Source organism: Corvus cornix, chromosome 14 (genome assembly GCF_000738735.6).
Source record: "Corvus cornix cornix isolate S_Up_H32 chromosome 14, ASM73873v5, whole genome shotgun sequence".
In the NCBI taxonomy this organism is placed as follows: Eukaryota; Metazoa; Chordata; class Aves; order Passeriformes; family Corvidae; genus Corvus; species Corvus cornix.
The window spans coordinates 1143738-1201085 of record NC_046344.1 but is presented as its reverse complement, the minus strand read 5'-3'; the positions used below and the strand labels follow the sequence as shown (position 1 = coordinate 1201085).

At 50.8% G+C, this 57348-nt stretch overlaps 2 protein-coding genes across 2 annotated transcripts; both read left to right on the top strand.

Annotated features, from left to right (window-relative positions):
• The first annotated feature begins 3057 nt into the window (after positions 1-3057).
• Positions 3058-38742, top strand: SYT17 (synaptotagmin 17). Its single transcript, XM_039560483.1, has 8 exons — positions 3058-3133; positions 6180-6197; positions 7501-7649; positions 12738-12886; positions 13304-13923; positions 23058-23178; positions 23839-23994; positions 37579-38742. The coding sequence occupies exons 1-8, from the start codon at positions 3119-3121 to the stop codon at positions 37773-37775; spliced, it is 1425 nt and encodes a 474-aa protein (XP_039416417.1). The 5' UTR covers positions 3058-3118; the 3' UTR covers positions 37776-38742.
• A 3296-nt stretch (positions 38743-42038) lies between these two features.
• Positions 42039-51045, top strand: CLEC19A (C-type lectin domain containing 19A). Its single transcript, XM_039560484.1, has 5 exons — positions 42039-42158; positions 48160-48325; positions 48820-48913; positions 49645-49777; positions 50520-51045. The coding sequence occupies exons 1-5, from the start codon at positions 42065-42067 to the stop codon at positions 50597-50599; spliced, it is 567 nt and encodes a 188-aa protein (XP_039416418.1). The 5' UTR covers positions 42039-42064; the 3' UTR covers positions 50600-51045.
• The last annotated feature ends 6303 nt before the right edge of the window (positions 51046-57348 follow it).

Here is a 57348-nt window from a genome sequence, read left to right as displayed (position 1 = left end):
GACTTGCCTCTTCAGGGTACAAACCCAAGGCAGAAAAAAGCCTCAAAATCACAAAGGGAGAGAAACTGCATTTCCAAGAAGCCTGTAAAGAGACAAACATGTTACTAAAGGTGGTTCTGCAAAGTTAATTGCAGATACCATTATTGGAGGGACTCTGCTGCAAGGAAATTGAGTCAATTCTGTAACAGCAAGAGAATCTGGACCTTTATCAGCTGCCAACAGCACTGGGGAAGCACCAGCTACAGTGGCTTGTCATTTATAAAAACATCTGGAGATAAGAAGCTTATTTTTAGGCAGAGTGGTAGCTGGCTATTCCAGCAGGCTCAAGTGGTGATAATAAGGACTTGGCAAAAGAACAGCAGAGGAAGACACCTCACCTTACCTTGTATAGCCTCTCTTCTTCTTGCTTTCCCCTTGCAGCAGAAAGCACTGTCAATTGCTTTAGGAGGATTTAAATGAAAATGCCTTGAAATAGCCATCAGATTGCCTTCCTTTGCTTTCTTTACTTTTTCAGAGTGATGCTTTTCTCTCTTAACTTTAAGGCACGAAGAAGCTGAAAGTCTTTGGGTGGGTTTGGGCATGGCATGGCATTTTGAATACCAACATCCCTGGTTTGGTTTGTTTGAGAAGCTGCTGAACTGATTTGCTGTGCTGGAGGTAGATTTTGCTACTTGCTGGGCTGGTTGTAATGATTCGAGTGCGTGCTTTGGATGTAGCTGATGTTATTCCCAGTGTGTATTAGTAAGAATAGAAATCTGCCATAAAATCATGTTCTGCAAAAGCAGGATTCATTTCCTTGTTTTCTGCTTAAAAATTCTGCATTTGCAAGCCTCGCCATCTGCATCAGAGCCATTACATGTGGGAAGTATGGAATGTGTCTTATCAGACACAGAGCGTGCACAGCAAAGGACATCCAAAGGTTATGTTGTCATCATGTCAAATGGATCTGTTTATTCTGAGTGCTGTAGAAGCAGAGCTTAATCAGAGCATCAGCCATATGCAGATTTGAAATTAGATTTTACAATAACCACCTGTCTACTGTTTTGAATCCATCATATTCCTTGGGTTAGAGCTGTGCTTGCTTAGTGAATGTGTGTGCTGGGAGAACATCATCTAAAAGCCTTCATGCCACGGTGTAAAAGGCACTTAAATGCACGGATATGTGTGAGTGTGCAAGGGGAGCAGATGTATCTCATGGCTTTGTGCTACAAGCTGCAACTGCAGCATGTGAAGGGGAAAAGAGGGCATTCCTTTCATGCAAAAATCAATAGTATTGGCGACCCCCCATTCTTTTGCTCTTCTTTTTTGGCTTGTAATTCTTACATGTGTCAGCCAAAAAAAGTCACTGTGAAGTGATGCAGCATTTGATCTTTCTCTTCCCTAAAAGTTTTCAAAGAAATAAGTACAAACATGCACATAATGTTTGTGTAGTGCCTGCCACAGTTTTGTGACTCACAGCATTCTGCCTTTAAGGAGTCAAAAAAACTGCCTGAAAGCTTAAGCCTCTCTCCACTATATTGCAACATGAAAAAAAGAAAAAAAAAAAAAAAAAAGAAAATCTGTGTGTTTGGTTATTGCAAGCTGCATCAAGGCGGTGGTGAAAAGAGCAACAATATTCAAAGTAAAGGTTGACATTTTAAACACTGGCACTCAGAAAGAAGTGGAATTAAAAAGAATTGCAGAGCAAAAATTGACAAATAACTTGTACCACCACTTAATCATATGCTCAAAACTGCCTGAGACAAGTAAGCAATACAGGCTTTTACTTGCTTATCTCCACTGTGATAATTATTCTTCTAAAGCAGTAGCTGCTCTCCCTGGGGAAAAAGAAAGTTCATTTTTTTTAAAATTCAGAGTATGGCCCTTCCCACGGAAGTCAGCGGCAGTTTTTCATTGAATTCAATGAGAACTTAAATGGGCCATTAAACGAGATCAGTAATGCAAGAGCTTTCCAAAGACATCCTGCCCCAGATGCTCCTTCCTTACCACAAGGAGCAGCAGTCACCAATGTTCTTAGGCTGGCCAATATCTGAACCTGCAGTGTCCCCTTCTCCAGAGCAGATGTTTGCCCCGTTCACCACAGTAAACTGAGATGTGGTGAGTCAGAGCTGCTGTGAGTCAGGGAGGTGCCCTGACCGTCCGGCTGGGCTGAGATGTGGCTGCTGCCTCTCTGCCTCTACCCAGGGTTTAGGGTGAATCGATGTACCAGGAAGGTGCCAGAAGCATAGCCTGAGAGCTTCCTCCAAAACCGAGGGCAGAAGCCTTTGTTTGCACCAGGATGCTGGGAAGCCTCCAATTCGGGTGGCACCAAGTGATCAAGAGAACGGCCAAAAAGCTCCACTTTTCCTGTGCTTTCCCTTCCAAGAGTTTGACCTCAAGAGTGTTTTGCTCCTTCTCCAGGTCCAACCACCCACGTGGTGGGATTTGCCCATTGCTGGACCGCGTTCCCTCCCACCCTGCCTCTGGCTGGACCCAACACATCAGCGCAGGGACACGATGCTCACTGAGGTCTGTGGGTCACAAGCTCTCTGCTCGCTCCAGCTCCTCATCGCGGCTGGGGAAGGTGTGAGTTTGTATGCTTTGACTTTGTTCATCCAAGCTCACAAAACAGCTGCATCTGTCTTGAAACTCAGGTGCGTCTCCTCATCCAGCGAACTCTTCTCGGGAAAGCGCTGCTGTGAAATCGCTTTATCAGCCACGGCCACCGCTCGCACCTGCCCAGCCGTGCCTCGCCGCCAGCGGCACCTCCCGCGCCGCGTCCCGGGGGCCAGGAGGGCTTCGCATCCCTGAATTTCCGCGCCGGGCCCTCTGGAGGTCAGTGTTCGCCCGCGCTGCGGCGGACCTGTTGCGGGCCCGCGGAGGCTCCGCGGGCAGGGCAGGGCCGGGCGGGAGCTGCCCGCCCGCTCGGAGCGCCGGCCCCGCGCCCGCCACCCGCCCCATCGCCCGCGGGGGCGGCGGGGTCCCCGCGCTGCCGGTGCCTGCGCGGCCGCGGAGCCGCCGCTGCCCGGGGGCCGCCCCCGTCCCCCGCCCGGGGCGGTGCCGCGCTGCGGCGCGGGTGGGGCCGCGCGGCGGGAGGTGCCGTGCGCGCCCGCGGAGCCCCGCGGAGCCCCGCGGAGCCATGGCGTACATCCAGGTGCGTGCGGAGCGGGGGAGCGGCGCGGCGGGCCGGGGGTGATCCCCGGGGGACGGGGGGGTCCCCGGGGGTCCGCGGGACGGGTGCGGTGCCGCGGTGGGTCCCCCCGTGCTCCGCGCCCGGTGCGGGTGCTCAACTTCGGGTTAACTTCTGGGGAGGAGTTCCCGGCGGCGACAGCAGCCCCCGGCGAGGGGCCAGGCGGGGCCGGGGCAGGAGCGGGGCCGGCAGCTGTTGCTAGCGAGACACTGGGGCAGAAGAGGATGCCCGCGGGGTTGGCGAGCAGCCCTCGGGCCTCTCTTTACTGGGGGAGCGGGATGGCCCCGGGGACGTGAGAGCCCGTCCCGATCCCGCACAACAAGGACTTCTTGGAGGGAGGAGGATGCTGAACCCCGCGGGCAGACTGAGATGCGATGGGCCGCCCCGGCCTGGGCACGGTCCGGGGCGGGGGGGCACTGGCGCCCTGGGCTGCGGGGAGCCCCGGGCTGCGCGGTGACGGATGGGCTCTCCCAGCATGGTGGGGCTGAATTTTTGCCGGGCTTGTTCAGACCCTGAGCGACCCCCGAGCCGCCCGCTTCCCAGCCCTTACCCCGAGTGCAGCCGCCCAGTTCGCGATGGACCCGAGCGGGGGGGGCATCTCCAGCCGGGCGGGCGCTGGTGCAGACCCCGCTGCAGACCCCGCTGCAGACCCCGCTGCAGACCCCGCTACAGACGCCGCCCGTGCCCGCCGTCCCGCGGGGCCGTGTCGCTCTCCGCCCGCCCCGCCGTGCCCCCGCGGTCCCCTCCCGCTCGGGGGATGGGGATGGGGATGCCGATGCCGAGGGAGCTGCCCCGGGCGTCGGGGCTGGAACAGCCGCGGCTGGACCCGCCCGAGGTGTCCTGCGGGGTCGGGGCTCTCGGGGCTCCCGACGCCCCCGGCTCGGCGGGGTCCCGAGGGGGGCCGGGCAGGCCTTCAGCAGCACGGCCGTCGGGAACCGTGGGTACAAAGCGGGGGGTACCCGGGTGAGGACCAAGACAGCAGCAACATCCCGTTTTCCCCACACCGGCGTCTCAATCATGGTGCGATGGTGGGGGATGTGTGGCTGAGGGAACCGCACTGTCCTCAGGCTGCGGTGTCCACTGCCGATGGAGCTTGTGAGCCTTTCCTGGGGTGTAACTGCGGGGGCAAAACACGGTCTGTGACCACTGAGGACCCCACCCTGCTGCAGCATCCTTGGGGATCCTGCCACGGTGGTTTATTGCCACTGGTCTGTGGAACTGGCTGGGATTGGCGGCTGTGCTATCTTGGAGCAGGAAACCCCCACCCGGGGGCCCTGCAACAGGTTGTGGCGATGGAGCCCAGCCCCCAACTTCGCCCTTGATGAGGGCTCCCTCGTGGCTGGAGACTCCCATCTGGGTTGTTGTCTGCTCGGCCAGTTGGGATGACGTGGCAGAGCTGATGGTGCCTCCCCGACCCTGGAGGCTGAGCCCTTCTCCAGGGGTTGCTGAGCACATCGCAGCAGCCGTGCTCCGGGGCATCCCCCAGAGCCTCTGGGGCAGCCTTCCCTAGAGCCCTGCCCTTGCCCAGCCCTGACCCTCGTGCCGGGTGCAAGCTGAACAGGTGGTCGTGTTTGCTTTCCTTTCATGGGCCCCCGCATTTCAGCCCTGTATGGCGCTGTTGACTTGTTTACCTCTTCAGCGCTATAACACTCAGTTCTTATCCCTGCCCTCCCGTTTGTGGGTGGTCACAGGCTCGCTCTGTCACCGGACTGTGGGATGGCTGCGTGTGCCCTCGGGGCCGGTGGCACACAGGGGTGGGCTCACATGCCTGTGATGGATGGTGACCAGGAGGGCTGCTTGACGTGAGCCTGCCGTGTGTCCCTGTGGGCCATTTGGAAAAGCCCTCTCTTCTCATGACATGTGCTCGGCGTTCAATCGCGTGGCACCGATCCAGACGCTTTGTTTCAGAGCAGTTTAAATATCCTCCTTGCAGCTCTGCTAAAACACTGTCGCTTTGGCTGCAACTTTGCATTAATAAGGAATTATAAAGCCCTTTTAACCACTCAGAATTTTCTTAAACAGTTGGCCCATGGGTATCTGTAATCAGTGTCTTGTCTCGTTGCGCTGCAGCTCTTCTAGTCTTTTAACTGCTTCTAACAAGTGGTGGCCTTTTTGAGAAGCACTGGCTTCCAAGAAGTTTCACAGGAGGGCTTGCACCAAAACATGGTCCATGGGAGAGTTCTTGGAACTAAAGGCAACTTCTGCATCCCAGCTTCTTTAGAAAAGGCTGCTCTCGTCCTGTCATGAGCATAAAGCTAGGAACCAATTTCTGCATTTGGAAGAGTAGGATAATGGGTCAAGGATAATGTTCTAGGGGTGGCTTTGTGAATGAAAAACTGGTTTGTGATGCCTTCTCTCTTTGCTGTAGATTTTCTCTGTGCCTTGGGGGAGGTGGCTGCAGTGCAGATTTTTGAATGGGAGTGTGGGACTTCAGCCTTTAACTTCTGTCTTCTGTGTTCTTCAAGTGACATCTGAGGATGAGGCTGAAGGAGCCCAGTGATGTGTGTGTAATGGAGAGTATTCAGTCTGCACCCCTTCCTAGAAATGTTGCCTTAATGAGTTGGCATTGGAACTGCATTGATATGGGCTGAATATGGAGAAAAGCCTTTTTTTCCACCCAAAAATTTGGATGTGGTTTGCTGTCAGCAGTAAGTAGTTGCTGCAGTTAGAAGCAGGTTACTAAAGAAAACAAAATAAGTGGTTACATGTGATACCCATGAGCAAGGAGCAGGATTTTCATGCTTCAAAATGGGTTTGGGAGTTTTGCTCCTGGGAAAGGAGGAGCAGAGGGAGCTTTGTGGGGAAGGACTGGAAATGGCAGAAGCTGATGCCCAGTCAGACCTCTTCTTCCTCTAACATCTACAAGGTACTGTCTTGCCAGAAATTCAAACTCATCCCAGGCTGGGGCATGTCATGGCAGAAAATTTAAAGTTGTTTGAGCATTGCTAACTTGTTTTTGTCTTTTTCATTTTGTTCCCCTTTGCTTCACCCTGGATGTCTAAAAGGACAGTTGGAACCAATAAATGAGGTGAGTTAATCTGATGATTCACTCCCCGCTCTGTCTCCTCGCTCCATCCTGAGAGGATTGTGTCGTATTTTCTGACTCTTTACTGATGTCCTAGATATAAGTAATGCACTGCATTTTGGGCTGGTAATTTTTTGGCTTGCAATGTCCAGATTTTGTTCATGGAAAAAAATGTGTGTTTTACTGTAGCAAAACGCCCTGTTCCTGTGAAGTCTTCTCTGCAGATCAGGTTCCTCTGAGGAAACCCCTCCACATGGTCTGCACTCACGAATACTGCAAATGTCTCGAGTATTTTGGGGAGATAACCGTGGAGAATCTCTCATACACTTTATTTCTTCAGTTTCTCAGGAACGTTGCAAGGTCACATACAGCTGTAAAGCGGTGTGACCCTGGGTGCAGGTGCTGTGCCCTTGCAGCTGTGTGTCTCGCTCTGTGCCCACAGAGCAGTGCCCTTGTGCTGCTTAATGAGCCCTCTCGTGAAGCTGGGGCTGCTGTGGGTGGGAAATGAGCTGAGGTTTGGCTCTCTGCTCCTCTCAAAGCAGAGCTTTGAAGTGTGGGGGTAAGGCTGTGGGTCTGGCATGGAAATGGGGCCACAGGGTGCTGCCCACTCAGTTGGGGAGCTGACGCTGTTAAAAGTGGTGCTGCCAGAGCCACCACGGAAACCTAAGAAATTCAAGACTTTTCTGGGTCAACTATTCTTCTAAAAAATACCATTGAAAGTTCTTCATTAAATTAATCATCGTAGTAGAGGGGAAGCATGAGGATAGTGTGCTCTGGCTAATCCATTTTAGTGGTGAGTTTGTTGGGCTGTAATGCTCTGTGTGTATGGGTTGTACAGATATTACTGGTACATCTACAGGGATGAAGTGCGTTCACATCGCTGTGTTAATTAAATAGATCCTCGCTGGGTTAAATCAAAGCTTTCACTTACCTTCTGCTTTAATTCCTTCTGTTGTGTGTTTGCTGATCTATTAGATTGTTGATGTGTGTGGAGGAATACACGTGCTTCCACTCCAGCATATTGCTGTGCCATAGTGCTTTGTAAATCACCCTCTTGCCAACCTACATAATAATACATTGCCACTAGAGGGGAAAATACCTGCAGAGAATGCTTATTTTCCTGCCTTGTTATGGCATCAGTGGCGTTGGGCTGGTAACTGCACAGCACTTGTCTGTTGGTATAGATGAAATAAATATAGTTCTTAATGTTCTGTTGCAGAAACACAAACACAAATACAGCTGAATGTTTTTTCTCAATAGCTGTTGATGGGTTGTAATCTTGTACTTTGGTTTCCAATGGCTCCAGGGTTTGCTCGCTCGAATCTCGGATCTCTTGCTGTGCCGGTGGACTTGCAGAAATTGTTGTCAGAAGTGTTTCGACTGTAGCTGTTGTCAAACAAATGAAGATGAAGTTGAAATCCTGGGACCTTTTCCTGCTCAAACTCCAGCCTGGCTGTAAGTTTAGATGCATGATTTCCTAGTTTTAACCAAGGAATAGGACTGCTCAGCTATGGTGAGAGTGTTGATATGAATTGCAATGGGACATTCAGAGGGTGCCAGTTAGAGAGCAGGAGGAATGAGGGAATGAATGAGGGTGGGAATGCAGGCTTCTCCTGGCATGGTGAGAAAGGGCAGCTCTGTTAACTTAAATAGCAAGGTCAGTCTTTGTAAAAACCTTTTCTGATGGGTAAGACAGAAGTTGTTTTTTAAGCTGGCATAGCAAGCTGATAACTGGTTTAGCTGTGCCCCCTTCTCTAAAGATGCCTTTCATCTTCAGTCCTCTTCCCTCTTCAAATGGACCAGTTCATTTTGGAATTGGAGCACTTCAACTTGGCTGAAATGCTGATGAGGTTGTTTCCAAATACTTTCTTATCCTAGCATGAAGGTGGTTATCACACAGGCAGATGAAAAAGCATAGCTCCTACGTGCTCTGAAGGGGAAATTCATTTAAAGTTTCATTTAGCAGGACTTGATCTCCATAGCACTCTTCAGAATTTCTTCTCAAATCATTAAAGAACCACAGCACCAAGTTTTATCTGGAGCTTTGGTTAGTATATTTGCAAATCCATTACAAAGGAAGTCAGTGAAGTCTTCCTCCTCTCAGTCAGGAATCTGCAGCACAGGGGTGACCCCATGGAGGAATTAGTGAAACCCAGAAGGCAGCAGAGCTCTCTGGTGTTTCAGTGGCTGCCTTGTCAGCTGGGCTGGGCTGTCTTTGTGGAGCAGACCATTTGATGGATATGGCTTCAGTGTGTCCAGAACTTGTGGCACAGGAGAGGCCTATTCAGTGCATCATACGATGTTCAGGCTTTGGTCCCTGGGCACTGAGACACTCAGGTAATTTTATCTACTCCTGTGAGTATGTGCTGTTATTCTGTGTCAGCTCTGGAAGGTTCATGTCTTGGTGTTGTATGAAATAAATTTTCTCACGTTTAAATCACAGTCTTGTCCACGTACTCTTTTGAATTCAGGTAGAACAGGATGGTAATTAATACTGAAGCAATAAAAGTAGAGCTGTTCAAGATGTGTTAGAGTGGTTTTAAAGTGTGGAGCAGTGTATTTAAGAGTCTGATATATGGTCACAAATGGATTCACCTGCAATTAATGGGGAATGGAAACAAAATCAATGCTAAATAGGAAAGCATCACGCACAGGAGAGCACAGTGATGAGGCTGCAGTATTGGATGTGGAGAGATCAGTGCAGGAGCAATTACATCTTGGGAACAAGTAGCAGGGCTTGTGGCAAGAGGACGATTCAGAGCTTATCTGGTGTGCTGAGTAGCTGAAGGGACAGCCAGTGTGTTTTGAGGTGTGCAATGATTGTACCAGGGTATAGTTTTTGACTCTTGGGTTCTTCTGTGTGGCTAAAGGGGCAATGTGAGCACTGAAGCCCTGTTCTTACTGTCTCAAGTCTCAGGTGTATGGTGGCTTTGCAGGTGAGTTGGACTTTGCCACAGGCAGAGAACATGGAGACCTTTGGACTCATGAAATGCTCTCTCCAGCCTGTATTGTTTCCCCCTGGTCCTGCTCCATCTGAAAGCCCCTACAGTAACTTCTTGCAATGGCCATAAGCAGAGGACAACATGCTCTGGAGAAAAACAACCCAGTTCTCCAACCCTGTTGTGCTTTAGGCTTCACCTGTGGATGCTGACAGCCCTGGGAAGGTCCCTGGGACCCCAGGCCAGGCCATTTATCCATCTTTCCATCCAGCTCCGCGTGGTTTGGTGCAGTTAGGGTCTCCCTGTTCTGCTCTAGTGCTGAGAGAAGGGGAGTTCCCAGAGGTAAAGCCTGAGAGGGGCAGCAGGCACCAGAGAGGAGGACACAGGAGAGAAGGAGCTTTGCTTTGCTGGGACACCTGGACGCTGCCGTGCCTTAGGATCAGTGAAGTCACCATCTCCTGTGGCAGCTGCAAACCTGTGGTCTCTAGGGATGCCTGTTAACACATGCTGATGGACGAGCTGCAGATGAGGCTTTGCTTGCTTGAAAATGCTGCGGGCTCCTCTTGAGCTGGCGTGGACCCAGAGTGGTGCCAGGGAGTGTGACAGTGCTTTGTGGTTCCAGGGTGGTTTTGTTGGAAAATGGTGAGGGGGCACAGAAATTATTTAAGTGAGGAGGACAAAGAGAACAGAGGAGATAGGGAGAAACAGAGGACCCAAGGGGATGTGACTGAGAGGAAAGGGGGAGAAAGTGAGGCTGTAGAGGAACAAGGGGCTGGAAGATGAAGTGGAAAAGAAAGTAAAAGGCAAGAGCCAGATTTGGTATATTTTGTTTGCTGATGAATGGGAGAGACAAGCCTTTGGTGTGTGCATGTTTAAGGTGGAAATAATCCCATGTTGACTCAGAGTTCAGAAACCAAAGAAGAATTCTGTTTTCACTGTGTTGATCTTATGATTTTATATCTGTATATCATTTTTGGACATAGGGAATGGTCTCTGGAGTTAGATGTGTGAGCAGAGTAAGAGTTTGGACTTGGTGTTAAGATGTTTAATGGGTATGTTTTTAAGTGCTCAGGGATCTGTGTATGCCAGTTGACCCCTCATTATTTTTTTTTTTTTCTCTTATTTTTGAAAAGGAGGTTTTTGTATTTAGTGGAAACCCCTACAATGAAAAACAGGTTTGACATCACCATATTTTGCATTTAGATGCATGCATTGAATTTGGGAACAAATCAATTTATTGTATTCCCTGCTTGCAGTCTGAAAGTGTTTTAAAAATAGATCTAAGTTTTCAGCTGGGATCTTTCCATCTTGCCTCTTCTTCATGGGCCTGACACATTGGTGTAACGTAGAACGCAGTTTGTTCCTTCCTCACCTTCCTACCCATGCCCCAGGGAAAACCCGTTTTTGTGGTCCTCATTGGTGAAGAGCAAACATCTAAATGCCCGTGGTTAATGACCCATCCTTTATTTTCTGGCCCTAGGTTTTCCCTTTGGCAGCTCTGAGACACTTCATTGTCCTGGAAATTCAGGAGTGGACGATAAAACTGCAAGTTTAAGCCCTTACTCTTGAAAGAATATGGATTTTTCTCACTTTCTGAATTTTTTGCAGTGGCAACTTAGATTAAAAAAACCCATTCCTGCTGTGAGTCCAGTTGCATTGACCTGAGTGCATGGTAACTTCTCTTATTTCATGAGGAGCACTTGCATCCTGGTCCTTGCAGAAATGGTCTGGGAATGAGGGTGTATGTTGGAGCTGCCTGTTATGGAATATCCTACACAAACCCCAAAGATAAACAGTGCCCACTGTGAGACTGAATTGAAATCAGGACGTGACTCCTCCTTCCAAAGGTTCGGATTAAACAGAAACAGAGCGGCTTTAACCAGAGCCAAAGTTTATTTGAGGAAAAATTATTGTGGCTCAGTAGCAATTTCCTTACTAAAGGTCATCTGTATGTTATTAACTCACTATTACGTTTACCCATTGTAGAACATCCTTAATGCCTCTCTTCCTGATTCCCTTTTCACCCTGCCTCGTTCTGTGCATTTGCTTCTCAAACACAGGCATATCCAAATGCCACCTGTGATTGTGTGGACCTGCATTTAGGCATGAAAAAGCTATTTGTGTTCCAAGTACTGATTATATATCAAACTGTATGGTTGGGACTGCCTTTAATGGGCTGCAGAGCTGTGCAGATACTGTGTGCCCCTTTAGCAGAGGGTTTGGTTCTGATTATTAACAGAATTTTTTTGTTTAGTGTGGATGAGTCGTGTGAGTCTGAATTGGTGAGATTTGCATGGATCCTGCTGTGGACTTTGTGGGCTTGGATAAGAATTTCCAGTTGGTTTTTGGGGTTGGTTTGTTTTTTAATGCTTGTTGGGCTTTTCTGCAAGTTTACTGCTTTTTACAGAATATATCAGTTGCTCTACTCCAGTCATCAGTTACTAGTGAAAATGATTCAATATATTTCATTTATACCCAGCTGAGCTGTGCACACAGAAAGGGTGGATTGGAAGCAAAATTCACAGAGAATTCCCCTTTGCTTTGCTCATTTTGTGCTGCTGCTTTCCTCGTGATCTGCTGCTATTTTCTGCCTCGTGGATTGGCTGCTTTGCAGGATGCACCGCACGTCACGTCCCCATTGTGTGATTGCATTTCCATGGGCAGCGCTCCCCTCTGAGCACGCAGCTGCAGACCTTCCCTCCTGTAGTTGTTGCTGTCTGCTCCTGCCCTTCTTTCAGTCAAAGCTGGGAGATCCCCACTTCTTTCAGGAGCTGCTGCAGCTGTGACATGTTGGGGTTTTCAACCAGAATGTTGTTTTATTTAAAAGCAACTTGTGCGTACACCTATACATTTAAGCAAACTGAAAGGGGAGTTGCATGTGGACTTCTCTATGATGGCAGCCTTCTGTGGAGTCTTCTCAAAGATGCTACAAAACTTGCTTTGCCATTTAGATCCTGCCAACTTCCCTGCTCCCACCAAGACCCCTGGGCAGTAAAATTATTGTCTGGTGAGAATCACATCTGGTTTATAGAAGTGGATAAAAAGCAGCCAGTTATTTAAAAAGGCATTCCAATAAGTAGCAAATAATGAATTGTGTTTATGAGATCAAGTTTTGAAACTTTACTGGCAAACCTGCAATATTTTACCAGGAGGTGTGTGGTAGGTTTGGGATATCTGAGCATGGTGGTTTTTCTGTGCTGGTTCTTTCCTAGTGAAGTCTGTGCTTCCAAAGTGTAGCTGTGAATTACAGTAGGAAGCTACGGTTGGAGGTTTGTGGGGTTTTGTTTTTTTCTTTTTTTTCCCCTCAGAGAGAAGTATAATATTTCTGATCAACATCTGAGTTGTATGTGTCTTAGTGGCCTGTGTCGTGCTCTAATACTGATAAAAATCTGCTTGAAAGACAGGCAGAAAGATGAAGAATCTGCTTTTTGCACAGGTCTGAAGTCAGTTGCTCAGCCTTTTGCTTGCCAGGTAGATCAGGAGATTCCCCACAGCACTGAGGGACGAGCACCCAAGGTTAGCCCTGGAATGCCAGAACACGTTGCTATTCTGTATATACTCCTTGTACTGGGTTGAATCATCCAAAGGTCTCTCATTGTAACAGGATAAGCAGCCAAAATGAGGACAAAGATGGAGACTCTGATAATACAATCAGCGAGCTGCCTCCCACTCTTCAGGATGTTTCCCCTGACAGAAGGCGGTCGTCGTCAGATACATCACGGTCCACTTACAGCCTCACGCGGCGGATTTCAAGTAAGGTCATCCTTCCAGCATTAATGTAATTCTTGTGGGGGAGAAAATCAAACTGTAGTGCTTGCTCTTTCATCTTTTAGACAGGGAACCGAGTCAAGTTGAAGGTACATTGATTAAGATCTCATCCTGTTTTGCAGGAGCACAGTGGAAGGGGCCAGCCCTGTTTTTCTTGCTGAAGCATAAGCGTGGTAATTGCACGTGAGAATGGACAGGGAGGGAAAGGTGTAGGTGAGCTTGTGCTTCAGCGTAGCTGAGGGTGCTTTAACTGTTGGCAGTGCAAGGGAGAAAAGCCCCACTGTGCTGGCATTGCACAGACACAGAACAGCTGTACCCAGAGAAGCACCCAAAGCTGATGCACGCCTGTAATTGCTTTAGTGGACTTTCTAACAATCAGATTTGTGTGTTTCTCTCATTCAGGTCTGGACTCGAGGAGGCCAAGTTCTCCGCTAGTTGACATCAAACCCATCGAGTTTGGAATAATAGGAGCTAAGAAAGAAACAGTTCAGCCAACTATCCTGCGAAAAACCTACACCCCAGATGACTATTTTAGAAAATTTGAACCAAGGCTGTACTCTCTTGACTCAAATAGCGATGATATGGACTCCTTGACAGACGAGGAGATCTTGTCCAAGTACCAGCTGGGCATGCTGCACTTTAGCACTCAGTATGATCTGTTGCATAATTATCTAATAGTGCGAGTCATCGAGGCTAAAGATCTGCCTCCTCCAATTTCTTACGACGGCTCGAGGCAAGACATGGCTCACTCCAACCCCTACGTGAAGATCTGCCTTCTTCCCGATCAGAAGAACTCCAAGCAGACCGGAGTGAAACGCAAAACGCAGAACCCGGTGTTTGAGGAGAGGTACACATTTGAAATCCCCTTTTTAGAAGCCCAGAGAAGAACTCTGCTTTTAACTGTAGTGGATTTTGACAAATTCTCACGCCATTGTGTTATTGGCAAAGTGTCAATGCCCTTGAGCGATGTAGACCTTGTGAAAGGTGGACACTGGTGGAAAGCTCTTGTGCCTAGTTCTCAGGTAACAGAATTTATCAGATTATTGCCACAGTTTTTCTTGCTGTTTTGGGTTTTTGTGTGTGTGTGTGGTTCCTTTGCCTGTTGGCAAGTAATGCTGTTTCTAATTAGTAATTGTCATCTTGTTAACACAGCATCTGCTGGGTTGGAATAATGTGGGCCTACGACTGGTTTCATAACTAACAGTGTGAGGTAGAGGAGCTGTCTTTAATAGTCATGACCAAAGATCCTATGGCAGCTTAAATGAGAACAACTCACGACTGCTCTGGAAGTCTGCACCTTTGGGAAGGTGCTTCTCATCACTGCAGTGACCTGCATCCATTCTCAGGAATGCAGTGACTGTCCTGCCCAGGTCATTCCTGTGCTTGGAGGACATGAGGGGAACCACTGGTGCTGGTTCAATAATGATTTGATTCAACAAAACAGGTAGAAGATGAAATCTAAACAGACTTGTGGCATAATGCATGAGCAAAAACCTGCACAGGAGTGATAGGTTTATTTTCATCAGATCCCCGAAGGAACTAAATTTGCCACAAACATTTGTCTAATGCAAGTGGAATGTTGCATGCATTTTGGGCATGTCAGCCATCCGATGGGATGGGAGGAGGACATGCAGAGGTTCTGTGTGCTTTCATCCCTGTTCTCAGGGAAGGGCCACCTCCTTGCCAGCCAGGTAAAGGGCTGTTCAGTGGAAAGATCTGAGCTGTGCAGCCAGGAATGGTGCTTACCTACCAAATTTGCCACTAGTGGTATCACCCACATAGCTGGAGGCACAGAACCCTGTGGAGAACCAAGAGAAGAACATAGTGTGAGCAGCATTTCCAATGTTTGTACTGAGGACAGGAGTGTCACACGAGGTTGGTGTAATTAGCTTGCCTCTCCCAGTTCCTTTCCAGCTCTGCAACTGCAATTTCCAAGGAGTCTTTGCTGAATTAAACCCTGTTGGATGGTTCACTTTTTCTTTGATTTTTAGGTGTTCACGAAAGGGTGCCATAGCCAGAGATATTGGATGAAATGAGCAGTAAATCATTGGCCTCACTGCTGTTTTACATTGTGGGTCCAAGAGTCTGGTTTGGAGTGGAAATCTGTGACCAGACACTTGCAGAAGGGAAATACCCCAGGCAGTGTTTGTAAGTGAAGCCAGCTGGGGCTCTGACTCTGCTTGGCCCCCTCTGGGTGTGCAGAGGGGCTGGGAGCACTGTTTTCTCTTGCTCAGACCTGCTGCATTGCCTAAGGGGGAGGAAGATCAGTGCTCCAGGTAACTGCAGGATTATCCAGCTGGATTTCCTGTAACAGGAGTAGGAGCATTGTGGGATTAGCTTGAACAGTGTTCAGGCAAGAAGGGAAAGTTTTGAAAGTTGTGCACAAGTCAAAATCATGGGGACCCAGAACATGTGTTTATGTAGGACATGTCTTTGTGTCAGTGGGATCTGCTTGGCTCAGTGAAGAGGCAGTGGGGGGCAAGGGGACAGTTCTTACTTACAAAGTGATTTGTAAGGAAAATCAAGGAATTGTTTAGGTCAGAAAAGACCTTAAGATCATCAAGTCTAACCCTTAAGCCAGCACTGCCAAGGCCACCACTAAAGCGTGTCCCTGGCACCCTCTCACTGTCAGAGCTTCTCCCCCAAATGTTCATTTACAAATGCCTGCAACAATATTTTTTTCTTTTCCTTTTTGGTATTAGCAGCTCATCATGGACTCTGTGTTGTGTATCTGAGGGCAGAGCCCTCCTCTCTGCATCCCATTATCCTCCTGTGACTCCCACCGTGCAGTTTTGCTTCTCTCCCCACTCCCCACTTCTGCATGATAAATACTTCTCTGTATTTTGCATCTCTTTATGAGTTACATGGACTCATTCCACAGCTAATACAGACCTTGATTAGAAAAGATCATCTCTGCCTTTGTGTGCCAAGCTCGGAGCCAGCTCTTCCTTTTCCCCTCTCCAAAGTTTCATTGAAAGCTGCTGCTGTTTTCAGCAGTGCTGTCTGCTTCACTAGCATTCAAGATAAATTATTTATGCAGAAGTTGGCATTTCTGATATTTATAAAAGGAAGGAGAAGGACAAAACTCCATTTGAATGGGCAGGCTTAGAAGCCTTTTGCATTTATCCCCTTGCTATCATATGGAAAAACTTAAGCAAAAAGTCCTCCACACTTTGATCAGTAGAGTGGTCCTTTCATACCATTTTGCTGTTTTTACCTCAATGGGCAGACTGCAACTGTAAAGGGAGCAACAATGCTTGTACAGGACATCCAGGGATGATGCTTGGCATCATCTTCCCATATTTTCTCAATAATAAAATTTTTTAAGTTCATTGAGTAAGGCATGTTTCATCCTAGTGATGATTAAATTCATTGATCAAAGGGTTAAGATAAATCCTGGAAGAAGTAAAGCAATAGAGCTTATTGCTTTGAAAAAATACATTTTAATGTCTTTCGATAACAGTGATATTTGTGCTGGAAATTTCTGAGGTTTTTTTTATCACTAGTTGGAACCTTCTGCCTGTGGAATGATAGATTTGACATGTTGACAATTTTTTTTATACTTCTCACTTTTTTGCTTGATTAGCTGAGGGACAGACAGCCTTTATCAGTTTCTTCTTGGATTGAACCTGAGCCTGCTGAAGTGTGCTTTGTGTTGAGAGATGGTGACAGACGGGAGCAAAAAAATACCTATGTGCAGTTGCATTTTATTTTGCAGAAGGTGTCCTTGGATCCTGGTGAGCAGCACAAACTGCTGTGGTGCTGTGGTGCAGTTCTGATCATTAGTCGAGGAAAATTTGCCAGTCTGGGTTGGCTGCCCCGGGGCTGTGACATGGAGCAGCAGCTGGCAGCCCCCCACAGCCACAGGAGAAAAGGCTGAAGCAGGTGCTTGGATAAGCAGTAACAGGAGGGAGAGAAGCACAGGCAGTCATAGACGTGATATGTGAAGATGAAAGACACAAAATACGTGAATTTTTTTTTTTTTTCCAGACTGGAATTTATAGGCAGAAACATCATGAGCTGGAGAGAGATGGAGGAAAGTGAATCCAGATGGCAGGAGCTGTGGAGAAGTTTTCTCTTCAGACTGGTGGGAGTGGGAGGCTTTGTGGCAGAGCAGAGAAAGTGGCCAAATGGCAAGAGTTAAGATGAACGTCTGTTTTGCACTTGCTGGCTGCACCTGGAAGCCACAGAATGTGCTGATAAAGTCAGGGGCCGAGTCCTTGTCCTGCCATCACACTGAGTTCCCTCATCCCAAAGCTGGAACCCTGCCCTAGTACAGGGCTGTGCCAGCCCCAGTGAGCTGCAAAAGGTGGGGAAAGCCAGGAATCTTTTGGTGTGTGCAGTGTCAGCAGGGACAGCGAGCTTCTCCCAGGTGAGGCATGGTCCAGCTTCTACAGCCAACAGCTCTGTTGGCTCCACTGCGAGCTGGACCAAGATCAGCTCCTTAGGCCTGTGGATGGGATGTAGAGCTCCTCTTTACTGGAGGAGTATCTTCATTACCAGCTCACGGGGCTGCTCGTGAGTGAGCAAGCAGAGCACTTTGCCTGGGTGTAACGAGGCGGCCGTGCAGCTCTGTCCTGCTGCCAGCAGCAGTGGGTGGCCAGAGAACCTGAGTACAGGTGAGCAGCAGGCTGTCCTCTCAGCCTGAGGAACCAGTGCAACCAACTCCTTGGTGCCAAGCCTCAGGCAGAAGATTGTACCTGCCCATCAGCACTTTCTGAGCTTGGATCACGCACTCAGTGCTCAGGGGGATCGAGCCCAAAGCAGAGGCACGAGGGAGCTGCCACCCGATGCATCATCAGAGCCAGCAGCTAAGCAGAAGGACTTATTCCTTATAGAAAATGTCAGGTATTGCCAAATCCTTCATCCTTGGTAGTTCTGGGAGGCTTTCTCTAGCAGGGTAATTAATGCCTTTTTAAAGCGTGGTAGCTGCTCATGGAAAGGCTCTTGAGTCCAGTCCCCGTAGGAACACTCTGCACTCCTTAAATATCCCCTGAAATGTGTGTGGCTTCGCTTAATTACCATGAATGAAGTTGGCAGGCCTTGCTGTAGCTGGGCTCAGATTCACATATTTCACCACTAAAACTAATTCTGAAGCACATGTTCAGGACCCCAAGTTTTATTGACATATGATTCATTTCTCTTTTGGCAGATTTGAGTGGGCAGGAATAAATGTTTTAGACCAGCAGTAATGAGAGCTTGGAGATCATTCTGCAAAAGGAAAAAAACCTGTCTAGTTGTGGTGGGTAAATAGCATGAAATTCCTTCTTCCCTCAAATTAAGTCATTTTTATAGTAGAGGGAGTATGGATTGGACTTGCTTTTTTAACTTCATACTATGAGTGCACTAGAACGACCTGTCAGTTGTGATGTTCAGGATGGTACGAGATGGTTACATGGGGCCGTGTTTGCTCAGCAGCAGGATGTTAAAACCACCCTGGAAGGGATTTACCTGTGGCCAGTGGAGGAGATGCCCTGGGGAAAGCCTGGCAGAGGGCAGGATACACCCACCCTGCAGGTCACTGGAGTTGGAACTGTGCTGGGATGCTGTGATGGATGCTTGTCCATCATGATAACAACATTTTTAGCAATTAACCTGTGGTTTGTTTTCATATTTTGTCTTGTGTTGTTCTACTATCTTCTTTTCTTTCACTCTGCATGTTTATTTTTCCCCAGTTCCATTTCAGTGGTTTTTTTCCCCCTTTCCTGTCTTTAAAGCTGCAGCACTGAAAAATTTTTCTTCTTGATTGTTTTCTCTTTATCCTTATCTGTGTTCTTGGTCACCTCATCACTTCCCCCCAGTTCTGTTCACTCTTTGCCCTTCCTGCAGAGGACTGGGATGCTGTGGGGTGTATTTTGCTGAGGAGGAGCCCAGAGGAGAGGCTGGTGGTGTTCAGGGCCTCTCCATAGGGTATCCTCTTCCCAAGGCTTTTTGCACAATAGAGGTTTTCTCATGGCCATCCAAACTGATGCAAAGACAGTGAGACTTCAGAAGGGATTTTGTGACTCTCTCCATCATACATCCAGTTGGTGTCTGTTATGTAGGAAACACTGCTCCTATTCATTGGTAAGGGTATTTTTTCTCAGGTTCTGGTCCTTAATAGCTCAACCCTCCCAAAACAATGGCTGTGTCACAGGATGCTGCAGAAAGCCTGTTAGAGCAAACTGTTCTAAACCATCAGTTTTCTAATGTGCCTGGAGGTACCAACACAGATAACCTTGAGGAGGAAAATCAATCTGAAACTTCATTAGGAGCGATGCATAGATGTCTGTGGTGATGTAATGTGCTCTGGTTCCTGTTGGGAAGGGTTTCAGCAGAATTTTGCTGGTGTTGTAGCAATGCACAAGGAACAGTCAGGGGGAAGCTGTGAGGAAGGAATTACCTGGTCCAAGCAAGATGTGCAAATGGTATTAATTAAAAGCTCATCTTCCTTTGAGGGAGCCTCTTTGTGTTTCAGAGATGACATAAAAGAGCAGAAAAAATTCTGGTTCAAAATTTCTGGGTTCAGCCCAGGCAGTAACTGGAGAAGGTTCTGGATCGCAGACAAGCCCAAGGCTGCAAATCCAACCTGGCAGTGTAATACAGCCAGGAGTGAAATGTTAATCAGAGCTTCAGGAGAGTCTCAGACATCCCAGACTTGGTGTCACTCCGGCATCTCATCAAACAGGAAATTGCTTTTCCAGGGTCATCTGGGATCTGGGCACGAAGCGTCATCAGCATAATAATGGCAGCTGCACTGATGCCTTAGCAGGGGCACCTCTGCACGCTGCTGCCGTGAGCCAAACATTGGAGGCAAACCCAACAGCGCTGTAGTTTCCTGATGAAAAGACCTGGGAAGTGTAGAATGCAGGCACTTCTTGCCCTCCGGTGAGCAGGGTGCCGATGGCACCTCCCGTGCAGGAACTCGCATCCCCCCTTCTCAGCCTGAGCTCTGGGGATGCTCTGGTGTGAGACAGAGCAAGGGCGATGCTGCTGTGCCTGCACAGGGTGCCTCTGCACAGGATGCCTCTGCACGAGGGGCTGGGCTCGGGGCTCGCTGGTTCTGGCAGCACAGAGCGTTTCCAAGCTGTGGGTGGGCAGCACTGTCACATCAGCGAAGGGAGCCATGGCATGAGCTTGTTGGCAAAAGCACAGGGAGCTAAAGCCTCCTGCCTTGCACCTCCTGCTTCTCGGAGCAGCCCGTGAATTCTTTGCTTGTTTGCTGATTATGGCAGGTGACTGAAGGCCAGGAGGACGCTGGCGAGCGTGGTGCAGCACGGCACGGCGGGGCAGTGCCAGCCTGACGTGTGGTGCCTGTCAGCCACCGATTCATTTTCCTGGGCGTTTGACATCTCCTGAGGCACCGGGCAGCATTTGAAGCACGTTTCCCAGATCCTCGTGGCTAAGCTGGAGGGAATGCGTTTGTAGTACCAGAGGCAGCTGGCTGCTGGCATTCAGTGCCCTGAGAAGGCTGAGTCGCTTGTCCGGGGAGGTGAGCTGTCCGGGAATCCGGGCTTCCTCCTGCAGACACCTCCCGGTGCTGCTGCCCGTGCCCTGCCTGCCCTGCTGCCTCTGAGCACACCCATCCTGCCGTGGCCTTGGAGGCAGGGGCTGTGTGATCCTTCCCCCAAAATAATTAACACAAATGTGGGTGCTCTTCAGAAGCATGAAGGGGCAGAAGGTGCTCTGAGATTTGGGAGATCAGGCTTGATCTGAGACTGATGAAAGCTGCTGACAGTCTGCCTGCTGCCTTTGGTGGATCACACTTATAGAATATAGCATTTTACAGCTCTCCTTACTCAAATAGCCAGAAATATTTTTCTGGAGGTGCCGATATCCCTTTTAGGTTAGGCCCTGCAGAAAATTAGGTCCTGCCTTTACTTGTGGAAGGCTGGGTGGGTTAGGCAGCAGTGTGGTGGTTACACTACAGTGGCTCCTTCCATAATCTCTGCAGGGGTGATGGGACATGGTTCTCCTGCCAGTGCCTCAGTGGGTGTTACAGATCCAGCCTGACACTCAGTGTACAACAGCGGGCTTTTTTTGCTTTTAAATGGAATGTAAATGCAAATAAACTGGAAGCATGGAGATCTGCCTTCCCTTGGTGAGCTTCATGGCTCTTCTCTGGCCCAGGGAAATGCCTTATTGCCTGCAGTTCTTGGATAAGGTCAGCAGCTTCCATCAATGGACAACTCCAGAAGTAATTATCCCAAATGTTAATGTGGATTTTCACCACTGTAAGCCTGAAGTGATTGGAAAGGTCCTGCATCACTGCCCCATGCCAGCCTGCCACCTGGCTGTGTCGGAAGTTTGGTATTTGCAGCTGGAGCTGTTTGTCTCTCCCCAGCAGGTAATAAAATCACTGATCAGTTTCCCAATTTGCACTGTCCAAATGCACCTGAATTTCTAGGAGTTTGAGCCTGAATGGAACCTGACTGGCAGTGAATGCAAGTGGAAGTAGGACTGGGTCTGTTAAAAATGTCATTGATATGTTAAAAAAATGAGCTGTGGTTGAGGGGCCACCTCATGTGGCTCCTGCTGAGGGTGGTGGTGCGGGCACTGTGATGCTTCCATCCTGTCCTGGTAACTGCATTAAAAGTCACTGACTGTTCCTGATGATAAACGTGTCTGCAGGCTGTTACAGCTGCAGACCTGAGAGGAGCATTTCTGGGCAAAATCAAATGAAAGATGATAGCTTAAATTAATTAGATGGTGTTTAGACCACCTTAGATGTGAGTCTCTTAGATCCTTATGCTGTGCAACCACAGGGCAGCACAGTGTGTGCAGGTATGGGTTGGCCTCGCCAGAATTGTGAGTATTGTGTGCATATTGGGTCAGGCTTGTGTTGGGCAGTGGCTTTCTGATGGAAAGAACTTAAAACATCATATGTGGAGCAGCACTGTGATGTGGGAGCTGGCCCAGGTTGATGGAAGAGAGGTGCCTTCTCAGTGAAGCAAAAATACTGTAGCAACAAAAGAAAAAATGCATGTGGTAGATGTGAGTGTGGGCGCTGTGTAGTCACAATACTGCCCCACAGTGTGACCCACGAGATGCTGTCACAAAAGGAATCGGGGTAAGAAATCAGATGCTTTTCCTGGTTGGGTTTCCCTGCAGCCCCAGCCTCAGTTTCCCCGAGCCACTGATGTGTTTGCCAGGGATTGTGCCTCATGTGCTGGCCCATCTGCTGATGAACCTGGTTCTTTGGGTTAGTTCAGGCTGTGACTCTTCTGAGAGCCTTTTCCTTCACTGTCTACCCAGCGCTTTAGTCCTGGTTCCTGTAATCTAGTATTTGGAGCATCAGTAAAGATACTTCAGCCTTTTGTTAGGATTGCAGTACCACTGCAGCTCCTTTTCCTCTTGGGAATGGGCTCTGACACCTGATCTAGGTTGGCTTTGGACTGTTTGACTGTTGGGATGAAGCTCTAGCTCTGCACTCCTGCAGAGTAGCTCAGTGTGTGTATTTTGCATCTGACAGTAAGAGCCTCTCAGAGCCAGGTCATGCAAGGGGGGAGAGGTTATTTTAAACACTCACATCTGAGGAGCAGCGATGTGAGCTCTCCAGCTCTTTAATTACTAGTTTTAAGCATGATTAAGTAAAAGGAACAGAAATCACGGCTGAACAGCTGTGTTGGTGTGGAGCTGTGGCCATGGTGCAGGCTGGTGAGCAGCAAGGGCACAGTTATGCTGTGCCACAGTCTCTGGTGGCAAGGGATGGTCTCCTCTGAACTGCCTTGCTGTGACCCAGGGATGCATTAACCCCTGCATGCCTGAACTTCCCAAGTGGCTGCTGTGGTCCATGGGGGCTGGGGAGGAATGAGAATGTCTTCTCCACTGGGTCTGTGTTCTGCATATTGCTAAGATCAGAACTACCTGGAACCATTAAAAATGGAGCTGCTGGAAGCTACTGACCTTGTACCTCTGCCTCCTTACAGGTCCTCTTTGCATGGCTGCTGGGAAGCTGGTGAGGGATCCGTGATTACAGAAAGATCTTCATTTGGGGATAGTTTCTTTCCTGTTTCTGCTTAGCACGAGGTACCACCAGATGGTTCTTAGTTGCAGTTCAGAGCGTGACTAAAATTCATTTTTCAGGCACTTAGACAAATGGGATTTATTTAATTTCTCTCCCTTCTCTTCCCCTCCGAGCTCTGTTCTAAATTTCCACATTCTCTTTTCCCTGCAGAATGAAGTGGAGCTGGGAGAGCTGCTATTGTCACTAAACTACCTACCAAGTGCAGGAAGACTGAATGTGGACATCATTAGAGCAAAACAGCTTCTTCAGACAGACATGAGCCAAGGTTCAGGTAAAGGGCAGTGCATTTCTCACATTACTCATGCACAGAGAATATGTGCCTTTAAAGCAGATCAGTGAGGCTGCAATTTGTGGGGGACCCAGGGGGATTTGGTGCTCAGTTCCCATTAATACAAGGCTCTGGATGTCCATCTTGTATGTATAGCCAACAATAAATTAATTTGGAACACTTACCCTGAGACACAGTGGAGGGTTTGCCAAATTTAATGTCAAAATCTCTGAGCCAGGCTGAGGTGAGGAGCCAGGGGCTTTGATCTCCCTGTGCTGTGTTCTGTAAGGCAGCCCGTGGGCATTGCTCCCTGCTGGCTCCAGGCACTCTGGCTGGGAACTGCTTCGTGCCCATGTCCTCAGGGGGTTTTCCCATGCTCCCTGCCCCAGCCTCTGCTGCTGCCAGAACATTGGCATTTTCCAAAAAGAACAGCATGCTTGGTCTCTGTCAAGGCTGGCATTAACTGTGGTTTTGTTTTTAACCCAGCTGCCTGACTTTTGTCCCCGCTGCAAATCTGTGGGCGCAGAGGGGGGTACAAGTCCCAGGCATTTCCAAAGGCTACTCCCCAGCACAGTCCATCCCTGTGGTGCCCAGCCCTCATGAGCAGGGGTGCTGCATCACAATCCCCGTAACACAGAGCCTGTGCTTTGTGCTTTTTGCCAGATCCCTTTGTGAAAATTCAGCTTGTTCACGGATTAAAATTAACAAAAACCAAGAAGACCTCCTGCATGCGGGGCACGATAGATCCCTTCTACAATGAGTCCTTCAGCTTCAAGGTTCCCCAGGAAGAGCTGGAGAATGCCAGCCTGGTGTTCACAGGTAACTGTGGTGGTGGTACTGGCCTGGCACGGTCGTGGTTGGCTCTGAGGTGAACAAAGCAGCAGCTGTGGGTGTGCAGGTGAGCCTGTGCAGGACACTGCTTGTCCCACCCTACACGGGGTGGCCATCACTGGGGTCTCCAGAGAAGCTTTATCAGCACTCTGTCCTCTGCAGAAGCTGTCCCCAGCACTGCCACCCAAGAGCTGAATTGGCTGGGAGTCGGTCCTGTGCTTAGCTGGTCCCCTTTGAAGTGCTTCTGTGCAGAGGAAGAGGTGGAGCAGTGATTGCCCTTCTCAGTGGCAACCAGCCTGGGCATAAAGTCAAACCTGAGAGGAATGAGAGGACAGCAGTGAATGATCCCTGAGCCCAGGCACTTGTGGTACTTGACGTGGTTTGCTGGTGAGAGGATGCAGCTAGAGGTGTTCCACGTTGACCTCACCCGTTCTGTGAGCAGGGTTTGCTCATGCCTTTGTTTCTAAAGGGCTGGGACTCAGTGCCAAGCCCTGCATGGACCCAGATACAGACCACAGAGCCTGGGGGCCACGAGCAGTCCCAGAGCTCACCTCTGGAGATGCTTGGCTGGGACAGGAATTTTTATTTACAAGCAGTTTCTGAATCTCCTGTTTTTGTTCCTGAGGCATGAAGACAGGCAGCAGAGCCTCGCTGCTGGGAGCAGGAGTGGCAGAGCACAGGGATGCTCCCTGCTTGGGCTACAGTCCTGGGCCAGGGACCTGCTGAGGCTGGTGGCTTTCTCTGCTGTTTTCCACCATAAAAGTCTTGAGCAGGGCTGCAGGGACCCCGGGAAGGGTGGGGTTCCCTCCCACACCATGACTTCACCCACCCTGTGGAGCTGTGGAGCTCGGGCACCATCAGGAGCAGGCTCAGAGGGGCTGGGTGCTGGGACCCACACTCTTCTGCCACCTTGGGCTCTCACGCTTCACAAACACTTTTTTGGACGACTTTCCACCCATTACCCACCTTTTTTTTTTTGATGAAGAGAAAGGGTTCTGCTTCTGAAAGGATGATGGAAGGATTTTTTAATTTTACTTTTTATATGGAAGATACAGGTGTCAAAGCTGGTTCAAGGAGGCTTATTCCAACCCATCAGTTTGTTTTCAAACATGTTATAACAAAAAGTGATGCTGATCAGCAATTTAAATTTTGCCCTTCGTGCTCAGAAATTTCCTCAGCAAAACACCTGTAATTAATCACTGCTTTGCATGCATGTCACCCTGACTGTACCTTGCATGTGCAGTGATGAATTTGTTCTTGGAAGCTTCCATCAGGTGATCTTGTTTTCCCCTCTTCCTGCTGGAAGCTGAGAAGGCAAACAGAGAAGCAGCTCTGTGCAGTTGGGAGGGTGAGGGGAGCACGCTGCTCCTCACCACAGTGAATGAGCTTAGGGTTAATGAGTGGGTCTCTGAGTATTTTTTTTTTTCTGTGCAAAGGGATGTATTCCCAAATGAGCCAATGGGAGGTTGGCTGATCCATCACCCAGTCAGATTTCAGCGCTGAGCCTCGCAAGCAGGGCTGCATTTTCTGAGTGACACACTGCTTGCTTTGAACGTTGCAATGAATAATCCCAGGCCAGAAATGTCCCCAGCAGCTCCAAAGCTGGGAAGGAACGTGCAGAGCTTTGGGAGGAGCAGTGGGGCCAGGCTGCCCTGCTGCCCTTGGACTGAAGGGTGAGGTGCAGCCTGGGCTCCCTGGGCTGCTGCTTCTGCTGTGCCTGGGACACTCTGGTGTGAGATGTGTGGTTTGTGTAGCCAACAGAGAGCTGGAGCCAGGGCTGCTGGTCATGTGTGCACAGCCTTCTGCTGGCTCAGTGCCTGCACTGTTTGTCATGAGGACTCTGGCTCAGGGGACGTGGTGCTGCTGGTGAGGATGCTGAGCCACATTCAGTGCTCGTCCAAGTGACAGATCTGCTCCTGAGGTTGGTGGAGACATGTTTTATTCCTGTGTGCATCTGTGGGGTTCTGCTTAAAGGAGTATCTGAAGTTCTGGGAAGGGGGTTGTGGTGTTCCCCACAGAGATCCTTGGCACCTAACAGCATTACGCAGCTTAAGGACTCATGAAGGGCTTTGGGATCTTCTGTTAAAAGATAATCAAGAACAAATGCTTGGCAGTTTGGGTATCTTGCACTGTGAGGATCTCTGTTTTGCATCTCTCCATGGCAGGGGTGTAGTTTTGTTTTGTTGGTTTTTTAACTTAGGTGCTTTGGGGTTCTTTTTTGCTGCAGTGGTGGTTCTTTCTGTTGTGTGTTTCCTTTGGAATTGTTTTTTATTTCTTTTCTCTTCTAATCCACAGCTCTAGTCCATTAGGTCAGTTAATTAAATTTGCTGTTGAGTCAAAGTCCAATTGAAAAGCAAAATAATCCTGCTTGAAGGGTGGGTGATGATGCTTTGAATGGAGAGAGAGAGAGCTGTGAAAGCAGTCATGGGAGCCAGAAGTGAGTATGTCTTCAATAATTTAAAGGAACCTTTATTGTGGCTTCATATTTTGGACCCAGTCTGCAGCTGTCTTTACATTGGCTTGGCTTCACTGGAAAGCCCTGGAACTCTGCCAGTTCCCTTCAGCTGGGGCTCCTGGCTCCCAGTGGGGCTGGTACCACACTGCAAAGTAAGGCCCTATCCAGACAAAGTAAGATTAATTTTGTTTTCCCCCCTGTGTGTTTTTCTCCTGTGCATCTTGAATCAAGCTGTGTTTAGTGCATTCTGGTACGGGTTTCTCCACTGTTTTGCTGTGATTTAGCAAGGGTTGTGTGTGCAAACATTGAGGACATGGTAAAGCACCATCCCTGCTTTCCTGGTGGTGCTCTGGAGAGCTGAACTCCAGAACAAACTCAGGGCTGAAGCACAGCTGGGTTTGGAGAGGGGCCCTGGGTGCCTCCAAGAGGATGTGCACAGGGAGAGCTCTGTGTTAGCCAGGATTGGAGGAGGGGGTGATTGGGCTGCTTCTTTGGTCTTTCCTCCTCCTTAGGCATACAAGGAGTCAATACTGTAAATTATTGGCATTTACAGACCAGAATGCTTCTCCTTCCACCCTGGTGCAGGACACCTTGTACAAGCTGTCTTCCTGCCTTTCCCTCTGCTCCTTCCTCAGATGCTTACTGGAGCTGTCACTGAGTCCCGTGTCCCAGGTCAGTGCCTGAAATGAGGTGGGATGAGCTCTGGTTGAAATGTCCTCTCCAGGAAAAGGCACCCAGAGTCAGGATTGCTGCTGCAAGTGTTGTCTGTTCACAGCTTCTCCCCAAAAGAGGCTGAAACCAGGAAAGCCATTGATACTCATAACAAGTCTAATGTCCTGACCAAAAAAAAAAAGATGACGAGTGAGACAACAGCTGGTGGAGAGGATGTTTGATTTTCATTTACTTCATCAAACATGTTGTCTGGGTAATGAGCAGCCATATACATAATGTAAAAGAAATGCACTGGTTTGGGTGGTTCTTTTTTCCACTTTCTGGGTTTTTTTTGGCAACCTGACACAATGCCCCATGTGCCAAATTCTGCTGGAGTGCAGGCAAGTCATGGGCTCAGCTCCTGCAGAGAAATGGGGCAGGCTCTGAAAGGCAGGCTGTTCTCCTAACCATGTGCACCTGTGAACAAAGGTGTTACTCTGGCTGATGGCAAGGGGGGAAGGTGGAGTTTGCCCTGACAGCAGCTGCTGCCCAAGGTCGTTTCCAAGAGGAAAAAAGAATATTTGAGATGCAAGTGCAGGTTCTGTGCTTGGGAGGGCCGGATGCTGGGCACCCGGAGACGCTGGGCTCTCCCCACTGAGGGATTTTGGGCTGTCCTCCAAATCTCAGCCTAACCATCAGAAAGCTGGGCCTGGGCAGCAGGAAGGCAGACAACACCTGAAACCTGAGCACTGCAGTATTTTGTTAATGATTATAACGTTGTTAATAACAATAGTCAGTAATGCTGTTTGCACTGCAGTAAAGCCCAGATGGCCCAATAAAAACCACCAGCACTCCAGGGCAAACTGTGTCTTGGGGACTCCTTAGCATCTTTTCATCACTTACCATGAAAAAGACAACCTTCAGTACTCACAGTGGGGGGATATTTGTCTCCCCAAGGTCCTTGTGGTGACTGTGTGTCTTTCTCCATTTAAATGAGCTCTTAGACATGTTTGCATGGCAGGATCTTTAGGGCTTGTGACACAAGCAGAGTCCCCAAAGAGGGAGAAATCATCTTCATGCTCTGGGTACTGTCTGTGCAATTGTAGAGGGGAAGCTCTGCTTTGCCTTCTGACCTGGCTGAGAGAGTAGCTGGAGCTGGGGCAGAGCTGGGGCTGGTGGTGTCTGGTGGAGAGCAGGGCTGGGGCTCATCCCACTGCTCCCTTCCTGTGTGGAGGGTGGCCATGGCTCTGCAGGGCAGGATGCTCTGCCTGGGAGAGGGAAGCAGGCTGGGCCAGGGTGTGCTTGCTGATGGGGAGATTGGCCTCGATTCGTGTGGGACCTTCACTGGTGAGAACTTCCCAGTCAGTCCTGGCTGAGGGTGCAGCTCAGGGGCACTCTGTCTCCTGGTAGGATTTTGTGATACTCTTCACTTTTCAGTGTGTTTTAAAAATGGACAATGTCTCTGTCTTCTGTAAAGACTTAGAACCAGTTTTTCCATTTTATTTCTTTTTTTGGCATATTTTTGTTCTGAGAGAGTGTTGAGACTTTGCAGACCTGTACCTGGCTACAGCAGAGGGGCCGTGGCAATGCCATCAGCCACCTCCATGCCCCAAGTGCTGTAACAGCACGTGTCTTCAGACCCCTGGATAACTTTAATGCTTTATCCCGGAGCTCTAATTAACTTCCAGTTAATAGGCAGTCCTTGATTAAAGTAACAGATTGCTGTTCAATAGCAATATACCTGGTTCCTCTGTTGGCTCATTTCCCCCTGGCCTTTAGGAAAGTGTGGGGACCATTTAATGATGTTTGTATTTCTAAAGGGGAAAAAAAAGTAATTGTTGGTATCAAAATATTGATAATGGTGTAGTTCTGGGTTTGGGTTGCTTTTACTGAAATGTTTTCTTTTTGAAGCAATGCTGCCTGTTTCAACAGGATGCAGAGATAGTGAGGCTTTTCAGTGGTATTTTTTTAATTAACAGACTGATTTCCAAATGTCCCAATTAGCTGAGCAGGTTGAAGGTTGATAAAGTTTTTTTTCCTGAGGCTTCTCCAGAAATATATCTGAATTTTGGTCTCCCTGGCTTTGTGGAAGTGTGACCTTGAGATACCAGCATCATCTCTAGATGCTGTTTGCAGGGCTGGAAACCACCTTGTGTCTGGAGACATCACACATCTACATTTTGACTTGCTCATCTCTCCTTTCTCCTATTGCTTTTGCTTTCCCACAAGAAAACCCAACAAACATTCAGGCACTTTGTCTTTTGCAGACAGATATAGGGAAGAAATCTTCTCTAATATATGAGTCAAATTAAACTGTTTTTTTCCCATGCTGGAATGAAAGAGGAGGAAGTGGTTTCTGTTTTGAAATACTATCAGGTTGGGCACCATAACATCTCTTAGATGGACAGATAATTAGGCAACTCATTGCTAGAAAATTGTTTCTTGTCATCTTGTGTCTTTTGGAAGTATTGACTGTCTGTGTATTTCCCATATCTGGAGCTGAGAAGCAAAATCTAATCCCTGGTTAAACCTGTGTAATCCTATCTTAGCCAAATGAGAAAAAATGGAAAAACCCACTGATGTCAGCACAGTGTTTTCTGGGGATTTATACCTGTTTAACTTGGATCAGAATTTGGCCTTTGTGTCTGGCATTATAAAACTCTTCATTCATTTATGCAGCAGACACCATATGGTCCATGCCTGGGTCTGGGGGAGCAGTGAGCTCCTGGCTGGTGCCTCCTGCCCTGCCAGCCCTTGCTCCAGGGCCGGTGGCCACTCGAGGGGGCCCAGCAGGTCCTGTGAGGACCCTGGGAGAGGGGCTCGGGGAGATGTGCTGGCAGGGGCGAGCCCTGGAGCCCAGCCTGCCTGGCAGAGCCTCCTCACAGTGGGTACAATGTGCAAATCCCCTCTGGGAGGAGGAAGGGCCCCACTGCTCTCCATTCTCCGTCCCCCTCTGTGACTCCTGGTCCCCATGGCAGGTGCTGTTGGTCAGCCCGGAGCAGGTGGAGATGCTGAGTGGGGTCCTGTTTTGGGGTCACTCAGGGAAGATGCTCTGGGGATGGATTTGGCTTTTTGCAGCAGACTGACTGCTTTAACGAGGAGGAGTGAGATGCCATTAATCAGGGTGAGAGCAACAAGATGCTGATGCTTCCTGATCCGATCTGTTGCTTGCTTAGAAGGCAAAATTAAATTCATCAAGTGGCCTGACTTAGTTAATAAATGTACTGCAGCATATGTGGCAGAAACTGCCTGTCCTGGAGTTCTCTGGAATTTTTTGGGAATCTTTCTCTCCTAAAGAAAGGAGCAAACCCTCCTTTCTCCAGGCTGATGATGGGTGCTTGCTCCTTTTGCCAAGCACCTTGATTAAAGCAGTGCCATGGCTCTCCTGCCCTCAGCCCTTCATCTTGTTTGGCTCACGCTGTAGTGAAAGGAATTGTTCAAACGTCTTGCAGGGCCATAATCTGCCTGTGTATCAAATGAAGAAAAGTCTCGGTGGCGGGAGCTGCTGTGGGTGGCAGGGCAGTGTCTGGAAGTGGAATGCCTGTGCCTGGCCCCGTGGCTGTCGCAGGAGATGGATGATGGTGCAGGCAGAGGCTGCCTCCCCTGCGTGGCTGTTCCTCTGAGGAAACCCCTCCACATGGTCTGCACTCACGAATACTGCAAATGTCTCGAGTATTTTGGGGAGATAACCGTGGAGAATCTCTCATACACTTTATTTCTTCAGTTTCTCAGGAACGTTGCAAGGTCACATACAGCTGTAAAGCGGTGTGACCCTGGGTGCAGGTGCTGTGCCCTTGCAGCTGTGTGTCTCGCTCTGTGCCACAGAGCAGTGCCCTTGTGCTGCTTAATGAGCCTCTCGTGAAGCTGGGGCTGCTGTGGGTGGGAAATGAGCTGAGGTTTGGCTCTCTGCTCCTCTCAAAGCAGAGCTTTGAAGTGTGGGGGTAAGGCTGTGGGTCTGGCATGGAAATGGGGCCATAGGGTGCTGCCCACTCAGTTGGGGAGCTGACGCTGTTAAAAGTGGTGCTGCCGAGCCACCACGGAAACCTAAGAATTCAAGACTTTTTGGGTCAACTATTCTTCTAAAAATACCATTGAAAGTTCTTCATTAAATTAATCATCGTAGTAGAGGGGAAGCATGAGGATAGTGTGCTCTGGCTAATCCATTTTAGTGGTGAGTTTGTTGGGCTGTAATGCTCTGTGTGTATGGGTTGTACAGATATTACTGGTACATCTACAGGGATGAAGTGCGTTCACATCGCTGTGTTAATTAAATAGATCCTCGCTGGGTTAAATCAAAGCTTTCACTTACCTTCTGGTTTAATTCCTTCTGTTGTGTGTTTGCTGATCTATTAGATTGTTGATGTGTGTGGAGGAGCCTCTCCCTGTGAGGTGTGTAAATGTGCACGAGGTCATCTGTGTGCCTTGCTGGATCTGGGGCTCATAGTGCAGAGAATTAAGATGCAATTTTCAAAAAAGAGGGATTGGAGGTGGGAAAAGCCAGCCATAGATACTCCTTTTCAGTATCCTCTGGGCTGTTGTGATAGATGCATCCAGCCCATAATTCCAGTTTCTCCTGATGAGGTAATTTCATGAGGTGTCATCCCTGCATTCCCTCGAGATCTCTGCAAGGCACACTCGCTCATTGGCACTTTCCCTGCACCCTGGATCTCGCCTGTCTGCTGCAGGACTTTCCTCTCCCTGTCTGAGAGCAGACCCTGACTCGGGAGACGCCGGGTTTGGGGTGCACGTGCAGGGTCCCCTTCCCTGGCTGCCCCAGGCAGAGCACAGGGGCTGCCCTTGTAGAGGTTTCAGAGAGTCTCCTGGTGTGGTGGCACCTTCCCATGGAGCAGCAGCTGGAGCTGGGTCTGTGTGTGGCCGTGTACCCCAGCAGTTCCAGTTCCCTCTGGAGCTGGGCAGGTGCAGCCGCTGCAGGGAGCGGTCACACAGAGGAAAGGCTGGAAGGAAGGAGAGTTCAGTGTGCACATCAGAGCCTGATGGAGATTAAACTGATAAAGGGGAAACCACGGCATCTTCTCCCGTGCTTTTCTCTCCTCTCCACTAAATATGACCGGCCATGCTCGAGGAGCAAGGGGCAGGATTTGGGCCGTGCCTGTGACCTTCTCAGTGTGCATCATTAGCCTGGCTGCTGCTGCTCCTCGTAGCACCTCTTTGTGCTAAACAGCCTTTTAATATTGATGTCAAGCAGTTCAGAGGCAGTTTTCAGTCCTACTTAGCCTGGCAGCTCAGCCTCACTGGCTGAGGCAGTGCTGGCCACTGGCTCCTGGCCACTGGCTCCTGCCTGCCCAGGCTGGGGTGAGGCACTGCCTGCCTGAGCGGGCAGGTATGTGAAGGGAGCACTTTCTGAGACCTCGCCAAGTGCTGAGGCTGAATGGGAAGTGCAGGAAGTGTTGATGGTCAGTGCCAACAGGGTTGTGCTTCTGCCAGGCTGACCACACAGTCCCATTAGACCTGTGTCCTCAGGGGGCCTCTGCCCCTCACTTGCCTGTGTACAGCCTTGGGCATGTTCTTGCAAATTTTTCTTTTCTCTGAGTTAAATGGTTCTAACTGCGTTGCAGGTGACGGTGTAGGTGACTGAAGAGGAGTTAATGATTTGTGGTGGAGCTCTCTGCTGTTGCAGAACGCTGAGATTGCCCTGCTGTTCCTCCCGGAGAGGCAGCAGCAGAGGCGCTCTGTGGCCGTGCGGGGAGGTGCAGCGCAGCCTGAACTGCTCAGGAACTGCTGAGTAACTGCTCAGCACACCTGGCACAGCGTTTGCAGCAGATGCAGATGTTTCGTGGCCCCAGCTGCAAGGCTCAAGCTTGTCCCTATCCCGTAAATGATACTGATAACCTTCAAGCTGGCTTAAGGAAATTGTCTGAGTTAGTGCTCCTCCCTGGTCGTTCCAAGGATGCTAGTGTGTTCAATCAAAGGATGAGTTAGTCTCTGAAATCCCAGCTTCAATTTTACTGTTGCACATAACTCATGGATGACAGTGATGTGCGGTCGTGCTCTGCACAGCTACTCAGTGTGCAAGCCTCAGTGTAGAGGCAAAGGAGAGGGAAAGGTAAAAGGCATTTTGGCTGCCTCTGGTGCCAGGGCTGATGCCACCCAGGCAGCCCCATGGCTTAATTTCATAGTGACATGGAAAAGAGATGACCGGCAAAAAGTGATTCCACGTGACTGAGGTTGGTAGGAGACAGGGAGAGCTCAGGCTGGAGCTGTCCCCAGAGCCAGGTGTTGGAGCTCCAAGGCCCACTGCATCCCCTGGAAGGTGCTGCCCTGCTGGGCAGCAGCTCTGGGCTGTGCAGTGCCTGGCATGGCCATGCCCCCAGCCCTGCAGGGACAGGCAGCCAGCCTGGGGGTCTCAGCCTTCCCCCCTGTGCAGGACCCCTGTGGGGTACAGGGGACCCTACCCCAAAGAAACATTTCATGTGGCACCCAGGCCCCCATCTGTTGGATATGGATCATTTAGGAGCACAGCATCAATAAGCCCATCACATGAAAATGTTTTATTTACCTCATGTACCTTGTCCTCAAGAATTTGACCCTTTTAATGGACATAAGTGAACACAATTTTCTTCTGTATTTCAGCATTTCTATTATAAAGAATGTCTTTTTAAGAAGCCTTTCTGTTTCCAAATGTGTCCCTCAGTGAAGAGCAGCTGCAGAATGAATTGGTTTGACCTCTGCTCCTTTAATTGCTTTTTGCTCTGTGTTTGCCTAGAAATGGATGTTGCTATTGTGTAAATTACTGCAACGGTGGAAAAAGAGCTCATGAGCTCAGGGGTGTAGTTTCTGTCAGGAAAATACGCTTCTTAAATGGAAAGCAGCATCTACCTGTTCATAACCAGAGTCTGGGTCAGTCTGAAAATCCCAAATGTTAATTACTTAATTTTCTGCTGTGGAGCAGCTCCATGGAGTCGCTGTTTTTGTGGCCAAGGGCAAATTCAATCTGAAATTTACTATGAGCTCCTTTCAGACTCTGTCAGGAGATGTTCATACATCAGGGAACACAGCTCAGTCCACTTGTAGAGACACCTGGACTCAGTGTGTGGCACAGTGCTCTACTGCTGCCCATGGAGCTTCTCCACCTTCGCCTGTTGTGGAACGAGCTGGAAGGAAAGAGCAGGAGCTTTTAACCCCCTCCCACGGCTGAAGGTGTGGGTTTGTGTGGAACCGGCTCTGTGCAGGTGGGAATGCAGCCGTGGTACGTGTGCCACTGTGTGCGTCTGTGTGCAGAAGCAGAGGGCTCTGGCGCAGGCTCCTGTCTGCTCCTGCTGCCCCAGCTCTCCTGCGGGGCTTTCCTGCTCCGAGGGGCTCCCGGGTCTCCCCACGGGCACTGCTGCACCAGGAGGTCACCTTGCACCAGGGCAGGGCCAGCGCCGCAGCGGAGTGCCTTGGGCAGCTGTGGTTGTGGGGTGGTGCCTGAGCACCCGCAGTCCCGGTGGGTCCGTGAGGGTCCCCAGGGGTCTGGGTCTGTACTGAGGAGTGCTGGTACTGCTCTGCAGGGCTGTGGAGCAGGCTGACTGTCAGACCTGAGTGCAAACGGTGCAGCAGTGGCTGTGCTTGGTGGTGCTCGAGGAAAGGCTTCCTCCCCTATTCGAGAAGCGCTCGCTGCAGCCGCAGGACCGGGGAGCTGCTCCCCCTCTCTGTGTCAGCACGGGAGCCCCGGGCGAGGCGAGCACCAGTCTCTGCTTCCAGCTGCTCACCTGGGACTGTGGGCTCCTCCAGTTCTCTTTTCCAAGCTGGTCTTGGAAGTACTAGTGGCAGCGACAGGGAAAATGCTCCTGAGTGTGAGCAAAGAATGCCAGCTCCAGCCCCTTCTCGGCTAAGGCCCGTTCCAGAGCTTGGTGCAACTCAGCCACCAGCAGATTGCTCAGCAAATCCTGGTGTTTAGCAGTGGAACACAGTAGTTAGCCTCCCAGAGACGCATGTCCTTGAGTTTAAAGGGCTTCTGAACTGACGGGTAAAGCTGAATTTTTGGTACATAAAGACCTCTCAGCTTTTGAGAGCTGTGGTGAAGCTGTGAGTTTGTAGACCTGAGGTCAGTCTAGTGCTACCTCTTATGGTCTGTGTGTGAGTAAGCATTTGGCCTTGGAAAATGTCTTCCCTGTTCTTCAGCAGTAAGTCTCTGTGCTATCTGCAGTAGTTAATGATAGAAGCAACAATGCTTGTATAATTAGCCCATTAATACCCCAAAGGACTCAGCATGCTAATTACCTGACACAATGAGATTAGCAAATTGCATTACAAGAATTCAAAATACTTGGATCAACAGTAGAATAACAGGTGCCCTTAGATAGCACACCTGCTTGTTTTACAGTCCTGGCATGGAGTATTTTTGAAGAATCAGTATGCCTGGGGTACTTCTCCACTGTTAATTTATCCTGTGATTAATTGATGGCCTGCAAGACTTCTTGGTTTAAATTTACTTGGTACTGTCTCCCAGGATTAGGCTTCATCTTCTTTAATTCTGGAAAAAAAGAGTGAAAACAAAAAAACCCCCAAAAACAAACAAAACCCCCCCAAAAAACAAAACAAAAAAAAGGGAAAAAACACCTTATTGAAAATTTTGGTTTTGGGGTATTTTTACGTGGTTTCATCACAGTATTTGATTTCTGTAGGCTAATAAATCATAGCAAAACATTTAGTATAGCTAGCTACACTCGTGATCCATTGCCTTGTAGGAGAACTCGTTAATAACCCTGACAAGCTGTGTACTACCTGGAGACGGATGGCTTAGAATTCCTCACTGCCTCCTCAGAAGGTGGCCTTCCCAAAAAACACCAGCCTGGCCCCTTGACAACACGTCCTGATGGCACCAGCCCTAGATAACTGATGGTGGCAGGCAGAAGAGGTGCAGTCTTCCTGCTGGGGTGGTGAACCCCAAATCATTTCTGAGTGTCGTTTGAAGATAGACTTACAGGGCTCTGAGCTGCAGGGTAGGTTTTCAGAGCAATTATTTGAACAAATTACTTGGGCATTTGAAGGTTTGCTGTCACCTAAAATACCCACGGGTAATTTGGTGAGCAGAAGCATCTCTGCCCATAAACTGTGTATGTCAGAGCTGTCAGAAGGGATAAAGTGAGATGTAACTTGGCACTGCTTGATTTTAGGATTGCGCTGGCAGGTGGTGCCTGAGTCACCCAGAGCAAGATCCCAGACTGGTACAGAGGTGAGGAACCAGCCTTTGCAGAGTGTGGAGATGGCAGAGGGACAGGTTAAAGTAATGCTAATCAGCTGGGGGGTGTGTGTTATAATAGGAAATGCACAGCCTTGACAAAGGTGTGTGCTCAAAAGTGAGGCTGAGCACGTTGTGCCCGGTGTCCTGCCTGCCTGTGAGGCTGTGCACAGCATCGGGGTGATGCCATGGGGATCTCAGACGTGGTTTTGCTGCCAGTGCTGGTTTTCAGCAGCCCTGGAGAGCTGGTGCTGCTGGCAGGGGCTCTATGCCAGGCTGAACATGTTCTTGCTGCACAAGCCCAGCTGGATTTGGAGCTGCTGTAGACATTTGTCCTTAAAAATCCCTCTCTTTCCTGAGGAGATTTTTTAATCCTTAATATTCCGGGCAGTGCCTGTGGATATCCTGGCTTCAGCTTGCAAAGACTTCGTTTCAACTTTCTAATGAGGCAGGGCTTCAGTTTGCAACACACAAAGTGCTCCTGCTCCTGTCTGGTGGGAGCGTTCAGCCTTTCCCGGGATCAGGCCCTTCATTAGGGTTTGCTGCTGGCTGCGACCTTTTGTTCCAAGAGACTGGGCTAATCCAAAGGACAGGGTGTTGGGTTGATGTCTCTCCCTCAGTTGCTTTTCTGGACATTTAACAAGTAGCTGCAGTGATAATTATGGCAAATAGTTTCTGTGTAAACATCCTCCTGACAGCCTGGACGTGTGTAATTCCTGTCTCTGAGCAGGGAAGGCTGTTGATTAGCACTGGAGTGGTTTGTGTGATGTGCATGTGGAGGAGGACAGTTTGAGATCATCTGCATTTCCCCAGCGTCAGGCTGCTGGGCTGCTTTTGTGATTTCATGATGCCCAGGTAGAGCTTTTGGCACTTCTTTACATGATGCAATTCTCCTTCAAGGCCAGGCTGGACAGGACTTTGAGCAACCTGCTCTAGTGAAAGGTGTCCCTGCCTGTGGCAGAGGGGTTGGAACAGGATGGTCTTTGTGGTCCCTTCCAACCCAAATCATTTTATGATTCTACTTTACCTATTCATGCTAAATACCGTGGTAACTGTGCATTTGTGTCTTATTTATTTGAATTGTATTTGGCTGTAGTACAGCTTATTTTATTCCTTCCAAGCCCCTGTTTAACATTTTTCAGATGCCGAGTTACATACCAAAAATGCTGGCATCTGGCACCGGGTGTGGGTGGACGTTTGTAGGACATTCGGGTTCCCGGGGCAGGGCTCTGGGTGGACGAGCGGTGCTTTTGCCTTGACCCCTCTCTGTTTCTGCTCTCCCCAGTGTACGGGCACAACGTGAAGAGCAGCAACGACTTCATTGGGAGAATTGTGATCGGGCAGTACTCGACAGGCGCGCCCGAGTCCAACCACTGGCGCCGCATGCTGAACGCGCACCGCACGGCCGTGGAGCAGTGGCACAGCCTGCGCTCCCGCGAGGAGTGCGACCGCGTCTCGCCCGCCTCCCTGGAGGTGACATGAGGTGGGAAACCGACGGCAGCCAGAGCGAGCGGGCGGACGAGATAAAAAATAAACCAACGACTGAAACACCCCACCTCACACCCTACACGCACCCACGGCAGCTCCGTCGGATTAACGCGGCTGCCAGCACCCAGCCGGCCGTGCTGGCCTCGGTGACCCACGTCCCGCTGGGTCCTGGCTGTTCCCCTGGGGCCGGAGCTCTGGCTGCTTGCCCCCGGCACCGCTGAGCTGTTTGCGCCCCGCGGGAGGAGCGCGGCGCCGGGCGGCACGGGCTGTGCGTGGACGTGCCGTGGTGAGCACGGAGTGGGCGGAGGAGCTGGGAGCTGCCTCTGCTGTCCTTCCAGTCCAAATCCATGGCTCATCCTCTCGGAGATATAAAGTACCCGTGTGCTCTCATTGGTGAACGTGGTAATTAGGCTAGAATATTTTTTTAAATGGTAGAACCTGTGGTGAAATCGATTCTGAGTCCAGTTTTGTCCTTGTACTAGTTTTAACAGAGTTAAGCTGCTGTTAGTGTGTGCGTTTGTGTGCCGGGACACGCGTGTGGCCCCGCGTCGGACGGATCCCGTGTCCCGGCAGCGGTGACCTGCCAGTCTCGATAGCAGTCTGTGTGCGTAGTAGATTCAGTGATGATATAGCAAAATCGACATTTCCAATAGCATTTGTACTGGGAAAACCAGCTCGTGTCCTTTCAAACCTGTGCTGTGCAAAAGAAACCTGCTCCAGGGACTTTGGCGGTTAAGAAGACCCAGAAAACACAATTTTAATTCTCTCACAGACTGCAGTGGCTCTTTCTGTGTTGTGTGTGTTTACCCAGGTAGTTCTTCAGGTCACCAAGTGAACTTAGCTACAGTCAAGCTGTCCTGTTGGTTGCTTCTGCACATTTTATTTTTCCAAAGTGTGTTGTCTGGTATGATGCAGATTGTATATTTATTGAAAATAAAATTCTATTTAATTGTGCCACAGAGATTGGGGTGATACTTGTTGAATTCACCTTTGTGTTGAGCTCCTTCAGTTATGCTTATGGCAGAAAAAAAGCCAAAGTGTTGGCAGTTACCCCATTGTTACTCACTGCAGGTGAACTGGGAGCAGTTTGAGAGAAACTGGGCACCTGCTGCTGGAGGTTGGTCTGGAGAGCGAGCTGGATGCCTTGGTCTGGCCATGGTGGTTCCCAGCCCAAGCCCACCCAGCACCCTGTGGGTTGGACCTGTGAAACTCCAGAGCTGGCATGTGGGAGGATGGGCAGCACTCATCTCCCTCCTCTTTTTATTAAATGAAGCCCAAAAGGAAACCCCACTACCTCCTGTGCTTTTAATATTTTGATTTTTAAAAAGGAAGAAAAAAATACATATGCCTATTTCACCCATTTGTTATTTAGCTGCTACAGTTAGGGACAGGTGAGTCTTAAAAAGCAAAACAAAACAGAAAACCCAACCACACCAAAAAAACACAAACCAAAAAAGCTCAGTGCTTGTTTTGGCACGTGTCAGTGTGTGGGTCAATAATCCCTGCTGCTGTCCAGGTGCTCCTGCTCCAGGGAAGGTGTGTGTTGTAGCTCCGGTATCAGCATCCCTTCAGCACTTTGCCCATGGCACCTGGCTCCCTGCTGCTCTCCAGCACAGCTGCTCTGTGTGAGCAGCACACAGCAGCGGGGCAGTGGTGCCTGCAGGGCTGGGCGTTCTCTTTCCCAGCATACTGGGGTGTGCTGGCTATCGATTCTAACCTGCCTCTCTGCGAGGTGCAATTTCCTCTCTGTCCTGCAGCAAAGTCGATGGCAAATCTCTCTTCTCTGGCTTCCTCCTGGTTTGTCATCAAAAAGTCACAGGGAGTCCTGGGCAAACACGTGCTGTAGGAGGCTGAACTCTTCCTGTAACTCAAGAAGGCTCAGGCAAGGGGCTGTGGTTTCAGCAATTTCTGTGGTTGACATTAATATTCTTCCATGTGGGGCCTGTGGACAGCAGAATGAGCTCAGGACATCCGTGAGAGCTGGCCTGAGCCCAGCCACATGCTTTGCTCAACACTGGGGACAAAATGTGAACAGAAGGCACTCTTGCCTGAGTCTGTCCTTGAAGTCATGAGGTGTCTGTTCCACAGGGAGGAACAGTTGTGTTCACAGGATGCCAAAAACTGGTGATGGAGCCCAGAGGAAAGGTCAGTGAGAGCAGAACAGAAGCATACTGGGGAGCTGCTGGCCTGCAGAGCGAACAGAACACAGCGTGGGAGGGAGAGGAGCAGGAGGGATGGACTGTGGCCGTGCTCCTGGGGCTGCACCCAGCAGGTGAAGCACATCTCATGTTTGGTGGAGTTGGAAGGTAACCCAAAGTGCAGCTGCAGCTCCAGCTGGCACTGCGTGCACAACGTGCTTGTGCTGTCCCAGTGCTGGGAGCAAAGCTGGTGCCCAGCTGCTGTGCCAGGCTCAGGGCTGGGGCTCAGGGGCAGCACGGGGGGCTCAGCTGTGCTGGGGGGGATGCTGCTGCCATGAGTCTGGCCGTTAGAAACCAGGATAAAAATTATTCAGGATCTCTGCTCCCTCTTTAACATGAGTATTTGTGCTTTGGGAGTAGATTAATATGCTCAAAGATTTTTGTTCCATAGTTTGCTGAAAGTTGTTTATAACGCTGGCTTTATCTCAGGATGGCACACAGGAAAGAAGGGAGGAGGCATGCCTTGACTTCTAATAATCCCAGCTCCTTCATTTTTAGTGGTCTTTTGTAGCAATCAGCTTTTCCTTGAGCCTAATAATTTCAGATCAATGTATGGGAGGGGGCGGGGGGATGTTCTTAGAAGGCTTTATTTAATACAAAGAAAACTTAATATAGAAAAGTTGATTGAATGAGTTACTGTCTCTGGAGTAAGTCTGGATGTTTTACTGTACTGAAAGCTTGGTGTCACCCCAAATTGTTTATACTTGAATCTCTAAAAATGGGTTGAAAATGCTGAAAATTTTAATCTGTAGCTAAGAATAAAAAGGGAACAGCATTGAGAGGATCCTAAGCAGTTCCTTCAGCCCTGATTTAAGGCATAAATTGGAAATGGAGCAGGACCACAAAATTCTATAGTATTTGTGCCTGTACTATTTCCCTTACGAGTGCAACAGATATAAGAGGACTTTATACAGTATTTTTAAAAATCTGAAGTTAATGTCTAACAAAATGCTGACCACAGGAAGGAGACGTGCTGGATTGGTACAGAGTGCTGTATCATGTCAGGTTTTCTGCTGTTACGTGACGGCGTGGACCCGGCGTGGACCCAGCACGGACCTGGCAGATGGGCACGGAGTGAATTCCTGAAGCAGCCTGGGAGCCCCGGGCACAGCTGGGGGTTCCCTGCTCCAGGCTGTTGAAGTGTGTCAGAGCATTGCTTTGCTCTGGGAAAAAAAACCCCAAACCAAACACAGGGAAAAACCCAACAAACCCCACCCCCCCGAAACCAAACCAAACCAAGAAAAAAGCACCACTCAAGGGGCTCGGACGTGTCAAACCCCAGTGCCCCCACTGCCCTGCAGCTCCGGAGCCTCTCCCCTGCCTCCCTCCCCAGGTGCCCTCCCTGCCGCGGCCGCCGCTCCCCGGTGCCAGCACAGCCCTCGCCCTTCGCCGCCGCCCTGCCCGGGCCCTGCCCGCAGCGGGGTCCCGGCTGTCACCCCCGGCCTGAGGGGCTGCCCCGGCCTCCTCCGCCCGCACCCGAGGGGCGCTGCGGGATGGGGACACTGAACCCCCTCGGGATGCACCTGGCGGGGCGAGCAGGGATGATGTCCGTGCTGGCCTGCGGCCCCGGGGGGTGACAGCAGCTCTGGGCGAGCAGCGTCCGCCCGAGCCGGGCTGCGGGCAGCGCACGGAGCCCCGGCCCCTCGGGGATGCGCTGAGCGGGGCCGGGGGCGGGCTGGGGCAGCGCCCCGGGTGCGGGCCCCCTCGGGGATGCGCTGAGCGGGGCCGGGGGCGGGCTGGGGCAGCGCCCCGGGTGCGGGCCCCCTCGGGGATGCGCTGAGCGGGGCCGGGGGCGGGCTGGGGCAGCGCCCCGGGTGCGGGCCCCCTCGGGGATGCGCTGAGCGGGGCCGGGGGCGGGCTGCGGAGGAGCCGCCGCTCGGGGGAGGGGGCAGCGCGGCCCCTATATCCGCCCCGCCCGGCCGCCGCCCCAGAACCCGCGGGGCCCGGCCCGAACGCGACCCCAGCGCCGGCCGGACCTCCCCGGAACCCGCACGCCCGACGGGACCCCCGAGCCCGGCGCGACCCCCGCGCCCGACGGGCCCCGCGGCGGAGCCGGCAGCGCAGGCGGTGCCCGGCGCTCCGGCCATGGGCAGCGGGCAGCGGGCGGTGTGCGCGCTGCTGGCCGCCGCCCTGCTGGCCGCCCAGGCCTTCCCCCAGACCAACATCAAGATCAGCCAAGGTGGGTGCTCGGCGGTGGCCGCGGGGATTTAGTCGGCCATGGTGGCCGTGGGGAAGGAGCGTGTGTGCCTCCCGCAGGGCCGGCAGCTGGCTTCCCCCTTCTCCGGCCGCTCCAGAAATCCCTGACTTTCTTTGAAATCAGCTTTCTTCTTCACCATGGGGACGTGCCAAGGGCAACTGCCGTCCTTCTCCTCGGGATGCCAAAGGTCTCCGGGCTGGCTTTGTTTCGGTGTGTCGGGTCAGCTCTGTGGTCTTTGGCAGCAGGCGCTGCCGTGGCTCGGAGCCGCTGCGCCGGGCACGCACACGAAGGGTGCGGGGCTGTGGCCATGCGGCCCCGCCGGACAGGCCGAGGGCCATCGGGGCTCCTCGTTTATTCACACTTAACTGCGTGTGCAACAAATACGGGATTCTCCCTTATTCCCCTTCTTTGCTCCGAGCTGCTGCTGTATGTCACTTAGGTTTCTTCCAAACTTTTTCACGGCGTTGGTGCAAGTGAGAGTTGCTGCTCCAAGTTTGTTTGAACCCTTTTAGGTTTATTGGGACTGTGAGTGGAAAGGGAGTCCTTAAGTGCTGTGCAGTGAGATCGTGAGAAAAGGGATCGATACAAGCCTGGCTTTCCTGCCAGACGCCTAATCTGTGGGAGCTTTGCCAAAACTAATTAAGGAGGGAAAAGCTCTGCAAGATAACTCCTATCTGTCAGTGCCAGCTGCAGGCGTGCTGCTGCCAGTATTGGCTGTAGCCTCACAACTCCAAACATACCTGGCAGAGGATTTGAAGTGGTAAAACCAGCTTGGTTTCATTAAAGAATTTGAAAAAACGAAGCCCTCGGTGTGAGAGGATGTCCCTCGCAATGTGCTTCAACTGATGTTTAATATTTTACTTGGAAACTTGTGACATGTGCCTTAAAAACACTTCTGGGTGTGTAAACTATTGCCCAGTTATGAGATTGGTGTCCATCAGTGGACATACCATCCCCTGCAGCTCCAAACAGCCCCCAGATACACGGAGACCAGAGTCCTCCTCATCGCTTCCTTCGAAGGTGGGTGCTCAGTGTGAGGCTCTTTCATCTGTTAATGAAAGACAAATATTGCAAGTAACATGAAGGTGGCATTGTTTGTCCATGCTGACTATAATGTCAGGGCTTGAGGACTTGCTTCTAAAGCCGTGGGTGAGTTGAGGCACCCCAACATCACACAGCAGCACTGTCTTAGCCCCTGCCACATGCTCCTGCCCACCAACCCCCCTGTTTAAATGCTTATTCTGTGGGTTTACTCAATAGTGTGAAAAACGAGGTTCACTCTCCTGTGAGAATTTAAAGAGTTTAATATAAAGACAATAAGAGACACATAAAATAAAGCAAAGGGATAACGGCCGGGTGCCTTGACGCTCTGCCAAGAGCACGCCTGATGCCCGAGGTGAGTCCTTTTTATACCATTTTTACTGTCTGTTCTCTATTCATATTCAAACTTTTCCCGGAGCTGTTCTGCATGGCCACTCCTTGGGTCCGCCTTTTTAGAGCATGCTATAAAACCTTGTGGTTTTATTTCTTTTGATTCTTGGGGTTGGGCCCGCTAGGTAAGAGTCGATGGTAGGGTGGATCTCTTAATTCTCCAGACAGTCAGGGCTGATTGCAGCTTTGGGCCTCTTTGCCCCCCGGGCAGAGCGGTGATAGCGGCTCTCGGACCCTCCTGGCCTCCCATTCTCCGGGCAGAGCAGCCTTTGGGCCCTTTTGTTCTCTGGACAAAGTGTTGATCAGCAGCTTCTCAGGCCTCATCCTCTGTTGGAGGTTCTCTTACTTGTTCACACTTGCTAACATTCTTGCTAAAAAGAGAGAAAACTACATCCACACAGCAAAAAAGCATTTCTAACATTATATAATATCTCCCTTAATACTTTGCGAGAAGCCAATATTATAATCTATGTTTATAACAAGAGGATGTGGTGGGATGGACATCTGGCTCACCCCAGCTTAGCCACAGGCAGTTCCTGCTGAAATCATCCTGGGGGTGGGTTCTGGGGGTCCCCTGTCCCAGCCCTGTTGTCTCACCCATCCCCTCTCACTCCCCAGAGCTCCAGCAGTGCCAGCCCTGGGTAAAGCCCTGCTGCTGGCCCTCCCCGTGGCCTGAGCTGGTGAGAGGTGGCTCGGTGTTGGTGAGCACCAGGGTCCTGGTGCTGAGCCCCAGCTCTGCCAGCCGGGAGCACTGCCCATCCCTCACTCTCACCACCACAGCCCTCAGATCCCGGTGGAGGGGCTCTGCCCTGGGAAGGACCCAGACTTCCACGTGACTGGGATCTCCTCAGCTCTTCTCTGTTGACATTAATTTCAGATGAGCCTGTGGGGCGTTGATGGACACTCTCCAAACCCAGCTGCTTGCCAGGAGCTGAAGAGGTTCACTTGCCTTTTCAGGTCAGATGGCAGCATTAGCTTATGGATGTTCCAAGGGGGGTGTCTCCTAGCACCTCTAAGGTTTGAGGAAAGCTGTCAGCTGTTCATGAAATGGAGCTCTTTGATGCTCTGCAACAAGAAGAGCATCTGCTGCCAGCACTGACCTGAGCTGGTCTGCTGTCCAAAACTCTTTGACAGAGCTGCAGCCCCTCAGGAGCCCTCCTTGCCTGGGCATCTCTTGCCAGCCTTGTCCTAGCCCCAGATTTTGCATCTCAAACCTACAAATCCCTGGAAGTGAGGCAGCATTGCTCCTTGGGATGAAGTTTTCAGGGGTAAACCTGCTCTTCACCAGCTGAGTCCATGGGGAGTCATGCAGCTGGTGGTAGGTTTTTTCCCAGTAGCATCCTGAAATGAAAAGAAACCCTTGTGAAACTGGCTAGGATTTTCTCAGTTAATTATTTCTAGTTGGAAATAGGCCAGTTGGGGAAGTGAAACTTTTTTGGCAGAGGAGTGCCAGCTTCTGTAAGATTTTGATAAGTGTTTTTTCTGGTGGTTCTACACTAAATAAATAAAAAAGCTCCAATTTGGCACTGACACAAATGCAGAGAGCACAAAACTTTATTTGTGACCCCAAATATTTGTTTTCCAGCTTTTCTGAGTTAGTAACAGCTGCTTGATCTGAATCTTATCCTCAGCCAAGTCTGGACATCTATTTTGCTGGTGCTGCATTAAAACATGGTCCTGCCCTTAAAACTGCTGCACTGTAAATAAGCAAAGGGAGAAAGGATTCTTGCCATCATTTTTCACCAGGAATTTGGAGACAAAGGGATGGACTGACCTGCCATCCTGCAGGCACTGGCTGTGCTGCTCCTGCCCAGTGTGGAGGAGCTGATGCTGCCAGGGTGATGTTTTGCTGGTGTGCTTAAAAGTGAGGATCGGGTCTAAAAAGTCCCCAAATGCTTGCCCTGTCCCCTTCTAGATGAAAATACCACACACAGCTGCTGGCTTGGGTTGCGAGGCTTTCCTGGAGAGCCATGAGTAAGCCCCTGTACTCACAATCCTACATCAGATTTCTTATGATCTTTCTGCTACAAATCTTCCAAATAAAGCAGCTCCCCTGGTTGTTCCTGCCTGAAAAACTGGGACCAGTAGTTCTCCTCCAAAGAGACAGCCAAAGCCTCTGATCCTGACCTAACAGAAAAGATGCTAATTAAAAGCTGACCTCCCATATTTTCCTTTTTGGTATATTTAACCTTAAATTCCTTCAGGCACCTCTGGTTCACTGAAGCTCGTCAAATTAATGCTACCTAATGGGAACCAGTATGGAATAACAAAGAAGGACTGTCTCAGTTTCTGACTCGGTTTCAGCTGCTCTGAACAAACATGAGGGTGATTTTCCCTGGCAATTGGGGTGCCCATGGGCTGGCTTTGAGCCAGGACACTGGGACACCCACTGCAATTAGCACTCAGGAGTGAATGCTCCGTTTGCTGGGGATGCTGCTGGGTTAAGCCCTGTGAATTTTGCCACCACGCTGACAGAGGTGAGGATTTTGTCAAGGCACTATAATAAAATCCCAGTTGCTGGGGCAGCTGGTGGTGCCTGTCTGGCACAGACCTCTAGGCTGTCCTCGGCAGGAAGGAACAGTAACCTGGAGTTTCTGCAAGCCAGGACCTGGTCCCAGCCCTGTCCTTAAGGGGGGTACATGCCTCACCTGTGACCTGGTTGTAAAGCTGAAGCCTCATACTGTAGGTTTGACCCTCTTCCCTTGTTCTGCTTTGGTTTTGGGGGAGACAGGGAACCCTGGCCAGCATCATGGGGGGAGGGGGGCTTGGCTCCCAGGAATCACATCAGCTCTCGGAGTTCCTGGTCCAGCTCTATTGCTACAGTAAAATAATTTGCATTTCCTAGGGCTGTTCTAAGGTTTTTCCCAGTGCAAGTATGGCCAGGTGTGACTCACAGAGCTGAACTCTGCACCACCACAGAGCTGGCTGCATCTTACCCACTCTCCCCAAAAGCTCTTCCAGCTCAGCAGGCCTTATCTTTTTCCCCCATAGCCCATAATTAGTGCTGATGAGGATGGGAGAGCCCCTTGAGCCCCTCAGGGGTTTGTTGCTGTAGGGTGCAGAGCTGCCCCCAGTCTCAGCTCCTCTGCAGGGATGGCTGGGGGTCCCAAGGCAGGTTGATGGGGTGACACCCCCACAGGGCTTGGCAGTTGACTTGGCCTTGCTCAGGAGGAAAAAAAGACTTTGCATTTGCGGTTTGTCTCCTGGGGGGGTGTGACAGCAGGGACCTGTGGGCTGGCTGGCGGCTGTTTGTAGAGCACTCAGAGATCCCCATGTGGAAAGAGCTGATGAAAGATGAAATTACCACCCAGAGCTGCCAGCACTGGCACAGAGAGGGATTTCGCTCTATGAATGCTCACAACAGCTGCTTTGGATTCACCTTGCCTCTCTTTTTCTCCACACTGTTGCTTCCCTTGCCACAGCCACATCCCTCGCTGCTGTTGGCAGGGTTTTGCTCTTCCCACCCTTGGGGAAAGCCATTCCCCCGGCCCCTCAGTACCGGAGGCACCACCCTGACCTCTCTGGGCTTGAGCCTGTTACCTGCTTGGATAGTCTGATGGCATCTGACGTCTGCCAGCACCCCCTGCACACCCACCCTGCCCACTGCCCCACTCGCTTCGACAGCAGCCCTGACCCTGGACCACGACTCCGTGGGGATGTGGGAGCTGGCTCAGGGGGAGCTGGCAGTTCCCCCACATTCACAAACCAGCAGCTGAGAGAGTTAAGTCTATGTGCCCCAAGATTTGAGGCTCCCGAGTGCTGCATCCTCCCCACAGGAGGGGGAGCAGGACATGGAGGAGGTTGGAGCAAGGTGTTAATGCCGCTGCCGTGTTGCGACAGCGGCAACCGCAAAGGCTGCAGAAGGACGTGCTGCCCCCACAACGGCCTCTTTTGGGGCAACTTCCCCACTGTGCTGACAAGTGGCAGGGGAGGAGGAGCAGCTGCGTGGCCCCGGCTCTTATCTGTTGGCGGGAGGCAGATAGGCTGGCACCGCTGCCGGCGGCACGCGCGCCTGGCCGGCTGCTCCTGGGGCTGGGATCCAGTGCCTACGTGCACGGCTGCATCCCAGCCCAGCCACAGGGCATGGGGGGGTTCCTTGGAGGGAGGAGCTGCAGGCTGTCCTTGCAGGAGGGCAGAACACGGCCATGGCCCTGCAGCCCTGGCTGTCAGCCCCCATCCCAGCACGGCGGCTCTGCTGCTGCTGATAGAGGAGAGAGGAACCCTTATCTTGGTTTTCCCAGCAGCAAATGTCAGTGCCTTTATTTTAAGCATCCTCTACCTAAAGTGATGTCAGACTGGCTTGGAATGCCCTTCCTGGTTTAGACAAATGCTAGAATTGAGGAACCCACAACTTGTTCTAAATGTGTTTTGACTTTTGCAAACTTTTGCACATCTCCTGCATCAGTTGGGTTTTCCCTGCATGCGTTTGGTGGTTATTTGCCTGGCTGAGGTGGGGGAGCAGGGCTGGGCACTGCTGCCTCCACCACCTGCTCAGCTGTCCGGCCAAGCTGTCTCACCACCAGCTGCTGGATGTCCTGTGCTCTGCCCCCAGCCATGCCCGAGCCTGTCCACGCCTACTCCTGCCCACTCTTCTGGACAGAGTACGAGGGTCACTGCTACCGGTACTTCCCCGTCAATAAAACCTGGGCTGAAGCCGACCTCTACTGCGCCGAGTTCTCCATTGGCATCAGATCAGCCAAGCTGGCCTCCATCCACAGGTGAGGTGTGCAGAAACATGTCATCCCACACTGACACAGCCTGGGGAGGGAGGAAATTGGGGGCAAAGTCCCATTCCCTCAGCACAACCTCTGTGTGAGCTGCAGGCTCATGTTCCAGCCTACAAATCCCTCTGCAGCAGCGGCCCAGTCAAGTCTGGTGCACTGGTCACACAAAGGCGACATAGAAAATAAGTGCCTATTCCTGGACTGGCAGGAAAACTGGCGTAATACTCCCTAAGTTTCCCCAAACTGTGTTTTTCACTCTTGAAAAAGGGATAGAAGTACAACACAATTACACAGGCTTTTTCCCTATGCCCTCTCCCCCAGCTCTCACCAACACTACGCTCCTCTTGCACAGACCCAGGAAAGTAATCGCCAGCAGTAAGAGGGGGACCCATTTGGCCCCGGGTCCTGTGGTAGGGGGAACGCTTAGGGACACGCCTGACCATTTGCTGACACATCTCTTGATGGCCCCGTATCGCTCTGTTTGCCAGCTGGGAAGAAAACGTCTTTGTGTACGACCTGGTGAACAGCCGCGTGCCCGGCATCCCCACCGACATCTGGACGGGGCTCAACGACCTTCGGCAGGTGGGAACTCCCTGTAGCCATGTGGGAAATGGCTTTGAAAAATTCACCTCTCTGTGTTTTCTTCTTTGTCCCTTATACCCTCTTTAATCAGGAGGTGGCACAGAGTCTGTGGTGCAGCACGGAGAGAAAGTTGTCATTTCACCCATTCCAGTCTGCTTTTAAAAGAGAAGTCTTACTAGAATTAGTAGATTAATCAGTAATTATTCATACCACGTTTTATTACTGGATTAACAGAAAGAGTATTGTTCTGCTGGTCTAAGAAGAGCAAATAAACTGAAAAGGTCTTCAGTGTCAAAAATCACCAAGTTCCATTGCCCTCTTGTGATACTCTGTGACTTTTGAAAGCTGACATGTTGGAAAAATATAGTCTAATATGTTAGAAAGAAAAATGGAGACCATCAGGAGAACAGTCTCTTGTCAGCAAATTTTTTGTAGATACTGGAAAAGGAATGGAAAATGAAGAGGACAAGGAACACAGAACTGGGTGGGGGTGTTAAAAAATACATAGATTTAATTTCTGGGCTTCCCCTGGTGAGAGCACTTCAAAATCTGGGGCTGTTCTTGGCAAGTTTCCAGTTGTAAAACCCAAAGGAGCTGTTTGGCCTTTGCTGAGTGGTGACAGTCTCTCCCCATGTCCCTGGGCTGTGTTTCACTGGGAATGGGGTGGGGACTACATGGGAGTAGGCCTCCCACCCTCGGCAGACGGCCTTTCTCCACTGGTCTCATGCCAGGAGGGTCACTTTGAGTGGACAGATGGCTCCTCCTACGACTACCACTACTGGGATGGCAGCCAGCCTGACGATGGGATCCACTCCATCCCGGAGGAGGAGGACTGCGTGCAGATCTGGTACAGGCACAGCAGCGGTGAGTGCCCAGGGCACCCTCAGTGTTATTTGCATGTCAATAAATTCAATCCACCGTGGCTCCTGCTTTTCTGAAGAGGTTGCTGGCAGGCAGAGGATTTGCATTTTAATTTTTTAGTATTATTTTCTTTTTTCTTTACAGTGAAAAGGTGTATTTTCCCTTTCACCATGTACATACATGCACACATACTCATTTTCCCTCTGCTCCCAGCCCATCTCCCTCTCCCATATTAGCAGCAGGACAGGAGCATCAGCTGCCTTGAAGAATTACCAAATTTAGTCAAAGGTCATATTTTCCCATTTCCCCTCCCACACGGGAAACCCATGGAAACACTCATTGGTTTGCCAGCTTTTCTCTCCCACGCTGGGGCCAGGGCATCTCCCTGAAGTGGGACAAGACCCTGCCTGTGCAAAAATCCCATTTCACCAGCCAGGTGTGTCCAGACCCCCCAGCTGTACCTGAATGTCCTGTCCACGGGCAGCCTGCTGATAATTTTGGGGGTACAGGACTGCATTTGCAGCTGCCCCTCCACTACCGAGTCCAAGCTGGGGCCCGGCCTCCCCTCCCACGTCCCCCAGATGGGGAGGGGGATGCTGGAAGGAAGCATGACTGTGAGTGGCACAAATGGGAGCACATCCAGAGAAAGCCTCCCACAATGGCAGGGGGTCCTGGTCCCAAGGGCAGTGCAGGGTTCCCTCCTTTTGCCTTTTTTCAGCTAATGCCTTGTTTTTTTGGGGGGTAGCACTGCGCTCCTGGAATGACAACGCCTGTGGCAGAGCCTTCCCCTTCGTCTGCAAGATTCCCTCACTGGCCCTGGACTGAGGCTGCTGGTGCTGCCCACGTTCCCCTTCATTTTGGGTCACCTCTCCAGCTGTGCCAGGCAAGAGCAGTCAGGGCATGGCATGGGTCGGGAGAGCCTTGGAGGTGCTTGGATCCCCAGCCAGTCCCTGGCTGCAAAATCCCTCCTGGGAGTGTGGTGGGGATGAACCTGGCACTCAGCACTGACAGGAGCTACATTCAACAGCAAAGGAGCCCCCAAGCCCGAGTCTGGCTTTGGATTTCAGATCGACTATCACAGCGTGTTAGAGGAAGCCCATGATTTTACCAATACACCAAACTGTTAGCACCCAAAAATAGCCATGTGTAGGAAATGCTTTTGCCTGTTGATCTGCAAAGAGTGGAGGAAAAGTGTTGTTTTCTGTTAAGTTATGCAAAATGCCTCTTGTCCATGTTATTTTCCTCTCTGCTAAAATAAACGGCAAACAGCAGGTGGAGGCTCCGCTCTCTTTCTTGCACTGGAGTAGCAGTGACTCCCTGGGGACTTGGGGTTTCATGTGGAAGAAGTTATTTTTTCCCCAGCCTGCTCTGTATTACAGAGGTGTGTTGAGGGGAAGCAGCTGCCTGGGAAAGTTTATTTTATTGACCCTGGCTGTTTTTTGGGGTAGCCTGTGTGGTCACCCTGCCCTTTGCCTGGCCCCCAGCAAACACAGAGTGACCGTGGAGGGTGTGGGGGACCAGTCAGTGCCCCACAGCTCGGCAGCATCCTGGCAGGTGAGCAGGGTCTGGCCCTGGCTGCTTCCAGAGGACTGGGTCAGCTGGAGGGCAGGTGAGGGGCTGACAGACCCCAGCTGGGGGCCAGCCCACCCTCACACCCCTGTCCTGGGTGGGGAGAGCTCGCAGGGTTTGCTGCAGCCCTGTTTCCTAGTGAGATGATGTTTCTTCCCTAAGCCCTCGCTGACGTGCTCTGCTGCACTGGCACCGCAGAAGCACTTCGGTCTTCCAGGTAAATGATTCTGGGGAGGAGTGCATGGCTGTGGCAGCTGCTGTGTGCCTTGTTTGACCTGCTCAGTGAGAGGGGACACTCCTCCTTGGACGAGGGCTCGTTTGCAGGGTTTGGGTGCAAGTGGGGCTGTGCTGGTGCCAGGGCCCAAGGGAAGGGCAGCACCATCCAGGGAAAAAGGCGCTTCTCCTTCAGGGGATGCAGCTCCAAGGGCACTGCTGGACCCAGCCAGACGCAGTAAATCCAGTGCTCCCCAGGGAGCCCTGGGGTGAATTCTGATCCCTCACAGCCCTGGAGCATCCAGGTGGCTTTGCAAGGAGCCCTGTGCAGAGGGGCTCCTTGCCCTCTCCTGGGAGCCCTGAGTCCCTTTTGTCCCTGCTCCGGCAAAGCCCCAGGGCCTGCTCCACCTCAGCTGCTGCCTGCAAAGATGAGTAAAGCATTGTCATAAAACTGTCTGGCCCCCCTTGATGCCACCATCTTAGAAACATAGCATTCCAAAACTAAGACTTTCCGGAGTGGTCACACTAGATGCAATTGAGGTCAGCAGCTGAGGCTCTGCTGGGAGCTTGGAGCTGCTTCCTCAGATGGCAGTGGAGCTTTCAGCTAAGGTATGTTTTCACTTGGAGAGAAACTGGAAAATTTGGTGGGGTAATAATGGTGGTGTAAGTGGAATGTGTGTGCTGGAGGAAGTCTCTAAAATAAGAAAGTGCTGTCATCCCTGATTATGTACTTTTATATATAAGAATATTTATATAAATGGGTAATACATATAAATGAAACTATTTTTTATTGGATTTTAAAAATGTATATACACACCATTCATATATTTATATGAAAAGTTAGCCATTTGTGTAGTTTTCAGTTCTGGATTTCAGCACTGGATGTGTTTTCTAGAGGCTTTTGTTTCACCTGAAATTAATAAATTATATGTGGATGATAACAGTATGTAAAGAAACCAGCTGCTTAAAAGGAAAGCTCTTGGATCCAACGAGCTGGAAAAAGTTGATGTGGTCTGTGGCAGAAGAGGGTTTGAGGCCCCAGGGGTGGTGCAGGACGTGTGTGATGCACTGAGGTGCGGTCCCGTCTCGGTGGCAGAGCTCAGTCCCAGCACAGGCAGTGGGGCCAGCCCAGCCCAGAGCCCCCGGGCTGGCCGTGCCCGAGCCCGTGCCCCCGGCATCGGGTGTGGATGGGCAGCCACCCATCGAGATGCGAGATGCGAGATGCGAGATGCGAGATGCGAGATGCGAGATGCTGAGGTGCTGCCGCACGGTGCCCAGCGCGGCTCCTGGCTGCCTCTCCCCACTTTGTTTTCCCTGTTTCTCCCGTGTCTCCTGTTCAGAGGAGCTGGGAGTTCACCACGGCCGGGGATTGGTATGCCTCGAGCCAAACAACTGTCTTTTTTCCCTGCAAGTGGTACGGGATGTTTCAAAAGAAAGGTTAAAACCTTCCCTTGGGAAAGCGTTTGAAGACCCGGGCCCTACTGTGGTTGAAAATATTGCTAATGGGGAGCCCAATGAAAGCTGTCACCTCCAATTAACATCTTCATTTCCAGGTAAAAAGAACTGAACATGCATGACCTGAAAGTCAGGACCAAAGTTAATAGGGGCTTTGTTTCCCAACCCCCCTGTCTTTCTCCTTTGGCTCCAGGGTCCTTACTTAAAAATCAACCCTCTGTCCTTGCCAGTGTCTTCTGTTTCACAGTAATCAAATAAAATTCAGAAAACAACAGGAGTTTTCACCTCCTTAATGAACTTCTAGTGGATCTGGCTTGATGAAAGATGGGCCACGCCCTTTCTCTCGGCATGGACAGTTCCAGACTCTGCATGGCCTGGAGCAGCTCCAGCTCTCCAGGTTGAACTTCTTTATTTTTTTGTTCTCCTTGTCCCATAACCCCTCACTCCCTTGTTATCTTGAATTTCTCCCTTCTGACTCGCTCTGTGGTGCAGGCAGTGGGAAACCTGGCAGCAGCAGGACTGACACCTCTCCTGCACATCACTTGCAAGTGACTGATTCCTGGGGGTCTTTTTGCGACACTGATTTTCTTAGGAGTTGAACACCTTCTTTTGTAATGCATGAAAGCTGGGGTAAGTGAGAACAGTGTGTGATGTAGCCTGGGAGTGAACCTAAATAGTCTTTACCCTCCTGTACCCTATTTGTGAGCTGTAGAGGCAATATTGCCCCCAGCCCTGGCATGGCAGTGGGGAGAGATGGGCACCTCTGACCTTTTGATTCCTTTTATCCCTATTATGGTTATTTCCTGAGACGTGCTGCTGGATGTTGCCGTACAGGAGATGGATGTCACAGCTTATTGGCACGCTGGGGCTGCCCTGGCACGGCCTGGCCAGGGTTTTCCTCCCCGGTGATTGTCTTGACTGCTCCGACGCCTGGCTGGGCTGGGCTGGGCTGTCCTTTCCTCTATTAATTCGGTTAAGATTTTTTTTTTCCCCATAAATGACTGGGAGAATAAGGGCTGCACAGCTGAATCATGAGCTTTTTCTTGTGCTTTTCCCTTGGATTTAATTGCCTGAGCAGTGTCTCAGCTCCTGCCCCGAGGCCAGGATGCCTCAGAGTGGTTCCCTTTGACAGAGAACAAAAATATCTCGGGACCAAAAAACATGCTTTGAGCAGCTCAGAGAGTACATTACAGACTGGCTGCAACAGTGAGGCACCAAAAAAACCCCCAAGCCACGAGCCCCTGTGACAGATGACGTTACCCACCTGTGCAATGGGGTGGGTGTTAAATCCCACAGCAGGGAGACACAGAGCAGCGGGGCACGGGGAAGGCGAGCTGGATGTGGCCCCGTGCTGTGCGGGTCCCAGTGGATGTTGGCTGCACTGAGAAGCCCCTGCCATTCTGCAGGAGGGCTTTCCCATCCTGCCTCAGACCATCTGCTCCCTGCTGCTGCCAGGGAACGAGCGGGACAGTGGGAGCCAGTGGGGACAAACCTGCTGGGAAGTGCATCTCCTCCTGGGCAGCCAAAGGGCTCGGCTGTGGCAGAATCAAGCTGGGTTTATAGGCCCTGGAAGCTGTGGGTGTGTAATGGCACCTGAACTAATTGCAAAAGCTCAGTGAAACTTCCAGCAGCACCAGTGCCCCTCGGAGAGGCTCATGGCTGCTGGGGGCTCCTCCAGGCTGGGGGACCCTGGGGTGGGGCTGGCTCAGCACAGGAGCTGGCTCATGCCAGGGCCCAGTGTGCTTTTGACTGTTCCCTTTCGGTACCCCAAAAGTCTCCTCTTTTGTGGCCAAGGCTTTCCAGGGTTCCTGAGAAAATTGCCTTGGTGGGTAGAGCTGGCTGGGGGCCCTGTCCCTGTTTGGCACAGGGCTCTGCAGCACGGCCACCCAAAAAGAGTGGTTATGTTTGCCATTAACCGGTTTGGCTTTGCTGGGGCTCAGTAACTTGGCTGGAAACTTTCATTCCTGGGTGCAAATTGCCAGAGCTGCCGCTGATCAGAGGCAAAGCCCAGACCTGATGGGAATGCAATTCCCACTGCGGTCCTGCTCGGAAAGCCGGTCAGCCTTGAAGGACACGGAGCCGGAGCGCAGCTGACGTGAGAGAGAAGGGATCCACAGCTGTGGGCACCTGGAGCTGGTCAGAGAGGACAGGGCTGTTCTGGGCTGATGCTGAAAGAGCTGATGCTGCTCAGCAATCCTGGCTGCTGTCCCCAGGCGGGGTCCTGGGCACCGCGCTCCTGCTGTGCTGGCAAAATGTAGCTGCATTTGGGAATCTACCAAAAAAGCCGGGTCCAGCTCTCAGGGTTACCATGGCAACTAGATATTTGCTCATTTGTATTTCTTGAAAATTATACTGGGCTGCTGATTGCCTCGTTTGTGAAGCTCTTTGTCAGGATGCCAACAAATCCCTGTCTGTCAAGGGCTGTGAGGGAGCGAGTGGTGCCGTTGTCGAGCAGATTTCTGAATGGGAGCTCTGCTGGAGTGTGGGTGCATTGTGACAGCATCCCTGCCACAGACACCCAGGAACATACCCCTGGCCTAGGAAGAGGGTGCTTGCTCTGCTCATCCCCTCTGACATCCATTTGTCTTCATGCCATTGCTTGGGTTAACATAAAATCTGAGTGACTTGTCATGGGAGACCACGCTCAGGATGGGACAGGGGAAGGCTTGACAGGAAGCTGTCTTCTTGCATGGAAAGGACTCAAAATATCCTCCTCTGGCTGTTCTTGAGAATCAGCCACACAGCAGGAAGGCAAGAGGTTTAACTCAAAGGTACTTTGAGGAATTGCTGTGTCCCTGTGTGTTCAAGGGAGGAGGTGAGAGCCACAAGACAGGAGGGGCCCCAGGAGCAGCACCCACCAGCTGAGAGGGGATGGCTGTGATCCCGCTCACAGAGGAATAACCACCATCCTCTGTTTCCAGAGTGCATGGAGACTTTGAGGCTTGGAAAAATGCCAGCTCAGATTAAATGCTTACTGGGTTTTGGCATTGCAGACTGGCACTCAGTGTGGAGCAGTGGGAAAGGACGATGCTGCAGGGCTGGCTGGAGCTTTCAGGGGTGGCTGTAGGAGAGGATAGGGCAGGCTTCTCTTTTTATCCTGAAGAAAAAATTATTTTGTTTTGGATGCTGTTTAGACTCTATGGCCCTGGGTTCCTGAAAGTCAATTGACCCACAACCCAGCAGCTGTTCAAGAGCTCAGCATTCCTTGTCAAGTATTTGCTTAGCAGCAAAAAGCCACTTGCCATGAGCTCCTCTTTTGTCTTGTTGAGATAATTAAATTACAAGGCAGAACATTGTGGCAGGTCTGTAGATAGAAGTTCTGTGCATCTTGTCCACATGAGGATGTAACACGTGCATGGGGTCCCACTCTGCTCGGCAGCCCTGGCACAGGTGCCCGTGTGGAGCACGGGGGCTGCTGGATCTCCTCCCCATCATGGCCAGCTGCCCCTGTCCTCCCACCACCAGCATGGGCTGCACTCAGCAGCCACTGAACGTGAGGATCCCAGGCAGGGGGAGAGGAAGGAAACAGCAGAAGTATGGGTTAAAGCAATTAAATTTTGTATTTCATCAGTGTGGAGGGCAACTGCTTACAGGAAAGGGCCGTGGCCTTTATTAATCTCCAAAGCATTGTATGAAGTCATGGTCCCAAATAAATGCTGAATGCAAATGATGGATGTAATAATCCGGGATGGATAGCTGCCCTGGACTTAGATGGGTTGTGAAAGTGATTATAATATGGTAATAGCAATAAGATTAACAGCTCTAATGAAATCTTAAATGCCAGCTTTGCAACCTGCCCTTTTTTCTGCGTTGACTCCACCAAGGGATCAGCGGGAGCTGGCTGGGGGCTGCGTGTCCCTGTGCACATGATCCCTCTGATCCCCCAGGTACACCTGCCCAACAGGGATTTCAGTGCTAGGGCCCCATATCCACACAGGTGAGGCAGAGTGGCTCCTGCCCTGGCAGTAACACAGTCTGGGCACTGGAAATCCTTGCTCAGATTTGACAGTTTTGGGTGTATTCTGCACCTACAGCAAGTTCACCCTTCACTGCATGTTTCCCTGGCCCCTTGGGTGCTCCCTGCTGCAGGGATGTCCCTTGCAGGATGACTGCCAAGGCAAAAGCCACCAGGTTCCCAAAGCATCCTGGTGCTGGTGGCTTGGGTCCCTTTCACCCTGGGTACCCCCAGGATGTGACTTTTGGGAGAGGACTGGTGAATTTTTGGGGAAGGACTAGAGAGTTTGTGGCTTTGGGTGGAGTGGGGTGAGGTGGTAATGAAGGATGCTGCAGATCTTGCACTCCTGAGAGCTATATGAGACACAAAATGCCTGTCAGGG

Excerpts from the sequence above, each read along its gene's own strand:
- SYT17 (XM_039560483.1), top strand. Across the intron at positions 13,924-23,057 it reads CTCTTGTGCCTAGTTCTCAG|AATGAAGTGGAGCTGGGAGA; the intron begins GTAACAGAATTT and ends TTTTCCCTGCAG. Across the intron at positions 23,995-37,578 it reads TGCCAGCCTGGTGTTCACAG|TGTACGGGCACAACGTGAAG; the intron begins GTAACTGTGGTG and ends TGCTCTCCCCAG.
- CLEC19A (XM_039560484.1), top strand. The coding sequence starts at position 42,065 with ATGGGCAGCGGGCAGCGGGCGGTGTGCGCGCTGCTGGCCGCCGCCCTG. Across the intron at positions 48,326-48,819 it reads AAGCTGGCCTCCATCCACAG|CTGGGAAGAAAACGTCTTTG; the intron begins GTGAGGTGTGCA and ends TCTGTTTGCCAG. Across the intron at positions 48,914-49,644 it reads GGCTCAACGACCTTCGGCAG|GAGGGTCACTTTGAGTGGAC; the intron begins GTGGGAACTCCC and ends GTCTCATGCCAG.